Genomic DNA, 72,089 nt, shown 5'->3' with positions numbered 1-72,089 from the left:
TCTTGTCATTATTCTGGGCACAGTGACGTCTATACAGTAGCCAGGCATTCACCGTGCTCATCATAATTGTGTGGTAAAAAAGGTATAAATACCACCTTCGAGACTTGAGGCGAAACTTGTACAGTTCGACCAAATAGTTCAGCAGATCCACACCTCCCATGAAGGAGTTGTAAATCCTTACTGCAGCTGGTTGTGGCACTTGAACGTAATTTTTTCCTTCTTATCCCATCTTCGCACGCTGCCCACTGGTTCCGCACACACGTAGTCGGACACAATAGTGACCGCTCTATTATCGTGCCACCTAACCATTGCTATGTTCCGCACAGTGTCCACAGCGTAATCGAAAGCACCAGGACCATCTTTCTTGAGGTCACTGTCGGATCTAATCCGGCAGTCTTTGAGTCTGTTGCTCCTGAGCGTTTTTATAAAGCCCAAGCCACACTTTGACAGCTCAGCAGCCAGGTCAATAGAGGTGAAATAGTTGTCAGCCGCCACTTTGTAGCCTTTGTGTTCTGGGAGGGCCTGGCACATCTTCAGGGTGACGTCGCCACCAAGACCGAATTTGTAATGTTGCTTTGCTTGTCCTTGATAGACGTCAAACTGGTATAAAAATCCAGACGAACCAGCACGTGCCCAAAGCTTGATGCCCCAAGGGTTCGCTTTTGCAGGCAAGTATTGCTTGATGGGGCATCGCCCTGTAAACGAAACGATTATTTCGTCGACGCTGTTGAGTTCCTCGGGTTGTACAGTAAGGAAGTTCTCTTGAAGTAAATTCAACCACGGGCGGATTTTCCAAACTTTGTCAAGCTTGACTTCATCACTGGCATTACTATTGTGTGTAAAATGCAGGAGACGCATGATTTTTTCGAACCTGTTACGAGGCATTATGTCAGCAATGGGGGCAAAACGGGTTTCATTCTCCCAATAACTTCGAACGCTGGGCATCTGTACCAGCCCCATCAACAGGTACACACCAATAAATTGGTCAATCTCACTCTCTGTCACATTTAGAGAAGCTCCTGTTGTTTGGACTCTGTACAGGTTCGTTTCCTGAACTAGAGTTTTTATCCTGGATGGGCTTATGAAACGCCTGAAATAAGACAGAAAAGATCCAACCTCTGTAGGATGTCTATATGAGTCAGTAAATGTTGGTAGAGAACAATCCATCAGGCACTTCTTCCAATGACCTCTATCAACAGATGCTGTGCCGCAGTGTGAGCTGCTGACCCCGTCATCGTCCTATTCAGACGACTGTTCGCTCTCGTCTGCAACAAGCGTCTGGGCACTGCTGGGAACATATTCATCGCTGTCAGGGGCGGATCCAGGTGCCCACTTTGGGAAGGGGAGGGGGCGGTTCCATAGTGCTGATGGGACGGGGGGCGCAACCGACCAAAATTTCATTTGCCTCAGTTGCACACCTAGTGCTTTTTTTATCAACATCTTTGAGACAACCATGTGACCAGTTCAAAAACAATTTATTTACGCCAGTAGGCAAGGCGAAACGTTGTACTACCCCTAAACGCTAAAACACACTTTTCATTCAGGAATCCTGACACCGGCTACAAAAACACAATGGGAAATTGGAGCTATACAAGCAGCGTTCACCAGCACAGTGCGACGATTTCTTCGTTTTCCATAACAGCCATGCCGAGCTATGCCTGTAGGGAAGTAGAGTAACTCATAGCCATGGAGAACACGTAAACACTACGACATCAAACAGGTATGTAGAGAAGCAAAACGACTAAAATAACGTGAAGTCTACTAAAACAAACGAAGAACTATATGAAAACAGGCGACAACCTTAACCAACGAGCACAGAAAAATTGAAAAACACAGCACTACAAAAGACAATATTTCTACAAACTGTGAAAAAATGTTCATTTGCGATAACAAGGTTCAAAAGTTTGCTATACAAACGTCAGGGCTGGCATCTTCGTAATTAACCTGTAAAGACCCAACATATTGTCACGTGGCCAAGGACGACGCAGGCTCCTTAACTAAAAAAAAGCTTTATTGGAGCGAACCTGTGCTCCCCTACGAACTGAAAGAATACACAAAAGGCGATACAGGAGTCAACAAAGTGACCATGCGCAGACGGGCGTCAGCGAATCAAATGCCGCGATGTTCTCCGGGCTAACGTTTATACCTCGGCATCAATCCTTCGAGAACCATCGATTTACATCTTCGAAGGTCGGCGATTAAAGAAGAACATTCTATTTCAGTTAAGACGGCGCTACACTTTTCCTATCAAATTAGATAGCCGGCACGGCATACAAAAGAAAGATACAGAAACGCGCGTTCCGTTTGCAAAACAGATAACACAGCCGGGCGCAGCCGGACAATCAAAACAAAACACATATTTGAACAAACAGACAAGCTGCTTCGCAGCACTATATGTATAAGCTACCTAGATAACAAATTCTAACCTCCGTCGTCTGCTGTCTTTGGTTGCGAACCGCTCAATTATTTTGGCCGTGTCAATGAAAATGTCCCTATGAGTGTGTAGCAATGCCAGTCCAGTCAAGCGCCCTTCGCCCATTTGAGAGCGCATCCAGGTCTTCAAACGGCGTAAAGCGGAGAAAGACCTTTCGGCACTGGCAACACTCACAGGCAAGGTGGTCAGTATCTGCAGGAAGGTATGTATTAAGGGAAAGACTTCCCTGTCGCACACGCTCAGCGCCCCAACAGCAGTAGTAGTTGGAATTTCCACTCCGTTTTCGGTCTCGCGCTTCAATTTCTGGTGCCATAAACGCAGCTCAGCGTGGCCTATCTTTGCGGTCGTTGATGCATCAGCATTTGTCGCCAAAAATGCGGAATACCTCTCAGCAATAGTTGCGAGAGATTTTTCGTCGTCGTTTTTTGTAGTGCATGTCTGTGATGGCACAAACATGAACAGTTCGTAAGCACTTTCCGCCTCGACTGTGAATTGCGCTTTCAAGTCGGTCAGCACATTGTCGAGTAATTGAATGTATACGGCCGTTCTGTAATAGCTCTCTGTGTCTAGCGTAGGCGCGTTGCACCTGTGCGTCTGTCTTTTATTTATACGTGGGGACCGAATCTCAGTTTCCAGATAATCCGCCAAATCGACGGCATCTTTGTAGAGCTTGGAAAATGCTCTGGCAGAGTCCATTCTTCGGTTATCAAGAACCGCAATGGTGTCTACCAACGCAGTCCTAGCAGTTCGGACGTCACCGCACTCTTTTTGGAACAGGCGACTAAGCGGAAGTGTATGGGTAAGCATATCTGCCAAGCAAGTAACTGCAACCAGGAATTCGCCGTCGCTGATAGCTGTTCACAGTGTTGTAGCTTTCGCAGAGTTGTGCATTTCTGTCCAGCCGGAAATGATATCCGGAGCTTTTGCCACACTCCCGAGTGAATCTCGAAACCGGATAATGCTGTCGTGTCGTTCCACCCATCTTGTTTCGCAGAGGCCTTTAAGTTGGCTACCAAGAACACTCTTCAGAACAACATTCCGTTTAGGGGACGCTGTGAAGAAGGAAATTACCTCCTTCATAACACCAACAGCGTTCCTAATTGACTGGACCCTTGATGATTTTCACAACGACAAGTTAAGCCCGTGGTTGAAGCAAGGACAGTGCACAGCGTTGGGTGCAGAACGCTTAATTTCAGATACAGCGCCACAAACCTGAGAGACCATGACACTGCAGCCATCCGTACCTATACCAACGCACTTTTCAAGATCAAGTCCTGACGGCTTCAGAGCCTTAATAACCTGTTCTCCGAGCACCCTTCCTGTCAAAACAGGCTCACTTATACTGGTTCCGACATCCGGGCCACCTATGTCACTACAAATGTCTAGAAACTGCACAAAGTCCTCTCGAACCACATTGTTGTGGACATATCGCAGAGCAAGACAGAACTGTGACAAATGGGCTGCGTTAGTGGTTTCATCGATGGGCTGCGTTAGTGGTTTCAGTGGTTTGATGCCGGCTTCTCATCTTCGTCAGAGTGGACGAACACAGCATCAGAGTGGAACCACCTACCAGAATCAATGGTGCTTATTAACGATTCTGGTGAATTCAAAAGACGTTTGAATAACCTGCAGTATTCTGTCAGCTGAGTGATGTGTTTCATTCCATGTACAGTGTTTATATATTCCACTACTGTACTTTGTCTTGTAATTCTTTTTCATGGGTCATCTGTTCACTGTAGTCTTTACACTTTGTCATTGTCATATCGTATTTGTTTTGTGTATGTGTTTTAGTACGAGTATGAACACGCTTACAGATTTTTGGCTGTATTACTATCTTTTTTCTTTTGCCTTGTAGACGCGTTGCCAAGTTGTCTTATGTTGGCCATTTTTGTTTGTGTTGTACTGCTCATATACCACTCCCCTCAATAATGCCCCTGGGGCTATGAGGGTATGTTGAATAAATAAATAAATAAATAATGGATCTATATATATATAGCAATGGCTTAACGTGAAGTGCTTTGTCCACAGCAGTACACTGTGCTGAAATAACATTGAGAACAACTCAACATTGTCTGACAAGATGGCTAAAGTTACAGCTCTTGTAACTGCCTGAACATATCGCCTCTTTTGGTCATCAAAAAATTTTTCCACTAGTGATGTTTCCACCTTTGTGAATTGTAAAAAAGCAAAAAGTGAATGGAGAAACTATTTTCGCAATAAAATGTGCAACAATCATGCAAATGTGTTTGTTAGTATAGTAGACTGGGAAGCATCACTGTCTTGCAGGCTCAAAGTTGAGAGGTTGAGTCGAAGAAGACGCTGTGTATGACGCTAGCCTGGCACATGCCCAGATTTGTACATAGCACGTTACATGTAATGTATTACTTGTAATCCATTACATTTTGGTGTAACTTTGTAATGCTTCTATTTCGTTCTTTAAACGAAATGGTCCTTGTAGTATTCCAATTTATTTTCTTTCTGTAACCGATAACAAGCTTTTTTATCGAAAGATTTCTCATCTATTCTTTTTTGTTTGTTTTTCAAAAGGTGAGTTGGATGTGCTGGAGAAGCTCTGGGAGAATAACGGTCAGGCCTTTTTTTTCTTCAGAAGTGAGCATGAGATTCCAAGGATTGATTGATTGTGGGATGTAACGTGCCAACACTACACAGACAATAAGGTGCGCCGTACTAGTGGAGGGCTCCGGATTAATTTTGACCACCCGGCCGGTAACTGAACCCACGTCCTTGGGCTCAGCAGCACAACGCAATAGCCGCCACAGCGGGCGAGATGCCAAGGATTAGCAATCTCTCGACTGTTTTAAGTTGCATGCAAAGTAGCATAGGAAGTAATTTGTTACTCTAGATCAGTGGTTCTCAACCATGAACGTGTTGAGGCCCACTTTCGGGCTTGCAAAAGGGATGGGGGACCCCACGAGAGTGATGCAGCCTGAAATATTTCTCGAGGGGGAGAAGGGGGGTATATGCCACCGTAAAAAAAAGAAAATAATAAGAAAAAGGGCCTGTCTAAAACATTGCCTCAGTAATCATCCTTGTCATTTTTATTTTTGTTTTTACACATTAGTATATGGATTTGGCGTGTACACATCAAAAATACTGAAAGAGGGGGTCAAAAAATTTGCACTTGCAGCTAAAGTCACCAACATGCTTATTAAATGCCCGCGTGTCATGTCTGACTTTTATCCTTATGTACGTAATATTGCCGAACAATTTGCTCGCGCAGCCAAGAGACACCCGGCCTTTTGCGTGTCGTGCTTTCCCACATCGCTAGAATGTCGTGCAGAAAAGCCAACGCCAAAACGTGGGCTACGCGTTGAAGTTTAACGTCAAAGTCGTCCAGTAAGCCGCCTTTTCACATTGGGTGTTGCGACGATAATTGGAACACTTTAAAATTTTTTCCTGGGCGCACCGCCGCTCTGTTCGCGCTCAAACTTGCCACGAAGGTCGCAATTTGTGGTCTATTTTGTTTGATACCGGGAACAACGATGGTACTTACTTATGTATTCTGAAAATAAATAAAAACTATTTTCGCCTATGGGAAAATGGCGGCTGATTTGAACGTGCGAGCCAGCGCAAGTTGATGTTGGAACGACGGAACCACCTGCAGAATGAAACGCACGTTTGGGATTCACGTACGGAGCCAAATGGTGCAGCAGACGATCGGAAAATGCACCTAGAAATGAGCTAGCAGACGATCAGAAAACACGGTTTTCGGGCTCGCACGTCCAAATCGCCGCCATTTTCCCATAGGCGAAAATCGTTTTTATTTATTTTCAGGATAAACAGGTAAGTACCGTCGTTGTTCCCGGTATCAAACAAAATAGACCACAAAATGCGACCTTCGTGTGAAGTTTGAGCGCGAACAGAGCGGCGGTTCGCTCAGGAAATGTTTTTAAAGTGTTCCGATTACCGTCGCAACACACTGAGGTTTAGCGAAAAGAAGAAATGAATGAGGTGGGAGGTTTCTGGGAGTTCATCGGGGAGGGCTTCGCGGACCCCTGAAATGCCCTCGCGGACTCCGTGGGGTCCGCGGACTTCTATTTGAGAACCAGTACTGCACTAGATGAATTTCTGGATTACTTTTGAGGCTTCAATTGTAATTCTAAATGGTTACTTTTCGCAGAGAATTAATTGTAATCGATTACGTTTTTTTAGTAACCTGTGCAAGTCCGCATATACGCAACGTTGAGTGTGCCGACTTGAAGAGTGATTGATGGCGCCTATACTTTTGCTGCTGCTGTGCGAAAGCAGCGTATGTGACACGGGGTGCTTCTACAGTAGGACGAAGTTGTGGTTTTCTTTCCTCAGTTTGAGCACCATGCCTACGCAATGAAAGCAGCGCCTCCACACTCCAAATGTGATCTCCACGCTTTTGTGATTTATGATGTAGAATGATGTTATTTGTAATTTATGATTTACATTTATGATGTAGACACACTCACATTTCATAGGACCGTATTTTCCACAATATAAGGCACTTCAGTGGATAAAACATGTAGGATTAACTTATCACACAAAACCCCAATCCCGGTCGCGGGTTCGATTCCCGGCCGCGGCGGCCGCTTTTCTGATGGAGGCGAAAAGCAAAAACGCCCGTGTGTACGAGATTTCGGCGCACGTTAAAGATCCCCAGGTGGTCAAAATTAATCCGGAGCCCTCCACTACGGCGCGCCTCATCGCCTGCGTTGCGTCGGCGCGTTAAACCCCACAATCAATCAATCCTTTCAGCAGTGGGTGGAAATTCTGACCAGTTCTGACCTCTCTGACCAGCAAACGTTGGTGGAGAGAGCGAAGAAGGCCGGCAGACTCCAAGGGGTCCTGGATTGAGGACCCATCTCACCGTGCGGGGGCCCGTGGCACCGGCACCTTGCTGTTTAATAAAAGTTTATTCCTCCTCCTCCGCGTCCTCCTCCTTCCTTCCTTCTTCTGGTTTTAGGGTACGAGCAAAAAAAATTCCCCCGCACCTCCCCGAGGGGGATTGTGAGGATGCAGAAATGCGAACGTCGAACGCAACGTCCTCGGGTACCATGCGAGGAAGGCACCGCACAACCTTCGATACGTCGATGGGCACGTTCACCGCCTGTCCCTTGATTCCAAACTGCCCGTTGCCTCGAGTCAGCCGCCTGATGCTCATGAAGGGGAGTCGAGGCGCGATGAGCCGCTCTTCGACCGGGTTCAGATCGGGAAGATGCGCCGGCCGAGGAGGATAACGGTAGCCAAAACTCACGCAGCCCTCCTCTTCGCAGCTTTGTCTTCTTCTTCTTCAGCGGTTCCCCTACGGGAAGATGACGATGGTGGTTGAACGCGAAGCTATCTCGTGATGGATTGTTTGGTTGGCCAATCCCTAGGGGCATCATGCCACAATCATCATCAGACGCGCTGCGGACTCCGGCTAACTCCGGCCAAGGGACGCACGACAACCCCCGACTATAATGCATTTCTGCATAAAAAGAAAAAAATTGCCACCATCTTCCGCGAGGGAAACCCTGGGGTGATGCAAGGCATATATCACGGGGTTCAATTCGCGTTTCCGTTATGTTGGTTACCCAAATGTGGTTGAAGTGTAGCGAACCTTAAATGATGCTCAATCACACGTACATTTCCAATTGCGCGGTAGCAGGCATGTTAGTGTCCATTTCAACTCATCGGTTAGAGCACTGGGAAACCCTGCTGCGCAGCTCTGATCCTCTAACGCAGCTACGCCTTGTCCAGATGGCCGAAGAAGCCGCCAGGGACCAAGATCTCCTGGCTGACTAACGTGGCAAAGAGAGCCCAAGCTCTCTACTTCTGGGCAAATAAAGTTCTCTCTCTCTCTCAACTCATCGGAGCAGCAGTCGGAGCAGTAGCAGCAAGAGCGACTGAGGAGCGCGCTGCAGATACCGCGGTTATATAGCCGCTCTGCGAGAGAGAGTGATGAGAGAGAGACACGCATGCGCACTAACGCACAGCTGGCGTGGCGAGGAGAACGTGCTAACGCAGCTGGCGGGCGAGGGTAAAGGAGGAGGGTCGCGGACGGACGCCGGATGGAGGGACAGGCCGAGTGTAAGAGATGCCTTGCATCTAAAAAAAACGGGAAGATCGTTTAATAGCGCTTCCCATTGGGTAAACAGGAGCACTTCTAACTGCACCCAAAGTGCTCTCGCGAGTTCTGGCGTCTTCCAGTGGTCGGGCAGGAGCAGGGGCGTTGTGTTTCATTGGTCGATGAGGAGCACTTTTTTGGCGCCGAGAGCAGTTCTCGGTGCTCCGTCGCCAGCGGCGGAGTAACAGGGAACGCCGAGGAAGTCACATGACCTCTTTTACGTCATTTCTGGTTTTATCCCCGGGTGGCGGAGGAAAATTGGCGGAATCCAGCAGCCGCGATAGTCGCTCAGTGCTTACGGCAGCAGCTAAGCGCGGCCGTCTGGACGATGCTGCTACTTTTAGATGATGAAAGCACCACAGATTCAAGCGCAAACTCATCATCGGGCAGCAGCAGCGACGACGACGACGATTTGACATTGCATGAGTTTATGTTCGAGCACCTGTTAAATTTTTATCTTTATAAATCTCGTCTGGCTCCATCTCCGCAATGCCCTTTCTGCGACGAACCATCTCCGCAATGCCCTTTCTGCGACGAACTGGAAAATATAGAACATTTCCTATGTAATTGCCGCAGCTTCTCCGCAATGCGACGCACGCATCTGGAGTCACCCTTTAGACGCCTTAACCTTCCGCTATCTAGTTCCGAGACTCTGTCATTAGGCGCTTCCGCTCTAGGAGTCTGCCACAGGGATGTTGTGTCTGCCCTCTATTGTTATGTTGCGGCGACAGGCCGGTTTTCCTGCTAGCCAGCTAAACGTTCACACTTAGCTCATTTTTCTTCCTGAATATACTTTCATATTATACATATTTAAAAAATTCTGTTCGGTATTTCCTTTTCTAAATTTTGGGATCTAAAATTATATAGGTCACATCCTCATTAGGCACAAAACTTGTCCAATCCCCCGCATGGGTACGTGCCATGGTGGGAGGCAACCAACCAACCAACCAACCTGTTCACCCCGCCAGAGCAGCGACCGAAGGTAGAGTCGTATCTGGAATAGACGGCGGATGCAGTTCTCGTTCACAGCTAATTTTAGGGAGATACGATGGTGACCCTATCATGGACATGAACATCCGCTCGGCTTCTTCATTCGTCGCCATGCGGAAGGCTGACACAAAACCACCGGCACGTATCTGGCAAAACTGGCGAGGAACAGCGTGCGGAAAACACGAGCGCGCGAAATGCTCCAGGAAGCGAGATCGGGAAAAGTTTGGCCAGATGACTCTTGACATCACGCCCTCCCCCTCTTTTCACTGCTCCCGGAGCAGCGCGAATGTTTCATTCGCGGAACGAAAGCACACGTCCCCGTTACTCCCGTGTGCTTCTCTGGCTGCTCGCTCCACTTCGCTCCTGGTCTCCCAATGGAATTCGCCAATAATACGCTACGTCCGTTGACAGGGTGTGTAGAAAAAAAGTCACGTCAACAAAATTTAATCTTGCGGCAAAGCCATTTTTATGGTGTATGCTCAGCAGCTCTCACTCGAGCGTAGGTATATTGAAAAAAAAAAAGAAACAGAACATAATGAAAATGGCCGCTAGCACTACTCTACCATTACACCGAACTTTGCCTGTGATAATTATAAGCTAGACCAAAGTGAAGTTCTGAACGTTACAGAATCCCTGGCTTGTGTCAGCTCAAGGCCATCTATTGGGGCAGTATATGGCGAGAGAAACTGGCTGTAACTCTTGTTTTATTGAAGCTATCCTGAAAATTAAATGGCAATTGGCGGCCAAGACGTCTTTAACATTATGGTGTGTTTCGTTTACTTTTCACAATTAAATTTAAATGTTGTGGAATGTCGGCCGTGTGCTGTCAGTACATGGGCTTGTACAAAAGGGAAACGGACAGCCCCATGTATGTCCCATAAAATCAAACTCCAGTCCTCCCGAGTTTCATTCAGATCATTTTATAACTAGGACGGATGCTGTATCGCAAATTATAAACAGGTGCGTTTGTTTCGCGCATTCCGTGGTTTGCGCACAGCTTCGCTGCCTGCTTCACAGAGTGGAAGGGCAATTTTTGTTACACCACCTGCCTTTTACACTGGCTTGTAGTCCATGTACAGTCTTCGTCAAAATTTTGTGGGCCAATATTAAGCCGGAAGCGCGCAGGCTGCAAAAAAATTCAATGTACAAGCTTACGTCCTGAGGGAGGCTGAAACTTTTTATGCAGGAAAGCTAGAAAAAACTCGTTTTTTTTTCTCACTGCCCTAAAATATTTTTGTCACGTTTAAAGGTAAAGCCGATCTTTTCAATTCTTTGTGGTCGAGACGGGTTAGGATTGGCGCACAAAATATTGACAAAGAGTGTACCTATAGAAAAGTTGAGTCGATCCCCCGGCTGATGTTCTTCAACGTTGGGTTATGCAGCGGAACACATTACAGGGTGCACTTCTGAGTGATAAAGTTGCTTGACCAACGCTCACCTGGACGTCCACTACTGGTCTCCAGGGCAAAGACCGCTAAGTCATCACTTGGGCTTCTGGAAATCACAGTATTACCACCCTGGCGGGAGCCCTCGCTAATTTCAAAGAAATGATCAGCGGAAAGGTTACCGCCCTGGAATACACCTTGGCGCAAGCGCAGAACAACCCAACTGGGCTCGTACATCCGTCCATCTTTACCAACACCGAAGGGCCACATACTAGTGCCACCATCCAAGAAGTTTTTTCAGGTCAAAACATTGGATAATATGCACCCGAACAGAGATAAGCATCGATACTACATATGGCAATGGAACTGTCGGGGTACAGATCTAAGCGGGGAGCATTGCAACAACACATTAACCACTTGGTTCAAAACTCCCAATCGGCACCCGATGTCATAGCGTTGCAAGAGACAGCAGTACCGGCCAAGTTATCGGGATACAAAGCGTACCACTCATCCGTATCCACCATGAATGCTCCACAAGCTAGAGGAGTAACCACCTTGTTGCATAGGAATATACCGGCTAATCAATTGCATGTTTCCAGCACAGGACCAGAATATGTTTTCTTGGAAATCCTTCCCACATCAGCAAGGCAAAAGCGGAGGCTATACATACTGAATGTATACAGTGCGCCCCGACATTCCCGTAACCTTACACAGCTCCTCCAACAAGCCCTCCACACATCCCATGGTCATCCATTAGCCATCGTGGGGGATTTCAATGCGCCACATCCCGCCTGGGGATATGCAAGGCCCACAAAAAAGGGCCAGACATTATGGGACACCATACAGCAACTCAACCTGACAATTCTGACGGACCCCGCCCATCCCACGAGAAGAGGTAACAGTGTCCAACGCGACACCACCCCTGACCTTACCATCGTGAAAAATGTCTCAGATGCGTGGTGGACAAATACCCTTGAAGACTTAGGCAGTGACCACTATATAGTGGAAACTGCACTCATTGCGGGGCCGCCAAAGTACAGCGGCCGGGAACAAAAAATTATCGACTGGGATGTTTTCCGTAATATACGGAGGGCCGAGATTTCAAAAGTAGAAAACTCCGGCATTGAAGATCTGGAAAAATGGGTCGAATGCTTACAGGAACACGCCACGATGGCTACTCGAATTGTACCAGAGGAAGCGAACCTAGACAAGGTCGACTCTCGCCTCCTTCACATGTGGGAAGCGAAGAGCAGCCTTCAGAAACGGCTGCATGGGCAGCGGCACAACCGGTCCTTACGCCGTCGGATAGCGCGCCTAAACAAGGAGATCGTGAAGCACGCGGCATATCTTACTAACAAACACTGGAATGCACTGTGCGAAAGAATGGACGTACAAATGAATATGCCTAAAACATGGCACACCATCCGCAGCCTTCTGAACCCGGACGGAAGGCGGGTAACCCAGCGTAGCAACCTTCTGACCATCCTACATGCACATCAAGGACAGGGATCTACTTTACTGAAGAAACTGCAGGAGCTTTACATACAAGAAGCCCCTCAGGAGTCAGCAAACCCATATGCTGGTAACCCCAATCCCGAAATGGACAGGCCTATTACCAAAGCTGAAATCTGTGAAGCCATTACTAAACTGAACACTCGCTCTGCGCCAGGGCCTGATGGCATCACTAACAAGGTACTTACCAATCTGGACGACTCATCCATAGAAGACCTCACAGCTTACATGAACAAAGTATGGGACAACGGCCGTCTTCCTCCTACGTGGAAAAGCGCCCTCATTACGTTTATTCCCAAACCTGGAAAGCAACTGAAGCTTGAGAACCTTAGGCCCATTTCTTTGACCTCGTGTTTGGGAAAACTGCTCGAACACGTAGTGTTGAACCGCCTGCATCGGTACATGGAAGAACACCAACTCTTCCCCCATACCATGGTGGGCTTCCGGCCATCACTATCAACGCAAGACGTCATGCTCCAGTTACAGCATCAAATCATCGATAACTCCGCTGTATCCCCACTAGACACTCGAGCAATCTTGGCATTAGATCTGACCAAAGCTTTTGACTCCGTGCAACATAGCGCTATTCTCCAGAACCTGAGCGACCTCCACGTGGGCAAGAAGGCCTATAACTATATCGCGGATTTCTTAGCGCAACGAACCGCACAACTAACCGTACCAGGCCTCCAGTCGGACCCCATACGCTTGGGCAGCCGCGGAACGCCACAGGGCTCGGTCTTATCGCCCTTTCTTTTCAATGTGGCAATGATTAAGCTACCTGTTTTACTACGACAAATTCCGGATGTAAGTCACAGCATTTATGCTGATGATATCACGATTTGGACCGTAGGAGGAAGCGATGGGGACATACAAGAACGCCTGCAAGCAGCCGCTGACACGGTTCAAGAATACGTAACCCAAAGAGGCCTCGAATGTTCACCACAAAAATCGGAAGTCCTCTTCTACAACCCAGCTATGTCCGGCCGGAGACAAAGACATGACCCCAACATAGAATACCTGCTGCAGGGCAGCCCAGTACCCAGAACTGAATGCATACGAATTCTAGGGCTTAGAATACATGAGAAAGGAACCAACACGGTTACCATACAGGCCCTGCACAATGCAGCCGTACAAATTGGCAGACTCATCGCCCGGATAGCCAATAAACACCATGGCCTCAAGGAACATAATCTCCTTCGGTTAGTTCAAGCTTTTATCATCAGCAAAATAACTTACGTTACTCCGTACCTGAAACTCAAGAAAGCAGAAAAAGAGAAAATAGATCGAATAATTCGCAAAGCCACCAAGGTGGCTGTAGGCATTCCAATGGCTGCCTCCACAGAAAAATTACTGGAGATGGGCATTCACAACACGTTGGATGAACTTACAGAAGCACAACGCATTGCCCAATACAACAGGCTGGCGGGGACCCCAACTGGGCGGGCCATTCTGGAGTCGCTGCATATACCTTTCGCGGACCAGAATGGAACCAAAGGCGTCATTGAAGCGGACCTACGAGACAAAATAAGTGTGGCCCCACTGCCTAGAAATATGCATCCGGAGTACCATCAAGACCGACGGCTTGCCCGTGCGAAGGCGCTCCACAAGCAGTACAGTGCCAACCCAGCGGTATGCTATGTCGACACGGCGAGCTACCCTGTGCAACGTGCGGTAGTGGCCGTGGTGGTAGATCAGCAGGGAAATGCAACCTCATCTTGTTCAATCCCTACGTCCAACCCAGAAACGGGTGAAGAGGTGGCCATAGCTCTTGCAATTACGGGCACGCAGGCTACTACCATCATCTCGGACTCGAAGGCCGCCCTGCGCAACTATGCGCGCGGTAGGATCTCCACCCCAGCCGCCAAAATCCTTACGAACAGCGCGACCCCAGTTTCAAGGCACATCCGCCTGGTATGGACGCCAGCTCACTCGTCTCTTCCGGGGAACGAGATGGCACATGAAGCAGCCCGAGGATACACGAACCAGGCTGACTTCGAAGAATCCGACAACGTGGCGTCTGTGACGGGGGGGAGGGAGAGACTGGAAACTTACCGAGAGATTACTCAACACTATAGGCTGAGCCGACTGAAATTTCCGGCTGCCCACACTGCTCTAAACAAATGGCAGACAGTTGCTTGGCGCAGGTTACAATCAAATACGTTCCCTCACCCCGCCCTGTGTCACCGCAGCTATCCGGATAGGTACACGGACAGATGCAAGTGGTGCAACATTGCAGCAGCCACACTACAACATATGGTCTGGCAATGTCCCAATAAACCACGGGCCTTTGAACAAGTAATACATATAAGAAGTAGTGAGCAGTGGGAGGCCGCACTGCTCAGCTCTCTTCCCGGGATACAAGCTGCTGTCATCCAACTGGCAGAGGACGCCGCCAGGGACCACGGGTTCCTGACCGCCGTCTAATGGGACGAAGATACCGGACTTTCCCGCACGGTACATTCGTCTTAAAAGGGATGACAATAAAGTCTGTTCTCTCTCTCTCTCTGGAATAATTAAAGAACCGCACCCACTTCACCGCGAAATAAAGTTATTTACTGAACAGATGCATTCATTATGGTACAAACATATTATCCCTATCGGGAAATTCAGCGTATTTCAGCGCCATTTTTGCGCTGGAATCCACTGCCGGCGATGGTTTGAGCGCGCCGCTCAAATCCGCTGGCGCTGCTTCGCAGCACTTCAGCCCCGCTGTTATAAGAAGCGTCACGCGTGCCCGGAGTGGCATAAATACGCTGAAATGTGCTGCAGGCGCTCCAACCTCACTTGTGAACAGCGCTTTTCATGCTGCAGTTAACGTTTCGCAGGCGGTCGATACGCCTGCCTGTGCGGTGAATCAAAGAAAAGCTTTGCGTGTAGAAACTTAGAAAAAAAAAGCGTTATTACGAAATCAAGGCGGCTAACTGACCAAACATTTTAACTCTTCCCTTTTTGCTGTCGCAGAAACAGCAACCGCTTACCGTATAACACTTTAAATTTTTTTCCTGAGCGAACCGCTGCTCGGTTCGCGTTTAAACTTTATACGAAGGTCGCATTTTGTGGGCTGTTTTGTTTGCCACTGGGAACAACGACGGCACTTAACTATTTATTCTGAAAATAAATAGAAACGATTTTCGCATATTGGAAAATGGTGGCCGATTTGGACGCATGCGAACTAGTGCAAGCTGATCTTGCGACGACGGCACCACCTGGGGTATGCAGAGCAACCTGGGGTTTTTTGTGTTATATTGAACCCGCCGCGGTGGCTGAGTGGCTAAGGCGTTGCGCTGCTGAGCAGAAGGTCGCGGGTTCGATTCCCGGCCGCGGCGGCCGCTTTTCTGATGGCAAAAAGCCAAAACGCCCGTGTGTACGAGATTTCGGCGCACGTTAATTAAAGGATCCCCGGTGGTCAAAATTAATCTGGAGCCCTCCACTACGGCGCGCCTCATCGCCTGCGTTGCGTCGGCGCCCTACAATCATCATCATTGAACATTTCACTGTACCTCGTCACTTGCCCTCCCTTATGTAAAGAAAGAAGAAATCGTGGCGCAATGTGCAGTTACTGTAATGAAGAAGAGTCTGTCGACCATTTCCTTTTGTCATGTCGGCGATTTTCAAGCCTCAGACGTCAGCTCCTTGAAGTGCCGCTTCATCGCCTGGGGTTGGTATTATCAGTGCCGGCTCTTTTATCATTTGGGGCTTCAGAAACGGGATATTGCCGCCGGGATGTTTGTTCTGCTCTTCTGCGCTTCATTGAAAATTCCAAAAGATTTACAACCTAATTCGTATCTTGTTCTGGCTCCTCACCTGAGCCCTCCAAAAGCATCCATTTCTGATTTTTTTTCCTCCTCTCCCTCCTTCTTCTATCTTCCTCTTCTTATTTTTCTTTATTTAATTATTTATTTACTTATTTCCTTTTTTTTGTTTCAATATTAACTAAATTCCAAACTCAATTCCTCCAACACAAGAAAAAGAAAAGCTTCCAAATTTTTATAATTTTCTTTGAATCATTCTAATTTTCTAATTTTCTTTGAATCTCATTCGAATTAACGACTGATGTTTGGCCGATCCCCTGATTGGGTATGCGCCAATATACAAAGGAACAACAACAACAACAACAACAACCAGACGTGGATGAAGAGGACAAGATAAGACAGATACAAGGTAATACAGATCACAGAAAAGACATAATACATAACGTTCATCTTAAGCGCAGAAAAAAAAACAGGGACACAGTAGGCAAGGACAAGCGCTTTTTCTGCGCTTAAGATGAACGTTATGGAGTACCAACTAGTCCGAACGCAAATACTCGATAGAGAGATCGAGAGAGAGAGAGAGAAAGGGAGAGGGAGAAGGAGAGAAAGATAACGAACATTTGTTCTGGTTACAGACTAAGGTTCGTTTCCGACCACGGGGAGTGTTTTTTCTTGAGCTTGATGTCTCAACGCTTATCATCATCATCGTTTTGTGGAAACCGTTGCGTAAAGTTGGCTTCTCTGACGTGCGTTGTTTCGGTGGCGGGATGGCCGCCATCAGCGGGGCATAGAAGGCTTCGCTTTAATAACGCTTCGGGAACTATGGGTGCAGTTCCACGCTCCACCTCCTGACTGAACAGATACGCGGAAAATCGCGGCGACATATCATCGTCATCTGGCGCGCCAGCTACGAAGGCTGCTGTTGTTTTTCCTGTGGGACTGGCGCATACCCAATCAGAGGATAGGCCATCAAACACCAGTGGTTGAATTTCATCACACAAAAAAGGCGCTGCACGATGGCTCCCACAAGGGAAACTTCCTCTTCCTCGCCATCGGTCTTGCGCGAGCCACGGTGCCCGGCTGCCGGAGGAAGAAGCGGCACACGTCCCTCGTGGCGTGGTATGACAGGCTCGCGATGGAGGTACTGGCTCACGCGCTGGCAGGGCTACACTGTGGGCGGATCCCGGCGTTCTGCTCCAAATTCAAGGCGTCCTTGAGCGCGGCGGGGAGGTCCCAGGGCGCCGGCGACGCCGGGTCGGGGCAGGACGGCCGCCGCGAGGAGCCTTGCGTTGACATCGGTACGTTCGCCCTCTGCGCGAGCCTTCGGATGCCCTCGTCCCAAGCCCGTTCGGCGTCGCGCCCTTGCTAATTTTGCTGCTGGCATCGCGCGTACACGCCTAACGTGGAAGTTGCCGCTGCATGCGTGAACAGTGCTGTTTCTGTAACCTTTTCTGCGCGGGCCCGGCGCGACGGCTGTGTGACTAAGGCATTCCGCTGCTGTGCCCAAGTACAAGGGTTCGATTCTAGGCCGCGGTGGCCGCTTTTCAGATTGACACAGAAGAAAACTCCCGTGTGCGTTGCCTAGGTTGTCAAAATTAACCCGGGGTCCCCAACTATGGCGCGCTTTACTCCAGGTGTAGCCTCGAAGCGTTAAACTCGCAAATTCCAACCATCTCTTCGCTCTAACCTTCGTTTTCGCCCGCTCGCTTCCTTAAAAAAGTCTGCGCTTTGGGATAAACAGACTAGTAGGGCAAGCTTGCCGGCCCAGTCGGAGTGATGACAGGTTGTACGACTTTGAAGTGTATTTTCTTCCACCACATGCCTTCTTTCACGTAATATGAGCGACTTAATTCTAAAAGGGCCTCAAGATCTCGTAATTTTCACACGGGAAATTATTTGCTAGTAGAAAGGTAAGCTCAGTTAGTTGGAGCGGATCCGCTCCAATTTGAAGCGCAAAAAGCCGTAACACTAGAAGTAGACAACAAGAGCACGGCCGGGCGACTCACGTGTGCCCTGATTCGCTTATTTGAAGGCTTCCACGATGAGAATCCTTCAAGATAAGCAAATCAAGAGACACGTGCAGCGTCGCCCAGCCGCTACTCACACTGAAGGCGAATGAAGTTAAGTTTTTGGAGGCAGCACTGGAAGGGTCACGAGGGACGATGAAATGAAAAGCAAATGTTATCGTCCTGTGCTTCACGTGTACGTACAATGAAGGAAAGATCGAGTATAAGTTGTTGCGTGACTAAATAGTTGACAGAAGGCGCTCGTGTTGTCTGCTTCTTGTTTTACGTCTGTTTGCGCCTTAACTGACGAAATTATTCTCAAATGGCCGAACGCATGAGGTTGGTTGCGGATGCGTTCTTTCACTGCTGAGAAACTTACCGATACGCCTGTCGGTGGGAGGAACCCGCAGGTCAAGTACGGTGCGTGAATAGCCTTGTAACGCTCCTTATAAATCGAGAAAACGCAAATTGAAATAAAACAATTTTCCCCATCTATTTTCTTACGTACCAGCAATGAAATATAACTCTACGGGAACTTAGAATGTTCTTTCGCCTTAAGTAAGGCGTACGCTTCCGATGCTGGAAGTAAAACTGGCGGTAGTAGGCGAATATTGTGAACTGCGCGTATGCAGCTGTGTCGCTACAGCGAGGGGGCGATCCCGGCAACCGCTGCGGTCTCATCTCAGTCGAGAGAGTAACGAAACGTCATGATCACTTATTATAAGCCTAATGAAGCTTCCGTTATTTCTTGCACTTCCGATTCTAGTGAGGACAGGGGTTAAATGCAATATCACACTTGAAAATCGATATGTTTATTCGGTAATTTAAATCATGTTAATGAGCACTGCAGAATTAGGGGCAGCATGTGCTTAGCATTTTCTAGATTTGCGCATGCGCTTTCCTCAGACGGATGCATAAGCGTGCCAGTTTTATTGCATCGCGCGATTTACGCCTAACCGTCAGACATCTGCGAATACTTCACTTTAAGAAGTCAGTCACGCTCCAGCACCAATCAAGAGGCTGCCGGTCAGACCAAAGCATGTAGAACTCTTATCACTCTCCTACAACAAACGAGGTTGCGTAATTGAACCACATCAATGCAGGCTGCGTAAGTGATCAAAGGCTTGGAAACAGCCAAAATCTATGTGCTTATGTGAGAACTAAAATGTGAGCTTTCTCGAATAAAATTCATTTTTTGGCCTCGCACAGCGTGGTTTTCGGAAGTCTTTTTGCTGCGAAACCCAGTTAATTTTATTTATTTACAACCTTCACTCTATTCTTGACAGCTGTTCATTTGCCGACTGCATTTTTTTTTTCGATTTTGCTAAAGCATTTGATGAATTTCCGCGCCGGTTGCTTCTACTCAAGCTAAGAAATATTGGTCTAAACTAAGCTAAGCTAAGAAATATTGGTCTACTAAATTGGATTGAGTGCTTCATCCTGCACTACCAGCAATTAGTCACAGCTAATGACACCAATTCATCTATTAACACGGGTATTTCAGGTGTTCCCAATGGAACCGTTCTTGGACCGCTACTTTTTCTTATCTACATTAATGATTTGCCGGAATGTGTCTCATCATCAGTGCATTTATTCGCTGACGAATGTCATTTTTCGGGAAATAAATAACGGCACTGACATACGCGCACTCGAGTGCGACATGAATGCCATATTCCATTGTAGTAGTACATGGCAGATGACTATAAGCACTAAAAATGCAAATCAATGCGAATTTTCCGCATAACTACGAATGCGAACTGGTATTTCCTTAACAAGAACGTCCTCGAAGCTGTTACAAATACTTGGGCATTCATATCACTTCCGAAAAGCCAATAGAGTGCTTGGCTACAAAGACGAAATCTTCATTTCGACTCTTTTCCAGAAAACTGCTCCCTTTCCAATCACTCGCGCGTTCACAACTTGACCATGCATCTCCGATATGGGACCCCAGTACAAAAGTTCTGAGTCACCAGAAGTGATTCAAAATAACGCCGCGCGTTTTATTTTTTCGAACTACCAGTGAGCACCTAGTGGGTACAGAATGAAAACTTACTTGAATCTAACATCTCTGACGTCATGACACAAAAACGCACACTTGTGCTTATTCCATAAATTGTTCTTCTTTGCGTAACATTACCGCATAAGCATTTCTATTGTGTTAATGATGCATTGCTTTCCGCGAATCCCGCTTGTTCAGTGTATATTGTTGTTATATTTCATCAGTTTTGCCAGAAATGCCAGATATTAATGCAAAACTAACTGACCTCTTGTATTACCCCTCACCAAATGCACATCTTAGCCGCATTTCGTATTTTGCAACAGGGAGATTGCAACCTTATTTGATTGTTTAACGTTGTTTCTTAAGAGGTGACTTGTGCTTATATTAAGTTTTTGTACTGCATCTTTTAATTTGTTGGGTTGTATTTTATCCACTCAACTTTTGAATGCAGTTACCTTCACGGTATTAAAAAAAAGCTATTCCTGCCCTGCGATCTCTTGGGGATGCATTGGCGCTTTTCGAGCGGTCTTTTTTTCCCGGAAAACAGCAGTTGGGATAAAGGTGGCGGGGAGACCTTTACGGAGGAGTGCATGATTCATTGTGGCATATAGATACATTTTGTATTACATCTACTCATGCGTACATGCAGCAATACATGCATTCCTATGCATGTACATTGAAGCATACGTACATTGAAGCATACACACACACCAAACAACAATCTTACATCATACACATGTTTCATACATGCGCACATACTTATATTCACCCATGCACAGATTCACACAAACTTGCGTGCGTGCAAGTTGGTAATTATTCACACGCTGTATTACCACGAATGCTGTCGAAAGAGAATCAAGCGTCTAGACCATTTTAATTTATAGCACCCCAGAAGTCCAGTTAGAGTTTCAGCCCCTTTGCTCATTTTAAGGGCAGAACACTTTATGGATCGCCTTGTCGTCGTAGCTCGCTAGCGGTCGATGTCAAGCGACTGCCGGAATCAGGCGGCGCAGCGACATTACAAACCCAAGTAGTGCCTCCTGTACCGTCGTCAGGGAGTCCGGCTGAGGCTTCGAAAACCACGCGGCTGAAATAGTCATAACCGTTCGAACCTTGTGAACCTCTGGCTCTTGCCCTACATCTCCTCGTTGTTTAGCGCAAAGAAAAGTGCAGGTACATTTCAGGCAAAATCTATGTATATAACCGGCAGACCCCGCGTTCATTTAGTTATGAACGCTCGTTGGGTTGGTTCTACGGATTAAGCGAAAAAAGCGGCCGCGCAAGAAAAAAAATGGCGCGTTCGAAATGACGCAAAACAGCTCCAGCATACGAAATTAAAGCAAGCAAAAAAAGAACGGAACTCCCGCTGGCGCAGTTTCAGGAAGGGGACGCACGAGCACTGCGAAGGCGGGAAATTTGAATTGCATTTTTCATGAAGACAGAAGTGAGGCAGGGCGGGGTAGAGCTTGATGGGTGGTAGCAGTGAGCGGATAACGGCGCCATCAGCCATTATGGCGAATCGTGCTCTGCACTTCCGGCAGCTTTCACATTGAGTGGAACGGCTTTAATTTTTGATCGAACGCCCTCATGTACACATGATACACGCTGGAAGCCGCAAACAATACGGCTGTACGTTTTTAGGCGAATTCGCAGCGTCTTCGCGCAGGGAGCGAGATGGACGGTGTGGTGACCGTCCAGCCGCCGCGGAGCACCAGCGACCCCATGCTAGCCGTGGGCGATTGCCTTCAGAGCTCGAGGTCCCCCAAGAAGTTCGACCAGCCCCACCGCACGAGCTCGCTGGTCGTGAGCACGACGCAGAGCCCGTACCACAGGGGATACCCGGACACTGCCACGGACGAAGCAGCTGACACCCACCCTGACGGCAATGGTGAGGACGGGATCGCAACACCTTCGCTTGCCTGACGGAGAGAAGGAGATCTCATATTAAAATGCGCGTATTTTGAAATATGAAAATGCGCGCATTTAAATAGTCATATTTTGAAGCGTCAAATCGCACCCAGCGACCCAATCAAACAAAGCAAAAACTTTACCCTCCCTTCCAAAAAAAAAAAAAAAAAAAAAGCTGGAGGGAAGCACAAAAGTTTTCTGACACCAGAACTGCGTCAAAATTGCGTCAGAACTGAAATCGAGGGTTGCACGGAAGCCGGTCTGGTCGGGAAAACGCATGACAAGAATAAAAACTGGCACCGACCAAGAACAAGGTACCCGTACGGGAGCCGAAACGTCTTTTGTGTATTTTATAAACATTCTTGGTCGGTGCCAGTTTGTATTGTTGTAATGCGTCAGAAATATGTCAAAACATTCGCCAGAACTGCGCCCTACCTTCGCTTGAAAGTGCGTGCAGTCGATGGGCAAACCTTCAAAAGACCCGCGTAATCACAAACGAAGAACGAATCCAAGCGAGGACGATTTCTCGCGCACTAAGTAAGCGCATCTGCGAATGGTCTAAATGTATACCGGTACACGTGGTTTATGGGATAGTTACGCTATTTCACTCGTTCTTCATGATAAGTGCGTGCATTGTCTTATCTAGAACCCTCCTTTTTCACGATTTTCAAGTAACCGTTTTGGCGCAACGGACGCCCGGTTTCACGCATGCGCAGTGTGTCCAGAGAGATCTTATCAGGGCTTATCGGTCGACCAACGAGTCTACAGGAAAATGCATCAGTTTTTTGATAGGACGCCATCGGTCCCATTAAGAAAGCTTTCGCGTGATTAAGAAGCTTGACCTTTCGGAACCCCGGCGGGTTCCTTGTTAACCTGTTTGTGATTGTGAACATGTGGTGTTACGAGGGTTTCTTAGCTTTACTGTTGGCTGTTGAAATAGCAATTACGGTGCCTGCTATGGTTGTAATTTGGTAGTGGTAGGTGACCTGTGATCGCAGACGTTACGAGATTGATTGATTGATTGATTGATTGATTGATTGATTGATTGATTGATTGATTGATTGATTGATTGATTGATTGATCGATTGATCGATTGATTGGTTGTAGGGTTTAACGGGCCGACGCAACGCAGGCGATAAGGCGCGCCGTAGTGGAGGGCTCAGGATTAATTTTGACCCCCTGGGGATCTTCAACGTGCGCCGAAATCTCGTACACACCGACGGTTTTGCTTTTCGCCTCCATCAGAGAAGCGGCCGCCGCGGCCGCGAATCGAACCCGCGACTTCGTGCTCAGCAGCGCAACGCCTTAGCCACTGAGCCACCGCGGCGGGTGCGGACGTTACGAGGGTAGCCGCTTAAGTATGAGTGGCAATTGAATGCCTTTACGCAGGGAAAGCGCAGCAATAGACATTACTGTACCCGTATTGTACAACAAAACATTTGCGCGACTCCGATCGGAATGGCTTTAGGCTTTACTTTAACAACTTTAAACGAAACCAGAGATATCGCTGCGTTGCTACGCGCCTTGCCACAATGACTGTAGGCACGTACAAGACAGCTCTGAAGAATGCTGCTGCTTTTAGTTTGTATGTTGATAGGAACCCGTCGCAGTGGCTCCGTAGCACTTGATGATAAGTAGCAGTTGTGCTACTGAGCCTAAGGACGCGGGTTCGATCCAGGTCGCGGCGGCTGTTCTCCGGATGGAGGCGGCAAATGAAAACGTTCGCGCGTCGATATTTCAGCACGCGGTGAAGATCTCCAGATCCTCGAAATTAATCCGAGCCCTCCACTATGGCGGCCATCAAAGTACAAGCACAGCTTTAACGCGTTCCAGTTCTAGGGATCGCCAGCTTTGCCGCTCAAAAGACGACCGCACAGGAACCTAGAACCATAACAGAAAAGTGATATTTTGTACAGTGCAAAGCGCCAACTTGGATATGGACATATAAAAGAGTTTAGAGAGCTATGAATAGTCTTCGGGTAATTTGTTGTCCAAGGTTACTGCCCATATATTTCAATGGAATAGTTTTCTAGGCTATGCGACCCGCTACAACAAAGTTCTATACTTCAAGCCAAGAACACAAGCTTTCGCCCTCAATATTGGCTGCGCGAAAATTCATTGCACTACGCTGAATAATTCCATGAACCTGAAAACTAGTACTGCACCTGATACAAAAAGGTGCAGTATTTGCAAGAGTTGTGCACTAGTGGATAATGTTCCACAGTGAGACCATTTGAATTCGTCACCGTTTCTATGCGCATACAGGGTGGTGCGACGATAATTGGAACACTTTAAAAAAATTTTCCTGAGCGAACCACCGCACTGTTCGCGCTCAAACTTCACACAAAGCTCGAATTTTCTGGTCTATTCTGTTTAACAGCCGAAACAACGACGTTGCTTACCTTTTTATTTTCAAAATAATAAACGATGTTTGCCTACGGCAAAATGGCAGCCGATTTGGACATGCGAGTCAGCGCAAGCTGATCTTGGAACGAAGGCGCCACCTGGGATACTCAGAGCGAAACGCAGGTTTGGGTTTCACGGTAGGAAGGAGCCAAATGGTGTAGCAGAAGCCAAAAGCATTTTACCGGGCCAACGTAAGCAGTCTTTCAGAAAGTATTAAAACCCCATGAATCCATACGTGGTACCAGGCGCGCAGTTTCTGAAGTCGGCTTCACCACTATGCACAAGTGCCTTGCTAGTGCATCGTGTCACGCGTTTTCTTTTTTAAGAACAACTTTCTATGCCTCACTGATGACCTCGTTAGTCGGGCGAGACGCACTGCAGGAAAGCCGACTTACACAGTGGATTTCGCAAAAGATGGTGATGATAAGCGAAGGCACATTAAGTGCCCAAAAAAATTAATCTGCACAAATTCAGATAATTGCCTATTAATGCGTAGAATTCTTATGCCGCTTGTCTAGAGTGAGTTCTTCGCCAACAAATATGGGTATGAGTACCGAGATACCTTGGATTATTTTATTATTTTTAAGTTCTCTTTTGTTTCTTTTCACCAATGACGCAAATTAATAACATTGTAGCGATTAGGTGCCTTTACTTTACTGTGTTTTTTTGGAGGTGCAAGGCGCACTGCAGAGCTGGTCCGTTCGCGTTATTTTTTGTCATTTATATTTCTAACGTGATTTTGCGGGCTTTTTTTCAGTTTAGTCTTCGTTCTTTGGCTGAGGTATATAAGATGTACATTCTTCTAGGGAGACCATTTTTGTAAAAATGGCTTCCTTTATATATTTGTTCTTCTTTTCGGGGTTTTCAATATTCTGGCCGACCAGTTACCTCCATTGACGCTATTGCAACGATTAATGGTGTTACGTCCGCCAAATCTGCATTTTTGTGGAACTGCTGGGCGTTACGCGGTCCTGGCTCAGGGGTTGACTCTGCTAGGAATTGTGAGTCTTAAAAAAAAGGCGCTTGCCGTGGTCGAAATCGCACCTGGGTCCATCGCGTTATGAAGCCGACGTCATTCGACTTCGTCTTTTCGGCACGGTCGAAGCAGTTTGGATTTTGGATGGTTGAATCACGTTGCATGGGAGAAAGCTTCGCGTTTTAAAGGAGCCATGAAGAGAAAATACAACTTGGTTTAATTTGAAAGAACTAGGATTCAGTATCTCACTCAGCTCCATTACAGCCACAGAAGATGTTTTTTAACGAAAAAAAAAGCACGAAGTATTTAAAAACTTTCAAATTTTGCGCCACAGTGACGTGTTATGAGCAACAATGACGTCATACGGGCCAACAATAAAACATAATTTTCAGTGCGTTAACTACACGTTAGCATTCAAGTGATGCGATCAAATGGAACTAGAGGTCCCATTACAGTCGTCCAGTCATGTGTCGTCGCGAGAGATCAGTTAGGCGGCCGCCAATAGCACAAACAAGGTTCCGTGACGTCATAGAAAAGTTGCGGGAAATTGGCTAGGGGGTCGCTACTGCTTCACACGTTTTCTTTAATATCTCCGTTATTTGTTCGAAGATTGCGATGATATTGGTATCATTGTTATCGGCACTAAGCAGTCTTTCTAATAAACCCAACTTGTATTTTATCTTCATGGCTCCTTTAAGCATCTTTCTTTTAAGAAGGTAGCCTTGGTTTCTTAATGGGAAAGCCGACAATGGCTTATGGAGCGCAGTGTTTGGCCACGATGTACGGCAACTGTAGCACCAAAACGGCTCCTAGCTTTCTCTTTGGCTGCGATTCGTACAGCACTTACCTGAAGTGATGTATTGGCGCACGCCTAAGGGGACCATAAAGACAGCATACAAGTTTCGTTTGATCGTACATTTCAGTCACATAATCTAGACAATAACAAAAATACGACTCCCCAGTCACTTCCAGGCATGGAGGAAAGAAAGGGTGAGTTTTCTATGACGTCACGGAATCTTGTTTGTACGATTACGTGACGTCATAGACAAACATGACCTGGGCGATCCCTTGTTTCGTTTGAGCATATCACTTGAATGCTAACGTGCAATTAACAAACTGATAAAAATGTTTCTAGCGCGGGCCAATATCAACGTCACTACAGCCCATAATACGGCACGGCAGCGCGAAATGTGAATATTTCTAAGTCTTTCTGGCGTATTTCCGACCATTGGCTACCGGCTGGGCCGCCCAGTGGCGTCGTGCCTCGGTGGGCCGGCCTTCACAAGGAGGTTGGGCCTTCAACGCCGTTGCTAGGACGCGGTTGCCGGGGGCCTACGATGGCCGTGAAAAAATCGCCACTTCTTCCACACTCCTCCCAATGAGCCGGTGACTAGTGGGGCCCTCTCCTTTCACGGCTGGAGCGGAACGGAGTTACCAAACGGAACGGAGTCTTGCATACTGAGCAAATCTGTAGTATAGCTGTGTTCTGTCTTCGTTTAGTGCGAAGGTGTCCTCGGAATTTCGTTAATTTTAGACGGATTAAAAGCTGCAAATGAAAAATTACTTTCGTGAACTGTCCGTAGGGGCTGGGGCTGTTGGCGTCTCCTGTCGTCGTCGTCGTCATCGTCGTTTGCCTCATGTAGTGACGGTATACTAGAACACCGGGAAACTCGTTTACGCCTCGAGCTCGAACGTAAGCGTAAAAAAAAAAAAACACCGGCACACTCGTTTACGCCTCGCACTAGAGATCTTCGTGCTTCGAAGACAAGAGACTTTTACGGCACAGCTGTATACCTACACGCCCCAACGGTTTCATCTCCGTTGGCAAAAACGTCAAAGCGCCAAGAATACACTTGTACACTGCATGCTTCGCGCCTCCCCAGGTTTCACGTTAGCGGAGATGTCCCGGGATTTTTTTGGTCACGCGTTTTTGAGTACCGAATATCGCGGAGGCGAAGTTTTCGGCTTTTGCTGGAATGGGAGTACGAAACCTTGTTCTGTGTTCTTTCAATAAATTCGAAGTTGCCCACGACAAAAGGTATTTTAATTTATGCCGAAGGTCTTTTCGAAACTGGTACGATCGTGGAATGCTATGGACGCTTATATCTTAAAGCAGGACTTTTTGATATCCTTAGCCTGCTCTGCGCGACAACTGCGAGGTATGGCGGCTCATCGACTCGTTTTATTTTTGTCTTAACGAATAATTGTTTAATGTAATTTTTGCATCAGTAAAATGTTTAACCACTTCGTTAATATGCTTATTTCTGTGAATTATGTAATATCCCTCCCAACTATCTGCAAAGAATTCCACAGCACCGTTAAAATGCCGAATATACTAAAAAACATGACTTCGGCACTGGAGATTTTGCACTGAAAACAGCAGCTTATGATTGGGAATTTTGTTGATAGAGTCAAAGTGCAAGCCATGTTCTACGAAAACTCTACTGACACAGTGAATTAAGGAACGAATCCTCGGTGTCATGACTGCGTGGGTTGGAGTGTGCGAATATATTATGCACTTTGTAAACAGCAAAATCCCTACAAAATAGTAGTTCACATGTGCATATCTGGAATGTTACGTCATTCATACAGACAGTTTTAGGGTAAAACACTTAGCAAAAATAGTATACTAAAATGAAAGGCGCTTCAGCTTTCGCACGGTAGCGTTGTTGTGAACAAGGCTCGGATGTGAGGTGGAACGCCTTTCATCCTGTTCAAATATTTTGTTCCGTATTAACAAGGCTCCTTTGGGGGCGCTAAAATGTCTTATTTTAGCAGAATATTTAGGTCACAGTTTTTACCCGTTTATCATGACCCATCTGGAACAAACTGCCTTGCAGCAGACACCTCATTTCATGCTGGTTTAGGTGCGGAAATATAATGCTCAATGCTACATTGGCTGCAGCCTTGAACAACCGTTTAACGCGATTCTCTCTTCGAAGTTGCCTTGTTCTTTGCTCCCTTTCTCCTCTTCCTCTTCAATCGATCGCAGACTCTCCGCTGCTCGGTTGCGAGGACACGTTCGTGCACGACGAGAAGGCCCACTTTGAAAAAGGGTACGTATGCTCTTCGCTTACGGACGTGTCACACCAATGCAGGACCGCATTGTAGGTCTTCACGTACAAGGGCGGGGACTGAGGAGTCGCTTTCCTAGGCACTATCCAGTAGCGCGCTCTCCCGTACTAACGCCGAGTTACAGCATCAACTGCGACTGTAGTTGGGTGACAACGTTAACCCTGGAATGCCGAACGTATCTTATAAGATACGCCATCCTTTGGATTTTTTTGCGCCCATTTGGGCCTTTCTACCGCCAAGAAATGCCCACTGTATCATTTCTGACACCTTCCAAGTGTTTATCAAAAAACAAACAAAAAACAAACTATAGCTCTATATAATTGGCCGCATGGAGTCCCAAATAGAGCTTGAAAGATGGATTCCTACATCTTAAGCATGCCCGGTGGGTCTACACCTGCTTTCAGCGGGTGTATGATAAACTTTTTCACGTGGTATAAGATGCATTATATACCTACTTTATATGTAGGTATACATATACCTACGTGTGAATATATATATGGTACATATATAACTACATTATGTATGTAGGCAGCGAATCAGAAAAGGTGTAACATTAAGGGACAAGAAGAGAGCGGAGTGGTTCAGGGAACAAACGCGTGTTCAGGACATATTAGTAGAAATTAGGAAAAAGACATGGACGTGGGCAGGACATGTAATGCGAAGGCAAGATAACCGTTGGTAATTAGGGTAACAGAGTGGATGCCTAGAGAAGGCAAGCGTGGCAGCGGGCGGCGCAAAGCTATATCGGCAGATGAGATCAAGAAGTTTGCAAGGATAAATTGGTCGCAGTTAGCACAGGACCGGGATAATTGGAGATCTATGGGAGAGGCCTTTGTCTTGCAGTGGGCGTAGACAGGCTAGTGATGATGATGAGAAGGGCGCTTTCCTTACGCACAGGGCCCATCGGGGCGAACCCCTGGGCGTGGACTCTCCCGGTACGTCCAGCTCGTGCGAGTCCGTGGAGCTCCCCACTGGGTGGTCTCAGAGGGAATACGTGCTGAGAGCCCAGGCCGTGTTCGAGACCTACTGGAAGAGCAACGTGCACAACGTGCTCGAGGTGCTCAAGGAGCTCTCCGAGAGGGGCGTTGCCGAGCTCGGATGGAAGAGGCAGGGGAAGCTGCAGGAGTTCACCAAGGTAGCCATTTTCCGGAACTTCTGCCTCACGGGCAGGTATTAAAGGAGCACTGACACGAAAATTTTATGTTATACTTTTATTGCTTTTATCGATGCTTAATGGCCTGGCGAACCTGAAACAGCACTTCAAATGCTTCAGCGCGCGATAGTTAATTACATTGAACGGCCTGAAAATCGTTTGTTTCAAATTCCCGCGCTTTCATCCCGAACGGCGCGTATGACAGACTCCCTGCCTGATCTCACCGCTTTGTGTGGACGTCACCGGCGCCCGCTTGAGAGGGTGTTGCGCCCGCTCGCCGCTCGTGGGGGCGTGGGCATGAAGTGACGTCACGAGCTTTTGATGAGCGCTACCGCGTCACTTCTTTTGGCTCTCCCTGGATGATGTCACGCTGATGTCCATTTGCTGAGTGCCGCTCCGCGCGCTGCTCCGTCGGCGCGATAAATGAGATCCAATTAAACTATGTTCTTCGCGTCGCAGGCCGCTCATATTTCAGCAAGGGTATTCCGTTGAGTGAAGGAAGCGAACTGTGCAATATTAAGGCCGAAAGTTGGTGTCAGTGCTCCTTTAAGACGAAAGCTCTCGCTGTCTCGCCAAACGCGAATGGTACCAAAACGTCCGCCGCTGTTACGAGGAAATAAAGAAATAAACATTTACCATTCGATCCTAAAGAAAGTTGAAAGTGGCGCGAAAGATTCCTAACATCAAAATTACATCAAAAGTGCGCCACAGCCTTCGCTAAAAGTGTAGCCAACGTTCGCTGAAAGTGCGTTCAATGAATCGTCGAACCTTGAAGACCCAAATCGCAAAAGAACAATGAAGCCATGAGAGGATTTTTCGCGCATCAAGTAAACGCATCTACGAACGATTTCAGCGCATACCGAGATACGTGTTTATGAGATAAAGGTTATACTATCGTACTCCTCCTTCGTGATCGATACGGGTATTGTTTTATCGAGAACCGTTCCTTTTTCGCGATTTCCAAGTAACCGTTTTGAAACAATGGAAGCCCGGTTTCACCCACGCGTGGTGTGTCCTGAGATCTTATCAGACATTTTCGGTCGACCAACTGGTCTATGAGAAAATGGATTAGTGGTTTTGACAGGATGCAATAGGTCCCACTATGGAAGCTTTCGCTTTAATAAATAAAAAACAGAGTTAGGTTCGTGTGGTATTTGAACCAGGGTCGCCAAAGTTTAAGTGCTCTAACCACGCTGCGTACGGGGCGCCGAGCCAGAGTAGAACAACAATGAGCCTGACGCGTTTTCCGAGACAGGTGAAGGCGACAGTAATACGTGCGGGGAACAGGTGCGGGTGGAGGATAGCTCTGACTTTGGGAGAGAGAGAACAACCAACTTTTATTAGGAGCGTTGATCAGTGGAACGTGTGGAAGTAGTTTCCTATTTCTAATGAACTTGCAGGCTCACTAAAAAATTAAGGAACAAGAAGTGAGCGGAGTGGGTCAGGGAACAAACACGTGTTAAGGACATACGAGTAGAAATTAAGAAGAAGAAATGGACGTGGGTAGGGCACGTAATGCGAAGGCAACATAAGCGTTGGTCATCGAGGGTAGCAGAGTGGATCCCTAGAGAAGGCAAGCGGAGCAGGGGGCGGCAGAAGGGTAGATGGGCAGATGAGATCAACAATGAAGTTTTCGGGGATAAAGTGGTCGCAGTTGGCACAGGAACGGGATAATTGGAGATCTATGGGAGAGGCCTTTGCCCAGCAGTGGGCGTAAACAGGCTGCTGCTGCTGCTGCTGATGATGATGATGATGATGATGATGCTTCACAGGAATTCATGTGCCTTCTTGACCACGGCTGCCCTCTCAAGGAGGATGAGCTTGTCCGGGAGGGAGCGGCTAGACAAGTGTCTCCCACTGTTCTTGAGGGTGTCGGTAAGGGAATAGCAGTGGTGTCAAGCCTGGGGTAAATTCACATTCCCCGATAATGTGCCTTAGTGTCCCTGGCTGTTGGCAGAATTTGCAACCGGCTGAAAATTGGCTTGGCGCGAAAGCTGCCGCGTGAATTGCGGCTAGTCCGTCCGCCTGTCGGAGTTATTCACGCCAGAGGAGGAAGAAACGACAGCGAAGAAAAGGCGCAAACACGGGGCAGCAGTGGAGAAGTGTGATAATCGTTGGCTTTCGCCAACAATTCTTTTTCTCACAGAACATTTTTTTTAACATAATGCATTTTATTGCGCTCCAAGTTCCGACATACAGAGCCTGTCGTTGTAAGTATGTTTGAATGATGATGAGATCGCAAGAACAACGAAAGAAATAGGGCGCGCCACATAGATCATCAGTCAAAACATCGTGAGCAATCAAAGATAAGTCATCCGATGGTCTTGCTACAATGATTGATTCATTGTAGGGTTTAACGCGCCGACGCTTCGCAGGCGATGAAGCATGCCGTAGTGGAGTGCTCCGGATTTATCTTGACCACCTGGGGTTTTTTAACATGCGGCGGAATCTTGCACACACGGGTGTTTTTGCTTTTCGCCTCCATCAGAAAAGCGGCCGCAGCGGCCGGGAATCGAACCCGCGTCCTCGTGCTCAGCTGCAGAGCGCTTTAGCCACTGAGCCACCACGGCGGATGTTCTTGTTACGACTGTCTTCGCGACTTAGCTCACAGACTGAATCCCCGTGATCGACGAGATACTATGGCTTATTAGCTCTGCGCTCGTAAATCTGCATCAACGTTCCGTGTTCTTGAAAACCAGAAGTCGAGGTTTTTTAGAATTCACCGGGCAAAATAGCGATAGGTACACGATAATCAGAAACCTGTCAGGAAGCTGGATTGCAGATCTGGAGGTCAGGAAACTGGTGACACCGAGCCATGTAGAGGGCATCACATGCTTTCGGCAAGAAGCTTGGTGCGGCTAGCCAAACCATGGTACCAGTATTACCGAAAGCTCACACAGTCCTTCAACCTTTGGGATCTTGGGACAGGTCATACTCCAGTATAGTGCTCACTGTCGTCTGCCAAGTTTGTCGATGTCTAGCCCATTCTACGTAGACATACACTCATCCACTGACATTGTACCTGACCGTGTACCCATTGCACCATTGAAGGAGCCATGAAGACAAAATGGGTTTGGTACTTTAGAAAGACTGCTTTGTCACGATAACAATGGTGCCAAGTTTATCACAAAATTCAACGAATAACGGACATATTAGGAAATAGTGGAGACTCCTCAGCCAGTTTTCGGCGATTTTCTTATGACGACACAAAATCTTGTTTTTGCGATTGGCGGCCGCTGACCACGCCAAGATGCATGACTGGGCGATTTTAGTGGCGTCGCTAGTTCCATTTGAACGTATCACTTGAACGATATTGTAAAGTTAAAAACACTGATAGGCATGCATATCATGTTGGCCCATATACCGTCACGCTTCCCCATAAAACGTCACGGCAGCGCGAAATTCAAAAGTTCTTGATTTCTTCCGCTTTTTCCGGTTGGCAAAAACGTCTTTCTTGGCTGGAATGAAGCTATTTCAAATGAACGATGTATTTGCTCTTGTTGGTCTTTTAAGCGCTGTACAGTGGCACTCAGTGGTTGATTGTAACGGAATATTACAATGATGAAACGTATACGTCACTGACCAAGTGAAAAGGGCCGTTTGACGTTTCGGCACCCCTACGGGCACCTTGTTCGTGAACGACAAGGTGCCCGTAGGGGTGCCGAAATGTCAAACGGCTTTTTTGACTTTATCAGTGACGTATACGTTTCATCGTTGCAATAGTGCTTTTACCTGACCAGATGGTATTCCGTCACACTGAACTTTGCTTGTAAAGCGCGTTCATCAAGACCACTATGAACTCCACGGCCCTTGCTTCATGGTCGTGACGTGTCTTTACTTAGATAATTCGGTGCGCAACGCCGTGTTGTCTCGCAGACCGTGTCGCGGGTGTGGCAGCGCGTGGGAGAGCAGGTGACGGGGCTCACTGGCGAGATGCTGCCGCACCTGGATGCCCAGTCGGCCTCCTCGCGGCCAGAGTTCATGGCCCACGAGCTGCTGCCTCTGCTCATGCGCATCTGCGAGGTCTGGTGGCTGACGCAGCGGCAGGTGGCCAGCCACTTCATTGCGCTCCACCAGAAGTACGACAACTCGTCCGAGCACTGGCTCATGGCGCTGCGGGAGGTACGTGAGCAAAGGAGCCGCCGCATCCTTTTTTTTGAGTGAAGCTTATAATTCGGGTACAAACCCAGGTAACGCCTGGTAGCGTCCCTCTGACCTTGAATTTCAACCAAGGTCGCGCAAGCGCCTCGCGCAGTTTCACGGTACTGACGGAAGCGCTATCGATCGCGTTTCGGTCACCGACCTAACCAATTCGTAGGGCCGACAGCGTCCGCAGTACAACCGCGTAATGCTCCTTCGGTCGAAGGGGATGCTGCGGAGAGGGTTTAAGAAAAATCATGCACTCCTCCGTCTAACGACGAGGATGGGTAAACGCGAAGCTTTCTCGGTGATGGATACTTTGGTTGGCCAATCCCACACTGCAAATACGGGCTTCTCTGGGTGTATGCACCAGTTTTCTATATCCGCAACAACTCTCGGGTGTGCATTGCGTAGGCTTAACGTTTGGGTATGGAGTGTGCGGCGCGAATCGGTACATGCTGCTTGTCGTTCTCTACGACCATGTCGAAGCAGAGCAATTAAAAAAATGTCGAAGCCGAGCAATGGGATAGACGCCAACTTCATAACGCGATGGACCCAAGTTCGATTCCGGCTACGGGAAGGGCTTTTAGATGCGACGCTCAGAGCATCCCTTGTCGGCGGCCCTGTCCTTCCTGCGTGCGTCCGTTGTTGTCCGCAGCCACTCTCCCCCTCTCTCCGATAGCGAACACTCTGGGTGCGTTCCAATTTACCGTTTAGACAGCTTCGTTGCCGTCTTCGCGGGCAGTACGCCATATTAAACCCCGTTCCAATTCGAACGAAGAAGTCAACGAAGACTGCTTCGAGGAGACAACATCGAAGTCAGCAACGATGCAGGCTACCTTCCTGTCTAAACTAATAAGTGACGCCAGCGCCACCTTTTGGCGTAATAATGTTACAACAAAAGCACTTGTTACTTTATTGAAATATTTATCATAATTGACTAGTGATAAAGATGACTTTGTTTAGTTTTTGAATTACGTACCGTTTGTAATAGCAATGGTACTATGAGTTACGAAACTTGCGGCTTGCGAATATCAACATGTCTGCTACGACACTGTCGTCTGCGCTGGTGTTGCGTTTGCGACCGCGGCGCCGTTCCAATTTTATTCCTTTAGACGTCTAGTTAGACTGCTTCGTAGGCTGTCTACCAAGCTGTCCGCGAATTAGAACGCAGCCTCTCTCGCGAGGGGCATTGGATTGGATTGGATTCGATTCGATTGGCTTGGCTTGGCTTGGCTTGGCTTGACTTGACTTGGATTGGATTGAATTAAAGTGGATTGTGTTGGATTATGTTGCGTCATAGCCGCGGCACTCTCTCTCCGCGGTCTCCTCTCCTTCGGGCGCGCTGCGCATATAACCGGTGTGCCGCTCTCCGGCAGCCTTTCGGTCAATGGTTGCTCTCCGCTTGCGCTTGACCCCCCTCAGCGTCGCATCACACCAGGGTTTCCGCGAGGGGAGGTGGGAGTAATTTTTTTTTCTTCACACGCGATCATTCATGATCGTCAGAGAAAGCTGACTTGAGGGCGTATAGGCGCACAACGGCATCAGTGGGGACAATAAAGCTTTGCTTTAAAAGAGTAAGGGGAAAACCTGTTGAGGTCGCGCTTCCGCAATGAAAGCTCCTTCGTGCGTTTCCGCAAGGGAAGCACCTAATCGCTAGTTCATTCAGAAGAGAGGGCAGCGGAAAGAGGGCTAGGGGGAAAAGTAAGGGCGCGCGCCATCAAAAAGTGATACAAGGAGGCTCTCGTGGGATCAAACTTCCTGCGAGTTCGCGCTCACTGCAGCGCTTGCGCTGAACAGCGTCCGTATTTTGTTTTGCCGAGCAATTCCGTGCATGCTCACTGCGTGATCCCGCACCAAAACCGAGCTTTCCCATGACGAACTTTATTTGACCGCGTTCAACCACGGATAAATTTATGGCTAAGGTTGCGTGTTTGCGTCGTGTCCGAGACGCGAAACTCGTTTTTAGATATTACCTGCAACATTCGATAGAAATAGAACTGGCTGACACCTTTTGCCGAAATTCTGCTTCACCTCTATGTCGTGTGATAAAAAGCTTCGCCGGTCACCCACCTTCACGCACGTTGCTGTCTACCCTGACTTGCAGTAACTCGGAGACTAACTTGCACATATAGTTAATTATTTAACGTAAACCCACTTAAACGGGCACCCGCTTACAACTTTGCACCGGTGTCTTGGCTAGGCCGCGAGCACTTTTTACGAATTGGAGCACCGCGAAAATTTGCGGTCGCGTAATACAGCACGTTTATCAAGCAGAAACATGTAGACTATGTGGTCAACAGAGAAAGACTACTGGGGAGCGAGAAATGGAACAGACTAAAATTCATACCGAATCTCGGGAAAAAAATCGCTGCGGCTTAGATATGCTAACCCTAGATATGCAAAGCAAAAGCTTGGCTTAGGCTTGTTAAGTCTTGGTTTCACTTTGTTGACGTTTGATTTAGCTGCAATTGTTATACTACTCGTCCAAAGCCTGCGTTTATCTACGATTGTGCTCCCGCATCCGGCGTTTTGCAAGCCCGAGCTTATCGCCGGGCTATATCCGCTGGGTGATCAGACGCCGCTTGCAGGCGAAAAGAAAAAAAGAAAAAGTTGCTGACTAAACAGGATATTCGCCACTCCGTTCTAACGATATTAGTCCAAACTTAGACGCTCGTAACCTGAAGCTTTGAACTAAATTTATGCAAAATCGGTTTAATACAGGCTCTGCGCACTCCCGTTTGAGGTGGTAACTGCTTCGACTACCCGTCTTGCTGTAAGTGGTCATAATGACATTCGAGTCGAAGTCTTTTCACTTCGTTGAAGACCAGGAAAACTCGAAGCACGTGATTCTCGTAGTCTGATAACAGCACTGAAACGCCCTTTATTATTTGAGATTATGCCGGAGGTGCATAAGTCCTCGACGTCATCAATAAACAATGCGCAAACCCACTGGTTAACACAAATGGTTAACCAGAGAAGCTGCAACAACTGGCTGCAGCATCGGCACAGCGCAGACAGGCTCGTTCCCTTTCTCCTCGCGGTGCCGCTGACCATAAGATGCCTCGGAAGGGCGTATGACGCCTGGCCTTCCCATTTTGATGTAACGTGCGGCCGCTGTTTGCCATTAAACAGTTAGTTTCACGTACGGAGAAGCTCCATGTACGCATAATTTTCACTGGTGACCATTGCGCATGCTCAGAACGCAAGGGGACTACGTGAGACTCACGGACGTACGTGAGATTCGAATTTTTACTTTGCGGTGTTCACGTTGCTTTCGTACGTAATGGCGGCGCCCTGCCCTCCCGCTACGCTGCGTTAACAGCTTCGTCGCTAATCCGTAGGCGCGACATCGTGTTCTAAGCTGTCGATTTCGCCTTCAATTTGCCCATTCTCTTACTCTCACGTAAAGTTTAAATCGGCAGCTTTTGTTTTTCAGATATATCAGATATAAAAGCGACTTTACAGCTGCTAAGCCTGACGAAGTAGCGTTTGTCATCGTCATAGCAACTGGTCTGTGTCTGTTAGTAGATGGCGCTAGGAGCAACGCGCGGCAATGGCGGGGAGCGCGCGCACCCAAACGCTCTATACGCGGGGTGCGTCGCGTGCGTGTAACTAAAAGGGTTTCAAACTGCATGCGCGTAAGCTACGTATACTTTTCACCTTTGTATACGCGAACTCTCTACGCACGTGAAACTAAAGCTGTCTATTGTCACGTGGACGTTGCTCCGCCCTTTTCCGCCGCGGTTGCTCGATCTGTGCTTTACGCACTAGCTCGTTCAGCGCGCGCTCTACTGCGAGGGAGACAAACCAAGTCAGGCATTCTCGCCTTTCTCCTCACTCCTCTCCAACTTAGTTTTTTTTTTCCCGTGTGGGCATGGGGTTGCGCCGGAGGAGTTTTCTGCGTACACGGGACCGCCGGGTAATCATTTCGCCTGCCCTTATAAAGCTTCGCTTTCATATGGAGTTTTGTCTCCTAAATTGTAATGCGCCGTGACACAATCTTAACAATGCTCGTGGGCAGGTGGACATCCACCTTCTGCGCACCTCCATCCTGCACCGCGAGATCATGGCGAGCGAGTTGCGCAAGCTGGTCAAGGCCGCAGACCGCGAGCTGGAGGCGAGCGGCTGCACCCTGCACGCGATCTTCCTCAAGGAGGGCATCGGGCACTGGCTGGCCGAGAACCTGGACCTCATCTGGTGCGAGTTCGGCAACCAGGTCCAGAAGGGCGTCGTCAGCCTCTACAAGGCGGTATGCAAAGAGTTGCAGCATTTTGTCCGTACTCCTAAATCAACTCCGCAACAAACAAGGAGAAAAACTTGGTGGAAACTCAAACATTTACCATTGCTTCGTAAAGAAAGTTGAGGAGGCGCGAAAGCTAAGAGTGCTTCTAACTTTCTAATTAAGGCTTCGGTTGGGGATATTTGGCTATACATCATTTGAACAAATAGTGCAAGGACACGGACTAAGGAACCGAAAAAAGGCAGTGCAAGCGCTACCCCAACCTTCGCTGAAAGTGCGACCACTTGATCATTAAGCCTCCAAAGATCCAAATTCCAAAGAGCGAACCCGTGCGACGAATTTTCGCGCGCCAAGTAAACTCATCTAGATACAATATTTATTCCGATACATGGTTTATGACATAAATTTGACACTGTTGTACTCCTCTTTCGCAATCTATTGTTATAGTCTTATCTAGAACCTTTCCTTTTTCTCGATTTTCAAGTAACCCTTTTGATACAGTGGAAGCCCGTCTTCACGCACCCACCGTGCATCTACATATCTTATCAGAGCTTTTCGGTCGATCAACCGATCTAAGGGGAAATGCATTAGTTCTTTGAAAGGACGCCATCGGACCTACTAAGAAAGCTTTCACTTTAATAATCCGTATGCAGTGCAAAAACCGTGACGGGAGTGACGGTGCTTATAACTAAGCCCTCGCCCCAAGGGGCAGATAGTGTTTCTTGGTTTGTACACTTACGGCGGTTAGATACTGCGAGTAATTGCAGGGCTCTCCGTAAGATGGCGGAAGAACACGAGGTTACTGGTCGCCGGCAATACGGAACGGTTAATCATTGTCGCCAGTGATGAGCATACTTGCTCTATCTTAACGCGAGAACTCGTCGTTTGCCTGGTCTTTAACATCCCCAGGGGTTCCTTAGTGGTGATAACTCGCACGCGCTTTGAACTTCGGCACGGTTCGGAAATATCAGTGGCGCATTGAACATTTAGCCCGTCAGATAAGGGTGAACAGCGCAAACGTCGCGCACCTATCTGGCTGCTCACTGCCAACTCGACTGCAGGCGTTCCAACGCAGTTAGGGACTGACATGCCCACATGCCGGTTGTCCGGCAGCACCACATCAATGCCTGTGAACAAAAAAGCCTTTCCACTCAATTTGAGAGCTGTCGGAAGTGCAGAGCAGTGATTCGCCATAATGGGTTGTGGCACCGTTATCCGCTCACTGCTACCACTCATCACGCTTTTCGCTTCCCTGTCTCACTCCTCTTGTGATGAATTGAACGGAGGTTCGTCCAATGCAATTTTAATAGCCCGCCTTCGGAGTGCTCGCGCGCTCTCTGCATGGAGCAAGGCAAGCGGGAGTGCTGTTCTTTTTGTGCTTGCTTTCACCCCGCACGTGCCGGCGCCTTACTGCGCAGTTTGGAACGCGTCGTTTTCGGCGGCCACTTTTTTCGCTCCGTTTTACCTTCCCTGATATATCAGACAACATAGACCGCGGTGAGCTTCTTTCGGAGCTTGCTAGCTTCGCAATTAAGAGTGGTCTGGCGCGAGTCGTCTAGCAGGGCGACGCCTAACCCGTCACACTGACTCAAAAACTGTGAAGTGTGAATAAGTTTGAAATGTGAATTAAGTGTGAAATGTGAGCTGAGTGTGAACTAAGTGTGAACTGTGAAGTGCGAAGTGCGAACTAAGATCATATTCTATATACCCCCCTTCCCATCCCAACCCCAACCACCCCCTCATTGGCTATGGCCTTCCTTTCAAATAAAAGCTTCAACTAACTAACTATCGTAAAAGCCAACCCAACGGACGTTCCTAACGAAATGGACGCGGGGGCTGCCGGTTAATTACGTGTATTTAGCCTCAAATGTACCAAGCGCAAGCGGTTCAGGAGTTTCGAATGGTTATGACTATATAAACCGCTTGTTTTTAGTTGGGTCAGTTACGCCGCAACGCCATGGGGCTCTGCTTGGGTCCGTTATCTCGTTGCGCCGCCTGATTCCGGCAGTCGCTAGATATTGCGGAAAGCATGAAGGCCTTCTTCGCAGCATTTTGCACCGGTACGTTTCAACTCCACCACGTATATGTTTTAATCAGTCTTCGGGTTTGGCGAGCGGCAAAAAATATTATAGAATTTGGAATTTGCGCCTTGGCGAGAGCTCGACATTTTCCACGACGCATTTCCTGAATTCGGAAAGAGAGCCGGCATAATCTTCTATTCAGATACGCGACTTGTAGAGTTTTCGATGCTATATGGGAAAATTAACGTTACCACCACATTGTCTGGAACAAAAAAGGTTCGCATAACAGGCAATGTAGCACACAATGTAGCCGCGACTGGATTGGATTGGATTGGAAATCGTTTAAGCAGCAGTAAGCATTAATCATTAAGCATTAAGCAGTAATCCTAGACAACCAGGAAAGCTAAGAATAACCAGCCGAACCTTAGCTTACGCTACGCATATCCTGGCGTAGCCGAGCTAAGCCCCTACTATTTTTTTTGACACTTGTAGCTTAAACGTATATTCGCGAGGTTTGGTGCGAATGCCCTTGGTTAGGGCCACAGTCACGCTTTTTACCTTTAAGACCCGTCATTTTTTTTACTGTAGAAAGTTCTAGCAAAATTTTACGCATATTTTCGGTAAATAAAGGTGGCTTTTAAAATCGTTTAGGTCGTAGGGGAGCGGCTGTTAACACGTTGAATTAACGTTCTTCATCGCAGCGGAACTGCCAGGCTCGTATCTATCTCGGAACGAAATCTCGCGCGCAACCCACTCACGGTAACTAAACCGCCTATGAAGAAACTGTTGAAATCTTTCCCCAAGATATCCACTTACTATTAGCACCTGTTATCGCTAGACATGATTGGTTGGTTCCGACTTGATGCCATGACGGCGGCAGTTGACACCTCGCTAGGTGTGATTGGTTGGCTCTGACTCTTCTGCTTGTTTGATATCTGCTGCCATCAAAAAATTGAAAAAGAGAGCAAAGGACGAGGAAAGAGCAACACAGTAGACTGGACGAGCGCTCGTCCAGTCTAGTGTGTTTGTGTGTCCTCGTCCTTCGCGCTCTTTTTTAATTTTGTTTGATGGCATGAACCAACTCGCTCAACAAAGCATTCTATCTGCTGCCAGTTTGACATGCGATTGGTCGGTTCTCACTCTGCTGTCATTGCGGCGACAGTTCGACACCTCGTTCGTGCGCGGGTGGGCGTCGTCGGTGGACGCGAACGCGGACCAGGTGGCGCACCGCATCTGCGACGCGTGGAAGTCCTTCATCGGGCGCGCGCAGGACAGCCGGCGCATCGTGGTCGAGGCGGAGACGACGCAGAGCGTGCGCCAGGACGACAACGAGCCCGAGATCATCATGGTGCCCAAGCGCATCTACGTCTACACGCGCATTCTGCGCAGCTTCGAAGAGGTCGCCTTCGACGAGTGGCAGGCGAGCACGCACTTTTCCTCCGCCCCGTCTCGCGCAACGAGAGCCCTAAAAAGTGCAACAAAAGCGTCATCGATTGCGCTACACGTCCATCGGGTGAACAGAGCAAACAAAACTAGACGAAAAATAATTTCCATCCCTTCCTAATGAAGAGAAGTGCGAACGCTAAAAGTGCGTCCAACTCTCGCTGAAAGCGCGTCGAATTGATCGTCAAACCTCCGAAGACCCAAATCGCAAACGAAGAACAAGCTCATGGAACGATTTTTGGCGCACTAAGTAAACGCATCTACGAACGGTTTAAATGCCTACCCACACGTGGTTTATGAGATAAAGGTATACTGTTACAGCACTCGTTCTTCGTGATTAGTGCGTGTATGGTCTTATCTAGAACCGTTCTTTTTTCGCGATTTTCAAGTAACCATTTTGAGTAACCCGGTTTCAGGCACGCGCCGTGTGTATAGAAATCTTAATTATAGCTTCTCGAACTGGCCTATCGGCAAATCCATTAGTTTTGGACAAGACGCCATTGGTCCCACTAAGAAAGCTTTCATTTAAGAACAACAAACAAGAGGCGGACGCAAAAACTCCCACTTCCCCTCGCGGGAACCCCGGTGTAGATGCGACGCATAGGGGGTTCCGTTGTTTCCGTTAGATTGATTCTCCCATCGCGTGAAACGTGCCGTGAACCCCCTGCCGCGGCTATGACGCAACACAATCCAACACAATCCACTTTAATCCAATCCAAGCCACTCCAACCCAAGCCAATCCAATCGAATCCAATCCAATGCCCCTCGCGAGAGAGTGTTCGCTATCGGAGAGGAGAGGGGGTGAGCGGCGGAGAGCGCAGCTGGCGCGGCGAGGAGAATGGGGGAGGGGCGGACAACGCCGCCGCCGCCGACGACGACGACGCCGGAGGGACAAGGCGAGTGAATCAGATGCTCTGCATCTAAAAAAGTGCTGACTGTGACCTCAAGTTTACTCAGAAAGCCACAGAAATATATTTTAAGACGTCTCACTCATGCCGGGCGTAGGCTCAAAAACAAAGAGAAAAAACTGGGCTGCTACCACCACCGTTACAGAGGGCTGGTAAAGTATCACTCAATTCCCAGATATGATCTCTTTCGTGAAATGCGTCAGAAACGTGACTGACGCATACCGGCGATTATTTGAAAATGTGCGCAGCCTCAACAAGATCCTGCGCTATTTAGTTATTAAGCAATATCGACGTGGCGCCAAATTCAGGGACGCATGCTTCGCACTGCTGGCAATGGGCCGTTAAGTTGAACTTGCGGTGCCTTTCTGGGAGTTATGGTGTTCCCTTTGCCACCTATTGAGGCAGCGTGCCATGTATTTTTGCAGATAAACTTTTGTTGAGAGTCAGCCTTACCTGTGTCTTTTTTCGTCAAGTTTTGCGCGGTTATCACCATGAATTCACCGAGTCTTGCTCGCCACAGTTCTGCGGAATCGCGCCACCACCGAAAGTTCTAAGTTGGCACCGTCATCCGCGAAACTTACCCAACGCTGGTACGTCGGTATTGTTCTCAGGGCAGCAATGTGCCAGGTTTCAGTAATACAAATACGCAAAACACATTCTTTGTCCACTTTTTCTTAGCCTTGGCGGAGCGTACGTCCCTCTTTCTCTTCCGGATGTTCAGACACACAGCATGGGCAACATCCTCCTCACGGCAATGGTATCACTGAAAATAGTGGCATGCGAACGATTGTGCTTGGCATCTTCTACTGGCAGTTCCAATTCATAACATGGCCGCGGCGGCCGCTTTTCTCATGGAGGTAAAGAGCTAAAACGCCCGTGTATTCGAGATTTCGGCGCATGTTAAAGATCCCCAGGTGGTCAAAATTACTCCCGAGCCCTCCACCACGGCGCGCCTCATAACCTGTGTCGTGTCGGCGCGTTAAACCTCACAATCAATCAATCAATCAATCAATCAATCAATCAATCAATCAATCAATCAATCAATCAATCAATCAATCAATCAATCAATCAATCAATCAATCAATCAATCAATCAATCAATCAATCAATCAATCAATCAATCAATCAATCAATCAATCAATCAATCAATCAATCAATCAATCAATCAATCCAAATCATAAGAGCAGCCAGTTTCGCCTTGCTTCCGCTCTGTAACGCTGTTTGTCACCCCCCTCGTTCCTTTCTCAAAATTCTGTTAAAGGTGGCAGCAATAATAGGAAACAAGCACAAAAGTTGCGCTCGTGTAGTGATGGGCTGCCTCTTGATGGCCCGTTACACTGACGGGTATGTATTGGGAATTTGTCCGCGAGCAGCTTTGAATTACGTGAGTTTAGAAAAGTGGATCTCATGGGGCAGATGCGCACCGATACTTTTTCATTCGTTAAGAGTGGAGGAAATGCGAACTTCATCCGGACACTCATACATGACTTATTTGAAGGAATGGAAGCTTGGTAACTAGAACGTGTGAGGATCACGCACTTTTTTCTCTGCTCTTAACGACAGCTCTTTCTCCGAGTACGCCGTTACACTGTCGATTAATACTGACATCGTCACCTTGGCTAACGACTGCGCCGTCAACACACTAATACGCAGGAGACCTACCGCGCCACAATCGACATCTTGGACCAGGCACTCGGCACGAGCACCACCGAAGACGGCAGTGCATCAGTGGGGTCAGAGATCGGCGGCGCACTTTCGACGGGCAGTCTGACGCAATCGGCCCCCGCGAGCCACACGAAGGTGACCGTGATGGTGACCAAGATCTGGGAAGGCGTGATGAGCGAGATGCGCCAGTGCTTCAAGGAGTGCCGAGCCAGGTTCGAGGAGGCCATCCTCACGGATCACCGGCTCTGAGACCCTTCACCTGCCACCGCACTGGCCGCTCACATTTCGCGCATATGCAGCCCCAACGAATAAAGCAGCGCCCCGAGGAGGAGGTGCATGTGGAGCTCATGCGAGCATACGCATAGCGATTGTACAGGAGAACAGCTAGGAATTGCGTCAAAATGATAACGAGACTAATTTTCACCCTGTCATGCTTCGAGCAAGCGGTATCTATTAGACATCACGTAACGGCGAGAGTGCTACTAATCATTAAGATTTAGAAAAAACCCCCAAGGCGGATGGAGTAAGTTTCTGCGAAGGAAAGTTTGACGGTCGATTAGCACCTATCCGTCACTTCGAGTTGTTGATCAATTCGCTCTCGCGTTACAAACGGCTAGCCTCCTGGTTAGTTCGGTTGGTAGAGCTACTGCTCCGGCTAAGCGGTGGTCCCGGTTTCGAATCCTGGACCAGGACGAATTTTTCTTAAACTGCGAAGTTTTGAGAAAGCTGTACAGCTTTTCGTTGAAGCCGTACGGCTGCATTGAGGTGGATGTCACTTTCCTTCGCACAATGTCACTAAATGATACAATCACATCCCCGCACAACAATGTATTAGTTCATAATACTATTTTAATGCCGATATAAATTTACATGTAAGTAAAAATTTAGTATTGGGTGTGCCTGAACCGGAGTGGCTTGTTAAAACATTTGATTCACTTCCAAGGGTTTTCGAGGACGCAGAAGCAGCCATAGCCATCTGCGCAGGACCGTGAAATATCGAGGTTGCAACGGTTTATTTGAAAGTCGTGGGAACGTTTAAAATTACGTATGTTAGTAAAAGCTGTGTAGGAAATCCGAAAATTTTCGTGTCCGCAGAGAAATGGCTGAGGGCGCGTACGTGAGCGCGGGCCTGGCGGTGACCGCCTGGCAGTTAAGACCACCGGAATGCCTAAAGCTCGCGTGTGCGTGCCTCGCGACGACCGCCCAGCGTCCCCTGCGCACGTTCGTCAAGCCAAGCATACCCACTTAGGAAGATCGGCCAAGATTGCGGCTATCACCCCGTAGTTAAAAAGAGAATGACGAGCGCTCGGTGTCCTCTGCGCACGTTTGTCAAGCGAACCACACCCACTAGGGAGATTAGCCAAGATTGGCGAAAAACAAACAAACAAACAAACAAAAAAAAAAAAAAAACTCCAGCGTTCGCCGTAATCGTGGCAACGCTTGCTCGGAACGAGAAAGACACGTCATCGCGTACGCCCATTCAAGGTGATGTCCAATGATTATCACTTCGAAAAAAATAAAGAAGCTCACACTTAATAGCAAAAATCCTAGAGTAAAGGTCGTTGCGACAGCGAAGAAGCAAATTGGCTGCAATCGTGGACTTAAACTGTCGTTATTGTCGTGAAGGTTGCGTAGAGCTTCGTTACTTTTCGAGTTTTACGCGTTAGTGTGCACTTCCTTAATTTTTTTTAATACAGCAAAATAACTTTCGCATAATTAACGCTTGTACTTTGTACACGCTTGGTTTCGAAGGTAGTTGGGAGCGTTTAAAAATATTTTCGTTACTAAATTGTGTATGAAGTCAATTTTCGAACACGGCGAAGTAACGTCCACATAATTGCCCTGTGTACTCCGTACCTTTTAAATTGTAACACATCGACATTTAAGCTTCAAAACTTGTTTACAGCGGTAACGGAAGCTTTCTTCAGCTGTTCAGTTTTGCGCTCTACAAAGATGCTCAGATTAGTCTGCCTCGAAAGCTGTCTGGTGCATACTTGCGACCTGAAGTCACCCTCCCGCAACTTTATCCGGCCGTTGATTTCGTACGGTTACCAACGCGTGGAGGTGACACCAAATAGCACTGAAGACTGCTTATTCAATGCTGTAGTAGTTTTTTTTTAGAAAAATTATTTTATCTTAGTGTATGTCCAGTACATAAAAACGTTTTGGCGCGACCTCATGCATCCCGACACAACTTCATAGTCATAGTAACAGCGCTAACAACACGAGACAAAGAGAAAGGGCACACACATATGTACCAACTCGCCCAATCTTCCGTTTTAGCGACACAACTTACAATGCTAATCAGCTTCAGACGCGAACCTCTGCACCTGCGCATTCCCTCTCACCTTCTGTACCAAGATTCTAAGCTTACATCTGGCACCCGCCGACACTGTAGAACCAGGCTTTCCTCTATTATATCTCCCAATCTCTCGTCCATTACAACTGCCCTGGACTTGCAATATTTCCCCCAGAAGATGCCGTCTAACCTACTGCTGTGTTCACAGAATCTTAAGCCTCTCCCAACCTCCACACGGGTAGTTGGAGACCGCAGCGCCGGAGCTTTACTCATTCGTGGACCGGACCCTGACATGAGTCTGGACTCGCGGTTTTCTGAGCTTGGGTTGACATAGGCGCAAATGGTACTTGACCATGCTCGAGCTTTGACTCTCCGAGCTCCCGTTTCTTTTACGGCTACCCACGGTGCCCCTAATCCAGTGGCTTCTGAAGAACTTTCAACTGAACTCTACCTCCTCCCATCCGTTCCTGACCCCCGCTGCAGCTCAGAAGTGGCAGATCCTGTAGACACATACCTTCCCCCATCGCACCCAGTGGTCCACACACACCCCCACACATTAACATCCCCTGATTGCTCAGCAAGCGGGGCTCTAGACACCCACTACCACTCCCTTTGTGAGCCTCCAGCCTCCCAATACGCCCCTCTCTCCTTCCCCCACAATCTGGGAGCAGGCCTTGGAGAGTCGAGACATCTCCGATCAACTATTGGTGACGCCGCGGGCACTGGACGTCGCGGAGGCCTTTTGGACATCCGCCACTCTCCTCCTTTCTAATCCCAGAGACAAAGTTCTCTCTTTCTCTCCTGGACTTGGGAGGCTGACCTCTGAACACCGCCTTGCCTTACCTTTGAGCCGAAAGGAACGTTTGTTTATAGGCATTGAAGTTCTACCGTAATACTTTTATAGGGATTGAAATTGTGTTTTGTCTTTTCTGCAGATTTTTGTCAAATAAAGAAAGGAAGAATGTTTGTTCTATTTGCTATTAGATGGTGGCGTTGGATCAGATTTTTATTTTCCTGATAGACGCTCTTTTTAAAATTTCATCAGATTTTTTTTTCAGCTATTGTTATCTCTTGGTATTCTCTAGATGCCTGTCTCCTTCGTTCAATGGCTTCTTTTGTTTCCTTACTCCGCTATCTTCACAATTTCGTCAGCGCTTCTCATCGATTTCGTTGGTAGCATTAGCCAGTTTAATTTTATAAAACGCGTAATTTGTGTCAATTTGCTTCTTGTAATTTGTGTCAATTTGGCGCAATTTGTGTCAATTTGTGTCAATTTGGTGCAATATGAGACGTGCTAAGCCCTCCGTTACTTACCGTCCATGTGAATTTCTTGTTGCCGTTTAGACTGAGGTTCTGAGGCTGGACCATAGCCTACAGTGGACTGTGTGTGACCAGTCTAACAAAGGCAAAAACTCCACGCGCGTGCCTAGGTCTTCTAAATGCATATTGTGGGAACTCTTCCTGTGTCACAACTTGACGCTGCCACCATGGCCATTCATGGCTGGGCCCCTGGACGTTGCAGCCCTAGCAAATAACCTGTAGCCAGCCAAGAAAGGTGGGTAATAGCGTAGGATCGCCGATCAACGGCTACTAAAAGTTTCAGACATCTCGGATTCTCGCCCAGGGAAGAATGCACCCGTAGAAAAGCCGAAACGTATTTTGGACCCTTTTAATGAGCCCTTTGCAGGCGATCACACGCTTTTAACTATTAACCTTAGATTTAAAGAAAGGCTGTGTGGCGCGCAAAGGGGGTGGGGGGAATGAAGAAAGATAAAATGGTGGTCAGCTGAGACCAACTGTAGCGCATTGACTTTGGGACACATTTTCGTACGTCTAATGCAACGCGTACTACTTTACAGTTGTAATCAATGTTGCAAGGTTTTTGGGTGTCGTTAGTGGGGAGTTAAAAATTGCGATAACGGGTGAGTATAAAGATCCAGATGAGGTGATGTAGATGAGATGACGGAATGTTGGAAAAGCGGAGTCACACGTTTTCTGCATTTCAAGCCTTGCCGTTTCGCGAACAAAATAAGAACACTGTAAATTCATCTCCAAGGGCACATAGATCAACGGTTTGTACAGAAGACTGCCTTTTCGAAAAATTAGAATGTCCATGTATGCCACCCTTTTGCTGGAAGTTTATTGTTAGGCTAAATAATCTAAATAATCACGATCAGCATGCGGCTATGCAAAAATGCATTACTCGGCTACTGGACTTGTTTTCGTAGGTAAAGATCGCCGCCGCAACGAAGCGACATATCCCTCTATACCGTAGGGTCTCGAATTCTCAGCCCCTTTCGAAATATGCTTAAAAATATCTGCATTTCACATCAGAAATGACTAGCCCCACAGCTCTGTCGTGAGTTATCGGAGAGAATGAAGGCGACGTACTGGTGGAAACTAACGTAACAAAGGAAGACGAAGCGTGGGCAAAAGTACTGAGCAGGCGTGAATGAATGAATGAATTTATTTAGAAGGGAGAGGTCGAACGCCTTGTGCGGGGAAAGGATGGGGCGGGAGGGGAATTAAACCAGCGGGGGGATGGGGTTCAATCACAACACGTGTCCGCCCCGCACAGGGACCACCTGATTTAGGTCATTTTCACCAGACCTGTACGTCCAGCAAATGTCCACAGGGCCATTAGAGTTTCGTTCACGTCGCTCGAAGGCGTTATCCATTCTTGAAGGGACGTGACGTGAGGAGGTAGACACCTACGGCGTTCCTCGGAGAGTCCGCCACAGCCCCGGAGAAGGCGGTGTATGGTGGGTCGGTCGGCATTGCACAGGGGGAAGGGAAGTGTAGGAGGGGGAACAGGTGTGAAGCCATCTGGTCTGTCTCTGCCGAAACGTCGGTACCAGGTCCATCGATCGCGGACGTCAGGAGTGACCACTGTGCCGGAGCGGGCTTTAGCAGTCGTAAAATGAACACTTACCTTGCCAAGATGTCTTAAAAACTAACTGTATCACCTACACATTCTCCTGCTTAATTATTGATGGGGCCAAGAAGGAGAGTTTAGATGGTGGCTGATGCTGTGATCTGTTCTGTGAAAAACATCCTCGGGGCACTTTGCTCCGCTAAAGTACTTTGAAGGCGAAGCCTTGCGATACTTAAGAGAAGCTTTACTGCTATACCGTAGCCGGGTCTCTCCCTTTTCTTCTCTTTTGGCGCGAATTGTTGTGGTCTGCGGGAAAGGGAAAGGAAAGGAAGTGCACTGGGGATATTTTTGAGCTCGGGCAGGGAGCTCACCTGCATACAACCCAGTGCGGGGAAGGGAAGTAGAGGGGGAGTGAAAGGATAAAGTAAAAGAGAAAGAGAAAGGTATAAAAAGAAGATAAAGAACAAGAGATGCGGCTGTCAGTCCGGGCACACCAGTCAGACACTGCAGACTGGGCCACAGCCGCTGCGTGAGGCCAGTCGTCTCCAGGGGATGGAGCGGATGGGCGAAGGCTTCCCGTGGGTTGCCGCAAGCCCCTTTAGGAACAGACGGTCCTTCATGGGGGCGCTGGGAAGTTGGCGCGAATTATTTCGACCGCAGTCTTGGGATACACCTGTTTGCGCCTCTTGCTTCGCTTTAGTTTTTTTGCCTTATGGCGCGTATTACGTCAGCAAGCAGACTGGCATACGCCGCAGCTTCCCCAGAATGCTATTCTGCGTGGCTGGTGTGCCGGTGTTCTACTCACGTGCCATCATGTTTATGTGTAACAAGGCGCGTACCATTCTGCAAAATTTATTATTCCTTGCCAATCCCCCTTCAGGGCATGCGCCACGAAGAAGAAAACTCTGCTGCCCGCTTCACAATATATGCTGATGACGTAACCATATGGACTGAATCAGCCGACTTTTTATGCCCGGAAGACATGCAAACCGAACTCCAAGCCACAGTAAATAGCCTTGAATGCTCCTTGATCACTATTGGTCTCGAATTGGCCCCTGAAAAAACCGAATTCTTACCCGTATTTGGCCACAAACCCCCTCCGCACTATAATCCTCTAACTCTTCTTCTCGTCGGTACCCCTATAACCGCTAGTTTCCAACCCATGAGATTACTCGGAATCCCAATCGGACACAAAAATATCCCGTCGATATGGTTACAACAACTCAAACCTAAATGGAAAACAATTCAACATGCGATACGTCGCCTGTCGAACAAATTTGGTGGAGCAAGCCAGAAGGAGACCCAAACATTAATCACAAGCTGTCGCCATTGGTACTATAACTTACGCAGCCCAATCCTATGACCTTAACAAAACGCACATGAGAATACTTCAAAATCTGCACAGAGCCACCCTTCGCACCATCGGTGGACTACCCAAACATACTCGTCTTGAGAACCTGCAAGCTGCAGTTGCTCTTCCCCCTTTGGAAAATATTCAAGAGCAAGTACATCAATCCCTTCATAAACGCTCATTAACTCATCAAGGTGTCTCCATCATCGCCTAGGACAATCTGAAGCCGTTACAACCCAACGACATCCCACCGCCTTTGGCTCCCTGGAACCGCCCTTCTGTCACGGACTCTACAACCACCCATCCCTTCCCGCGTAACGCCCACCCCGTCCGCGCAGCCCGCATCAACGCCCTCCGGAACAGCAAACGCCCCCAAGAAATTGATATTTACACCGACGCAAGCATAGCTAATCCACTAGTTGGCACCGCATGGACATCACCTGATCTCCCCTCCATCCAAGGCAAACGAACCCTTAATATTCCATGTGCTACCATTCTGGAAGCGGAACTCCATGCCATCATTCAAGCCATCGACTTCCTCATGTTCGACTTTCACTCCGCCGTCCCTTCACAAATACTCATCCTGACGGACTCATTCGAAGCCCTGAAGACACTACAAAGTCCCACATCGACCAATCCCATTGCCAACAAAATCCTGCATCAGATCTCCATCCTAAAATCTAGCGGCATCCATCTTCGCATCGACTGGTCGCCTGGACACGAGGAGTCCTCAACGGGGAACCAGGCAGTCCTCCGCTGCTACCCGACTTGGCTCCTCCGCATCCTGAGTCATTACCGCCAGGCATACAGATTCTACGGTACAAAAAAGACAAAAAAGACCGCCTCAAGACCCTCACTCCAACCGGCTTTTTATCTGCTCTACTCCCGCTCCCAAGATCAGCCGAAATTTTTATGAACAAATATTTTACAAATGCTAGCTTAACCCCAGAGATATTCCGTAAATGGTAAACCCCATCCCTGCCGCCTCGATGTCCCTTCTGCGCCTCCCTCACACCCGCCAATCTCCAGCACCTAATTTGGCACTGTCCAAAATTTACGCGTTACAGGAACTTCAAGCCTCCTCCAAATGCCTCCTCCTCATACATCGCTCCTCGAACACTGGAACCCTCCACGCTGACTTTAATTGCGCACTACTCTCTAGAAAGCGGTCTAGCGCGAGCAGTTTAGAGCCGTGAGCCTGCTCTCCTCACCCCACGTGGCCTCTTCCGCCTTCGTAAGGCGCCAACCAGCTTCAACTTGAACGGTTTAGTTTCAAGATGTCCCAAGCCACGAATATCCCACCCTCTACTCCCACTTCCCCCACTTGACCTAGCGTCTTCCTGATGTAATAAAGGCTATCTCCTCCTCCTGTTCTACCGCTGGCACCGTGATTATAACACGCATGTTTATTTACAGAGCGTAAAAAGACGCCATGTTATGCTCAGGAAATATGGCTGTGCAGGAAAGGAGGCAGGTTATAAGATTTTAGGAACAATAATAATGGTTCTAAACGGGCAGGAATTTTTAGGAAGTGGTGTAGGCCGGATGTCTCAAGGAACGTGGAGATGCGCGGTGGGTTCACAAGGATACACCACGGGGTACGTTGTATAAAATGATCGCAAGAGTTGTAATTGCCGGGGTATACGGTAAGTGAGATAGGACGAGTGCTGTGTAGTAGGTATTGCAGCGAAGCTACAGCCGGCGCTACAGGACTGCAGAATTTTTAACAGCGATCTTTTTAAGCTTGAACTTGGTCCGTTGGCTGTAGCAAAAAAAAAAAAAAAGAAAATCCCCCGGCGCGAGGCTCCTGGCACGGCCTTCGTGGAGCGGCTTTAGCAAAAAAAAACAAAAAAAAAACCGAGCACCTGTGAGCGTGCACATTGCGAGGAGCGCCCGGCGTCATCCAGGCTTGCGCGTGGGCTTGCACCACGTGCGGAGCTCCTGCCTTCGTCGTCGTCATCATCTTCGGCGTGGCGGACCCTTGGTGCTCCGTCGGTACAGCGCCCCACCCCTAGATCCTGAGGCCGTTGCGTTGCCCCGTGACGTTTTTGGTTGGCAGAGCTCGAGAATTCTGAGGAGGGGTCGTTGAAGCGGGGAAGCCCTGGGTGGGTTGAGGGAGGCGACGTAAGCGTGTTGGCAGCGGCTGATGTCGAGGGCGACAGACTTGGTTGCCGCTCGCCATACGAGGAACGGACATTGAGTTGCTGCGTCTGCTCCCTCTCTCCTGGGATCCGCTGTCAATGTGGGAGAAGCTAGGTCGACCCCAGCTATGCTGTTTTTCCAGCATTGCAGCAACTAGTGCAAGCAGGGCCAATTTTATGTTCCATAACGCTTAAACTAGACAGTAGCAAAATGTCGTCAACAACAGCACACCGCTCATTGATGATGTGAGTGGAAGAACGCAGCCAAGCGAGTTAACAGACAGGCAGAGAAATCCGCCATCATCGCCCATTCTGCCAGTATCTGGCGGCGGAAAGAAGTAGCGACGCAACGCGTAAAAGACAAATCGAAGGCATTGGAGAGCTTCAGGAGGAAAAAGAGTGTGAAGCAAACCATGCCAAGCCGCAAGAGGACAAAATCTTTCGAGAACGCGGGGCACAAGCAAAGAATTTCGCGCGTTCCATCGTACATTGATGCATTCGTATTCAGAAGTTAGGCATTGCTTCGGTGCCCTCGGACACTTTGAAAGCCTGAGTCGTAGCTGATCTTGCCTCCTACTATTCCAGTTTGGACACAAGAGCGGTAGTCCCTACCGGAAAATAAAGCAAACTGAGCGCTGAGCTTCCGGGATGAAAGCAATTGGGACGGATGCTCTCTGTTGCCAACCTCCCTGGGAGACATTCGGTGGCCTTCACTCGTATCGAGACATTACCCATCCTCACAGAGTAAGTAGACTACGCTTCCCGCCTCCTGAACCCATCCATAAACATTTACAGTTGGAGGAACGGCAGTGGGTGCTGACGCTGTGGTGATTGCTGGGTGTGCAAGGGCGCGAAAAGTGACGTCAGACGCGTCATTCCCCTCGACGGACCAATGGCAAGGCGACATGGTGGGAATGGTGGGGTTGAGTTACGTGACTATCCGTAAGGCGGGAAGTAACATGTGTTGTGAGAAATATACCCATAGGATTGTTTAACCATGATGTTTGTGATACTATACTCAGGTCCCGTTATGACGGCGAGGGATGTGGCAGTTTCTTCGGCTGAGGGGGGGGGGGGTGAAAAGGGGGAAGGAGAACAGTTTGTGTTACGAGTTGACAATTGCCAGTGCATGAGATTGGCCTAAGGAGTAGGTGCTACATCAGTGTAGCGGACGTTTGGATTCTACCTGTAAGTTATTTGCGATATATAGTATGTATAGATTCCGCTCCCATCTATCCACGCAAGATATCCTGCTACAGCCTAAATAAGAAAAGATAGACACTCTTTCCAGCAGAATGGAAAGTTGGACGAGTTGGTGTTGATTCATCTTAAAAACAGACGCGAGAAACACGTTGACCAAGAAAATAATTACACAGGACGACGCGCTACTAGCAACTGGCAACATTTATAAAGAAAAAAATATATAGGGCGACCGGCCGACATAACCCAACTGATTAACACTTGTACAGAGATTCAGTGGGGTATCGCCATTCAGTGGTGTAGCGCCTGCCGCTAGCTTGTGGCAAGGTCTACATAGGGCAAACAGGAAGGTGCCTGAACATACGGTTACGGGAACATCACAGTTCGCTGTTGGGCAGGCCTTTCATGCACCTGGCTTCACACTGTAAAGAGCGCCAGGTACAAGGGTGTAAACTCATTTTAGAAAAAGTGTTGTTTAGGCACAGGGACAGGACGCAAAGGGAACTTATGGAAGCTTGGGGAATCAGCCGGGAGAGGTCGATGTGCGTGAGTCATCCTTTTGGTCAGTCTACAAGACTCAGAGTTGGCGTTTCTGAGACATGTGCTGTGATAGCACACTATACCTTATAGGTGGTATTTTGTATGTTTAAGGGGTATATTTCTGTTTCTTAATAAATAAATGTTGCCAGTTGCTAGTAGCGCGTCTTCCTGTGTAATTCTTTTCTCGGTCAACGTCTTTTCTCCGCCTGTTTTGAAGACGCTTTCCAATTCGCACAAAACATGAATCCTAGCTTTGGATATTAAAGGTACCTTTGATAATGTCAACCACAAAGCCATTCTTCGTCGGCTAGCATCGATTGACTGGGACAGAGGCTATATAACTATGTTGCGGCCTTCCTGGCAGGACGCACGGCCACCATCGGAACAGGCCACCTCCATTCAAGAACACCTAAAACAATACCAAAGGGTACTCTACAAGGTTCGGTGATGTCACCGCTGGTATTCAATATAGCAATGAAATATCTCCCTCGGATACTCAATGACATCCCGCATCTACGGCATACGCTTTAGGCGGACGACTTGACCCTTTCGACCCCACGGGTCAATAGCGGAGCAACAAGACGCCATTCAATTGGCCATAGACAAGGGACACGAACACCTTCGAGCCCGAGGCCTACGATGCGCCCTGGCGAAATCAGCTCGGTTGACACTAATCTCTGGGAAAGCTAAAAAGCATCCCGGATCCAGAACTCAGAATACAGGGGAAACCAGTTCCCAGCGTTTCCCGTCTGCGTATATTAGGCCTTGTGATTCCCAAAAAAGGCTCAGGACTCTTAGCCAGCTAATGCATCTAATACATCGGGTGTCGAATTGAAGATTTGGCCTGCTAGAGTCGAATACCCTGCGCATCATACAAGCACTGCTCATCAGGAGGGTCACATATGGCATGCACTATCTTGAACTTAAAACAACGAAGATGACCAGATTGAATACTAGAATTCGACAAGCTTACAAGATAGCCTTAGGAATACCATCAAAGACATCAACGGAAAGGTTGGTCCAAGTGGGAATACATAATACTTGGGAGGAGACAGAGGAAGCACACCGCATCTCTCAGCTTGAACGACTGAAACTAACTCCCATGAGGACTACTTTAAGACAGCTAGGATATGCTACGCCACCTATGGAAGACCAAAGACACATGTTACATTACAGCATATTCAAGTTGTACCGATACCACTAAACATGAACCATGTTCATGACAAAGCACGACGCATTGCTAGAGCTAAAGCCATGGATGCAAAGTATGGAAGTAACCCAACAACAAGAATCAGCGATGCTAACGCGGCGGGTCAGGAAATGACAGCTATGACTGTACGTACAACCTGAACCAAAGCTGTAGGGAAAGTTGTGATTGCCCTGGCTGCCACGGCTAGCAAGGACTTCATCGCAATACTGAATCGCAAGCGGCATGTCGAAGTTATCAGCGGGGGCGCATCACCACACCAGCACAGAGAATTCCGAAAACCATTGAAGAGCTACCTGAGATGGAAATCGTGTGGGTTTGTCGGCATGAATCCATCGACGGTAATGAGGCGTCTCACGCCGCTGCCCGTGCGTACATACACCGGGCCATTACCCGATCCGGAATGTTCTCCGCTGACATCAAAACGGACCCACTTCTCCGGTGTTCAGACGTTCTGGAACATTATAGGCTTGGCAGAAGAAAATTCCCACCAACTCATAATCGGTCAACCAGAAAAGAAGCCACCACTCTTAACGATTGCAGACAAATATCTCTCGCATCTATTCTACTTACCCCACTCAGTATCCCTCCCTTTGACATTTCTGTACCACTACCAGCACCCTGTACCATCAGGTATGGAAGTGCCAACAAACTCCAAACCGACCCCCTATCCCTTTCCCATCGTTTGAGCAATGGATGGCTCGTCTGATCGACGCTGACCTTGGGCACCAGCAATAACTGGTAAAGAGGGCCTGGACGGCAAGTCGCAGCGTGGGTATCCCGGAATAATGATGCCCTCCACCGGGCGAGTGCGCTGACATCAGCACGTACGCTCAATAAATGTTTATTCTCTCTCTCTCTCCGCATTGTCTCAACACACACACAAGCTCTGTGCGTCGGCCGCCGATAAGGCACCATGTCCCGGTTCAAAGGCGTGCGACAGCTGATTCCTTTGCGGATTGGGAAGGAAGACCATGGTCATATACAATCTTCTGAGCAACTTTCGGCAACCAGTCATCCCTCCGGGTCACCATTAAGACAGCAATCCCAACCACGTTGTCATCTTTGACCTATTCCAAAACAGCTTGTATTTTTTCGCGCCTCTGGCCGAACTGATATACTCCCTCTTCGGCAAGGCTTAGCTTCATGGTAAGGGAATACCAGTTCAACGACGCTGCGTTAATTGCAAATATGGTGCATTTTATTGAGGGTCATATGTCTTGCATTCAGCTGTATATCACATTTTTACCCACGCAACTGTAGTTAGTGTATACATATCTTTCTGACCACTCAGAACACCCAGAAGACAGCGTGGTGCGTCCTTGCGGAAGCAACCAACCAAACTGACCCATGCACACAACGAGGAGTAGCCAGTGCTAAGATTTCGGCAGCACGAAACTAAATCACAGATCATTCTTCTTTGTCGTGGTACGGAGCGTCTGAATTAGGGGAATTAACCAGTGCCCCAAGCTCTTAACCTCCGCTTCCGTACATGATGTTCTTTCTGTCGCGCACTATATTTTTGTTTAAGGATTTGTTCGAGCCTAATGAAGACAAGCGGTCATTCCAGGACGCATTTGCTAACACATGCAACTGCCAAAAGTAGCTGAGGTAAGAAGGCCTAGGAGGAAGTAGCGCTTGTTTAAAAACTTCATATAACGTTAACTCCAGTACAGCACCGAGGCACCACAGCGACAGTGCATTCTCATGACGCTACAGTGTCACCAGGCACACAGAGAGCGCCCCATTGGCCGAAAAGAAGAAGGCGTTGCTCGCAGGTGCAGATGTTGCCGGTCGCATCATCATCATCATCATCCATTTGAGCGGAGCGCGGGTCCTGGTTGTCGGAGCAAGGAGCTCGCGTCACTCAAGGCGTGGCCCGACAGGCTCGCGATGGAGATACTGGCCCACGCGCTGGCGGAGCTGCACTGTGGGCGTATCCCGGCGTTGTGCTCCAAATTCAAGGTGTCCTTCAGCGCGGGAACGTCCGAGGGCGCCGGCGACGCTGGGCCAGAGCACGACGGCGCGCGCAGGGACCCCTGCGTCGTGATCGGTACGTGCGCCCGCCTGCACGGGCCGCCACTGCACGCACTCGGGCCAGCCCCCGGGCCCGTGCGGCGGTTTCCAACGCTGCCCCATTGCGCTTTTTGCACCCATTATCCACGCCTAATCTGAAAGCTTTTCCGCAGGCGCTGACAACGCCGTGTCTGCTGCATTCGCGCATTGTCGTCTTCCGGTACCTACACCTATTCTTGTTGACAATGTCTGCGCTATCCGACTATTCAGCCAGTCGAATAAGCTTGCAGTTAACGTCGCCATGATGAGAGATTTTAGGGGCGAAGCCCCTTAGGGGCTGGCGCTGTTGGCGTTTCCTGTCGCCGTCGTCATTGTAATAGTTGCCTCATGAGGTCACAGTACTAAATTACTGGGAAACTCGTTTACGCGTCGTCCTGGAGCGCTTCGTAACCGCGTACTAAAAAAAAAACACCGGGACACTCGTGTACGCCTCGTACTAGGAGGCTTCGTGCTTCAAAGACACGAGACGTTTACACCCACAATGGTTTCATCTCCGTGCGCAAAAACGCCAAGGCGCCAAGAATACACTTATACACTGCGTGCTTCGCCCCTCCCCAGGCTTCACGTTAGTAGAAATGCTCCATTGTTCTCGTGGGTATTCCGCTGCGTTTCACATGGTATGACCGAGCGAACTCGGAAAGTGCCACAAAAGGCGTTTTTACGTAGCAAATTGGTCTAGAATGGCTGAACGCACCAGGTTAGATGCAGATGCTTTCTTTCATCCTCGTTGGCAATACGCCCACTATCGCTGTCACTTGGTGGTGGTACCCAGGGGCGCTATAGTCTATCCGCTTTGGTGTAATCTTGTTGGCTTGTTGGCTAGGGACGAAATAAGGGTGTTCGAAAGCAAAGACTGGACCTGAGCAGCGCAGGACAGGACTGGTTGGAGGTTAATGGGAGAGGTCTTCGTCGTGCAGCGTACCTAAGTAAGCTGTTGACAATGACAATGCCCTCTTTCCCTCCTCTGAGGACTCCTTTTCAATCACGTATTCGTGTGCGCATCACGCAAAAATGCAACTGGGACCAGCCTGGCCGCAGGTGTTTGCGAAGATGTTGCAATGATGTCGTGGCGGTTTTGTGCGGTACAGTCTTTCTCGCGTTGTGGTCTACGTTGCGGTGCAGAGAGCGTGATGGAGGAGGTCGACAGTGGTCAGCGGCGGCGCCGCAGCAGCGACTCGTCGTTAGCCTTGGGCGACTGCCTGCAGCGCGTGAGCCCACGCAAGAAGATCGACCTCACGCCTCGCGCAAGCTCGCTGATGATGAGCACGGCGCGGAGGCTGTGCCGCAGGGGATACACGCACACCGCCGTGGCCGCCGATTCTAATCTGGACGCCTTGGGTGAGGATGACATGCGTTTGCAACGTACCTGCGTTGTTGAATTGGATTGAATTGAGTTAGTTCTACAAGAATGTTGCAGGAAGATCAGAAAGCAAGCTGGTAAAACAATTTGAAGGGCCTTGGCGACCTTATACACGGGGCGGCAAGGCAAGCATGACGAGAGTAATTACAAAACAAGTGTAGTACACTTACACAGCAAATGTAAGACTAGCACACTGGTGCAAAACAAATGTAGTGCGAAACACTTGTAGTACAGTTCTCAATAAAAATCAGAGGAATTAGAAATGCTAGGTAGGGGTGAGGGGTCAACGTATGGAGGACATGAGTGCCACACTTACATTCAGAGCAGTGACAAAGTTGTGACTGAACAACCTTGCGGTAAGACAGAAGAAGACGGTAAGCGGGGAAAGCGTCGCTCTAGCTAATACATTGGACGACTGTACAGGATGCCCGGGGTCACGCAGAAATTACACTGCGGGAGTACTGCGTAGTATAGAGCCAGTTGAGTTTGGTCGGGGTCGGTTCACTGCGGATGGAGTACGAGACCATCGAACTCAGCGAAACGTGCTGAGTGACGTGCCGGGGACGGCGAGATACGCCGGAAAGGCGGTATTTGAGATGAAGAGGTGCATTCTGAAAAATTACGCTGCAACATTAAACACAGTGTTACAACTTGGCGCCAAGTGATGCTCAGCATTTACACCAAAGCGCAATTACTTACGTCCCCGTTGCCTAAGGTGTATACCGGAAAACAACCGCGCTGGTAAATGCATACTTGAAACTATAGAATTACCAGTGCCGATTTGCTTAGATGTAGTAAAATCACTCGTTTGTACGTTGGTCACGGGCTGAAATAAGGCCAGATGGCGTTCTCGCTTGCATGTCGCTTAATCACCTTCTACTTCACTCTTCCTGTCTAAACAGACACCCAGCTGAAGGACACCCGCGAGAAACCAACGCCGGAGAAGAAGGCCCACTATGAAAAAGGGTACGCACCAACGACACATAAAACACAACCGCATTAGGAAAATGTAACCTACAAGGGCAGACAACTCAGAGTTGGCGCTCCGCTCTACGAGATCTCGTCCAAATCCAGCATCGCTCGTATCAGTGTACACCAACGGTGTCAGTGTTGGCTGTACTGATCCTGGAATCGGAAGAAGTAGCCCAGCATTAATAGGCATAGCCAGGGGTGGTTTTTTGATGTTAAACACTTCCAGAAGTTGTCGAGCGCTGCTCCTTCGCGTCCTTTCTTCTGCATTTTTTCGCCCGTACTATTACTTACCGGTACTCACCTACGGGGCAGAAACTTCGAGGCTCACTAAGAGGGTTCAACTTAAATTGAGTACGCCTCAGTGAGCAATGGAACGGAAGATGATAGTAGTAACATTTAGGGACAGGAAGAGAGCGGAGTGGGTCATGGAGCAAACGCGTGTTAAGTACATATTAGTAGAAATTAAGAATAAGAAATGGACGTGGGAAGGGCATGTAATGCGAAGGCAAGATAACCGTTGGTCATTAAGGGCAACAGAGAGGATCGCTAGAAAAGGGAAGCATGGCACGGGGCGGCAGAAGGTTATATGGGCAGATGAGATTAAAGAGTTGGCGGGGATAAATTGGTCGCAGCCAGGGTTGCCAGGTTTGGCGATTTGTCGCCAGACTGGCGACTTTTAGAGGGTCGTGGCGACTGAAATTTTAGTGTGGCGACTTGGCTACTTTCAGGCTTCCTTGAGCGCTGATGATTATTTGTGTTTGCGGACTCTCCTGACATGTTATATTCGAGAAAAATGGCCTTACTTGGTCGTTCAGTACTTTGCAGTACCCGGCCGCGGCGGCCGCTTTTCTGATGGAGGCGAAAAGCAAAAACGCCCGTGTGCACGAGATTTCGGTGCACGATAAAGATCCCCAGGTGGTCAAAATTAATCCGGAGCCCTCCACTACGGCGCGCCTCATCGCCTGCGTTGCGTCGGCGCGTTAAACCCCCACAATCAATCAATCAATCAGTACTTTGCAGTAGTCAAGATTAAACTAGAAGACGGCCAGAACAAGAAAATGGGAAAGATATGGGAAAGTGAAGAATAAGGCCGAAGGAGTTAGTGTCACCCAAAATACACCAGCGCACACTGCTACTTACCGGCACAGTGCAAAACACGTTGTGTCGCTTCTTTTTAATATCTATTTCCGGTCGTAAGAATCGCGTCGAAGACTCAAAGCAATGCTATCAGTTTGAAGTGCGACGTTTAGGCAGTTCACGGGCGCTTGAGAGTCCATGTGGACTGGGGGAAGCGTGTTTGATAATTTATAGTAGGCACGGGAATGTAAGTAGGCAGTCAAAGGGGTTAAAAACAGTGTGCAGTGAACTCGAGCTTCATGATTATTTATTCTCTTTGAATACTTCACGTAAAGTAACGTATTTTAGCTTCGTTAGGAGACAGTGGAGAACAACTTGTTTTCCCGATCTGCGTAGCAAATGAATGACATTTGTTATCCAGTTTTGCTATTCCCCGAACTTCCCGCGTTTTTTGTATTCGCAGGCCATCGAAATAGGCTTGTCACCTTATCCAGCAAATAACTGGCCCGTTTGGGGGGGGGGGGGGGGAGAGATGAGGAGCGTGGTATATAGAAGGTAGATTTTGTGTTGGAAAAAGAAATGCGCGATGTTTTCTTATTGTAGCGTTTTCCTAGAGAGAAGCCAACATAACGTTTGTGCTGAAAGAGAATGAGCTTTTTGTTATTGCTGTGAATGTGCTGCACTGAAAAGTAACTGCAAATACCTGTTATAAAAGCTCTTCCTTGCATCTGAATCCACCAAACGAATGATAAAAAAACTTGTGTACTGCATACGACATAATGTATTTGAGATTCATATATAGATACACGCGCAATAATATGCAATACTCGCAAGAATATGCCACCTGGCCGCGGCGGCGGAATTTCGTTGTGTTGTTCCTCTCCCCGGTCCTCCTCCATCTGAGGGAGCGCACACACCCGCCTATTTCCTCTGCTGACGTGTCTTTGCGCAGCTTTTCGCCACATATTTGTCGTCGTAGTTGCTGAATTCACGCTTATAAAATGCAAAAAAAAAATAATAAACGCTGCATGACGGCCATAAAACCGGCCAATGACAGTCGGTTTTAAATACGGACCGGCAACCAAACCGCTTTTGAAAAACCCGGTTGGCCCGGTCAAAAACCGGACAGGCGAACCCCACATCGAAAAGAAATCGCTAGAATTGTTTTTCTCGAAATGGTGATTTTCCTCGCCTCTTTTCAAACGTGGAGTTCAAGGTGGCGACTCTACTGGCTACTTTTGGTAATTTTCCGGCGACTTTTTTTTCTCGAGGACCTGGCAACCCTGGTTATTCTAGTTCACTCTACCCTGGTCGCAGCTCGCACAAGGACCGGGGTAATTGGAGATTACTGGGAGAGGCCTTTGCCCTGCAGTGGGCGTAGATAGGCTGATGATGATTGGCATTACTATAGCCTAGCTGGTGCAGGGGTGTTCTCATTTTTGTTTAGGTTGTTTTTATTTTTGTAGGTAACATTAATTTTTTCCCTTTTTTCCCGCTACCTCCCTCCCGCCGCCGCATCCACCGTTGGGAGTTTGTCCCGCACGCCGCGAAAGAACCGTTGGCTGGTAAAGGTGGAAAGCTTTCTTTAAAAATGACACAACTTGCGCTAGTGGTGCGGGACTGGAAAAACAGCGGAGCTGTCGGTTCCAGCTACCATATTCTTGGTTCGTCTAAGTTTATGAGTGGTTATGTTTGAAGATTCGGCCAAGTTTTCTGCGTGGCCAAGCTTTAAGACACGGTCAGGTTTTCTGCCTGGTGTCGTCGTTAGCCTTCCAAAGAGCAATGAGCACTCGGTAATTAAAATATGTACAGTGTGCGCGAGCTCGTAACTTCGGATCGTCTGCAACTCGCTGATGTTTCTCCGCCGCTTTACCGGCGCGATATTCGGGATTGGAGCGAAGTCGTCGCATACGTTCTCGACTAGCAGAGCGGCGGATTTCGCACCGCGCTTCCTATTCTTCGGGAGTGACGCTCTTCTTCTGTTACCCCATCTCTCTCTTCGTCGGAGACCTTGCTGCTGCACCTGACATGGATTTCTGAACTTGCCGCTGAATATTCTCCATAACTGGCAGGCCCGGATCGTTTTGTCCGCGGGCTTTCACATCTATCCAAAGTGGACGGCGTTAGAACGCGCTAGACCCGGCGGCAATCGACTTTGAGAACTCGACATCTGTAGCGCGAGCTTTACTGTGCTTCCCTATTGAGGCGTGAACGCACGTGAACTGGTTACAAGAGCACGCAAGGGATCACTCCACGAACGCTGGGCAGAGTGTCCTCGGAGGTCGAGAGGTGCCGGCGCGCGCGATGACGTCATAGCCAGGCGAAGCTTGGCTTCGCCTGAGCAGCTGGGCGAAGGTCCAGTTCTTTTCTTGGTATTTAACACCAGACTATAGACTGAACGCCTCCAGTGTCAATCACTGTCAGTGCCTCAGTGCTTGGCATACGTGTCTGGTCCAACTTTTCCTCTTTTTTTCCTCTCTCTTTTTTGCCCATTTCCCCTTTCCCACGTGCAGGATAGCAAACTAGGCTCTAGCCAGGTTAACTTTCCTGCCTTCCTTCTACACCCTTCCTTCCTTCCTTTTGCTAACGCACCACACCAAGCTCAAGTTAAACAGCTCCGCTGTTGAAAAGTTAAAGGGTGACCGTTTTTATACGTGATAGTCATCGTTCCTGTATCTAGAATGCTCACAGTAGTCACTATAGTTCTCAGAAAAGCTTCTGAAGTGGACGTTATTTCCATAATTTATGCTTCCACGTAAATCAAATTCAATGAGCACACCACAGCGTGCCATGCACACAGCTACGCCTGGTTCTATTCTCCGTGTTGAAAGCGAGCTCTCACTCGGTCGATGCCTTCCTATACGATTGCTCGATGAATGGCATGACAGGAAGAGGATCTTGATCTATTGAGGTAGTCGTGGCAGGGTTTTCTGCAGACTACAGTGCCACGCTGTACACCAGCCGTTAATCGGAATAATGTGATAACGGCATAAAAAAGTTCCATTGCACTGGCAAGGAATTTGCCATAATGTGAAGCAGAGGCAAAAAAAAAAAATTACCACGTGCATACTCTTCCCAGGAGTCTCAAACATAGCCCGGTAGGCGAACCTACTCACTGTATTCTTAAAAAAATTCAGTCATTACCCTCCGTGAAAAAGGTATGTCCGCGGTGGTTCAAAGAAGCACCGCTAATATTCGCCCCCAAATTAAACCGTAGAGCAGAGAGCAATGGCACAAGCTCTGGTCTGTGCTAGTTGGTACATCTTCGGTGGGAATCAGCTTGAATAAAACGAACACAAAAAGAAAGAGGGAGTAACACGACACACTACTGAGGATGTGTCACAAGCATTGAGGCACAAGCATTGAGGATGTAGGTGGTGGACCGAAAAAAAGGAGGGAATCTTAACTTTCACACTGTGTTGAGTGAGGGAGCATGAGCTAGGGGCTGTCATTTTTCTCCCATTACCGACATGCGAATGCCTCCAACCAAGGAAATTAATTAATCCGGTTAATACGGGAAGCGACTCGGTGCACCAAGCCACAAGCTGGAAGAATTGTTTTTCCCAACGGGTCCGGACGCCTCCCGACGGGAGGTCTTCCAGCACCTCCTCAACTTCCTGGTTGTTACAGGACTTGTGCATCGTTTGTAGCCGTTGAGCCTTGGACGAGACGAACGCTACATAGACTGTACACCACTCACCTCCTTCTTCCCTCTATTTCTGTCTTCCTATCCTTCGCAACCCCTTTCCCTTCCCTGGGCTGGGTTGTATCAGAGTGAACTCCCCGTTGAGTTCAACAATATCCCCAGTTCTTTTCACTTCTCGGCCTTCCTAATAAATCACCCCCCCCCCCCCGCCCCGCCTTGCCTTTTCTCACTTGGTTTATTGGTCGTCACTGCAGTAGTTTATAAGCATATTAAGTCCACAATGTCGCGGAAACGGGTCGTGGCATATTCACAATATTCCCAGTAACGCACTACTTGCGCCGCGCGGAGTAACATCCGGCTGCGGTGATGAGGAAGCGGTTACTTCCGTTGCCGTTCTTAAGTTGTAATCGAGTATAATGTGTGTTGTTTAGGTGGACATGCATTAGAAGCTACTTTTGGAGGACAGTGAAGCGGGGTGTCACGGAATTCCCGTTGGAAATACAATTCAGTGGAAATACAATTACCCTAAAGAAGAAGAGGAGGATGCTGAACAGACGGGTTTCCGTCGCCGGGACGCGGGTTTCCAAACACTTCGCTGCACAGAGCACCCACGTGCATGTGTGACGTCACTGCGCGCGCTATTCTTTTGTGCCCCTGCTAAATGGAGCCTACCGTTCGGGCTTTGTGGCCTCCATATAGATACTGAGTACAGGCGCTGACGGCTTCGGTTCGAGCCCCAGCAGGTCTCTCTCTGTTTTTTTTTTTTTCATTGCTTACCTTTTTTTCTAAATTGATGTTCTTTTTTCTAAACAAAACTCTACGTGTTCTTTTTGTTGATAATAGTGATTTGGTATGTTTTAGGTCGCTTTAGGTTTCCGGCGCAGCCAATGACGACATTTAATTACCGTTCTGCATCATGCGAACAGACATGTCAAGTGGGTGCTATGTGCAGCGAAGCGTTTGGAAATACGCCGCCGGGACGTCTGCTCAGCCCTTCCGAGTCTTCTCATAGAAAACTCTAATCGATTCCCGCTGTGATTGGATTTATTTACGCTGATAACTTGCGTTATTGGTTTGAGGTGTTCCGAATTCCTCATTTTTTATTTTGAATTTTGCTTTCGAAAAATATTTTAAGCCTGTCTAAATTTCCTATTTACAGGCGCCTGTAAATAATACAGTTTTCATACCCCCGATGTTTGGCCGATCCTCTCTTTGGGTATGTGCCATTCACAAAGGATAATCATCATCATCATAATCATAATCATAATAATCATCACCATAATATGCAGGACGCGAAAATGAGATCCGAATTTGACTTGGCCAATTCCCCAGGGCAGCCAAACAACCAACCACATCTTGCCACCTTCAGCATACACGACATCTCGGTAGAATCACGAACCATCGCAACGTGCAAATCGGCGAGCGTGCAGTTACGAGCGTTAACCATCCTCGCCGTCCGCAGGCTAGTCCGCAATTCAACGCGATGCGCATTTTGCGGCATGATTCAGTGATTCGGGCTGTTGTGTGAATGAACCGTGGGGTGTGCGTTTGTTGCGTGCAGAGCAAGCAAAGGCGAGCCCGTCGACCTCGACACTGGGAGCACTTCGGGCTCGAGTGAGTCCGTGGAGCTGTCGAAGGGCTTCTCGCACAAGGACTACGTGCTACAGGCCCAGGTCGTGTTCGAGACCTACTGGAAGGGCAACCTGCGCAACATTCTCGAGGTGCTCAAGGAGCTCTCCGAGAGGGGCTCGGCCGAGCTCGGATGGAAGCGCCAGGGCAAGCTGCAGGATTTCACGAAGGTATGCAATACGAAACAAAGATTATCGTGATGGAAGAGAGTGGGTGTGAATACGATCATTTCGTATTTTCGTCCACTTTAGCGTGAATATACGCGTCAAATTGCACAATAGTCAATGTGTTTTTGGGATATCTAGTGCCAAATGTGACTTGGTGTTCACTAACGCATCACCAGGTGGAAATAGTGTGGCCGAAACCCCAGGAGGCCGGTTGAATTCTCAAGTTTTGTTTTACCAGCGCACTGTTAACAGCGTGCTTCACGTAGGTGTAATGGCAGCGTGATTTTCTTTTCTTGAACGGTGCATAGTTAACTCTCTCGTAAGCTCACAAGAGTAAATTAATGAAATATGTGGAGTACACGAAGTCCGCGGTGCAGCTGGCAGCCAAACAACCCTACGTGTACAGAACATTAGAGGTACTGTGAATAAAGGGGCTGAATAGAAAGATTCAGTGAGGAACGAAGGTGTATACATGGATGTAGGATAACCTAAATGTTTGTTCCGAATATTTATGCACCGGAAATGATTGAATATATCTCGAAAGAAAGCTTGTTGAAGGCACTACTGCCGATCTTTATCCTCGAGTTGAGAACATCGGCTGATGATTACTATTACAATTACTGGTGAGTTAGCAGCGATTATGTAGATGATTTCGACAATCAGGTGAAGTACCGGGTGTGTTTGTGTGAAGTAGCAGTGACGATTCGTAAGTGTAGTGTTGTTTTACGTTTCCGTTGAGCGTTTGCCTTTCTACAAAACAAGCATATAGAAAGAACAACAGTGAACAGCACCGAGGAACACTGTTTTTAAAGGCGATAGTCTTTCCTGTGCTACTTAAAGTCGAAAAGTTTGTTCTGTGTGGCTGTCACTAGGCCAAAAGACAGATTGTGATACAAAAAAACTTATAAAGGCATGCAGAACTTTTTCAAAGCACTAAATCTGGTACCACACTTCGTACTTGTCAACATTGTTGAAACAAAAACAACAAAAAAAACGCTAGGCATATTTAAGGCAAAACATCAATACAATCAAGATCAAGACCTTTTAATGGCTTTAAAAATAGGTTTTCTAGGAACGAATGGTTCAAATAGATGGTGCGCGGGGAGTAAAACGTAGAAAAATAGAATTCATTCATGCTGACCTAACCCGTGTCTGTGGTGGCAGGAGCGAGAATTGAGGGGAAGGGCGTGAGAGGTGGGCGGGGCCGAACAGACAGGCATTTACGTCGCATGGGCGGCAGAACACTGTCGTCTTCCAACTGCATTTGCAGCGTTTAAGACGCAGGACGGAAATTGTAACCAACGTTTTAACTTTTGAGGTATTGTTGCCGTGTGCAAAGGTCATGTTTTTTAAGCGTGCTCATTGATTAAGCCTAATTCCTGTGATCGACCGTCGAAAATCAGCACGGACCCGGCGTGCTGGAGCTATACTTATAGTATGAGAAGATAAACTGCGCAGTTTTAGGTTCCAGTTGAAAGTAGCCGAATCATCTCATTTTGAAGAGACATCTGATGGACTAGGCGTTTCACACTATTCTTCTAGTACAAAAAGAAACGGATCAATCGCGCAGCTTTGCGTGCCAGTTAAAGCCAAGCGTATATTAGTGCCTTTTGACTTCTCACCACGCCGATTCAGGTATTTCGGTAATCTTCTAAATTTTCAAGACATTTTGAAGCGTAGAACCGGGCCTGACCAAGCGATGGGATTGCTGTTTCTGTGTGAATCATGTGGAGCAGAATTCCGTCGGGCCTCTTATAAGGGTTGGCATGGGCGACTCCTGTTCTTTGTCCAGAGCGCTTTAAGGGCGTGCAGCCTTTTTTACTTGGGAGATACGAAAAGACTGCGGTTAAGAGACAAGGAACATAATTTGCGCTTTTGTTATGCGGCTTCTTTGACTGAGGAGCTAGATACTGTGGTGCTTTGAGAGCTTTTGATTTGTTTGTGTTCCGCTTCGTGACTCGGGATGTGTAGATGCCTGGCTTTTTTATTTATTATGTAAAAATGCTTTGTGAAAAACACAAGGTCATGTTTCCGGTATATTGAAATAACAAACTGCTTGTGAGAAAACTGGGGAATGGTTATTGGTTAAATTCAGGACCTGTTCAGTAAATGGCACAAAAATGAAAAACAGAAAACATGACAAAAATACGTGAGAAAATTGCAACAAATTTTCTGTATTTTTAATAAAAGTATTGTACAGTGCACATTTTCAAATACGTTCGCGGAATCTGGACGTATAAACCCTAAAATATTCACGCGCAAGCTTTGGGAGATCTCAAATCCAAAAGAATTGCTGCGGCTTAGCTTAGCTAACCTTGGATACAAAGCAAAACCTTCGCTTAGTCTGGTTGAGTCTTGGTTTCGGTTGTTAACCTTTGATGTAGATGTATTGCCGACCACGGCTCAAAGCCGTTTGGTCCCGTGGAACGCTCACAGAAGGAGTACCGGCGAACGCGGCTTTCGCCTGTGCGAACGCGCCGTTCATTCACGGTGAACGCGCCGTTCCTCTACGCCGGGGGCGAGGCGTGTCATGTAGCCCGAGTGGGCCCAATGGCGCATGCATGGGAGGCGGCGAGTTTGGTCGGCTGCCGGTCAGCTGAGCTGCAGCTGCCACTACCGCGGCGGCGGCCGCCACTCCTATGAGCAGAACGACTGAAAACGAGGCCTTGTGGGCACCGCCGAAAGCGGGCCCGGCGAATCACGCGATGCGCTTCACGATGTGTGTCGCCGGGGATGTGTCTCCGGTCAAAAGGTTAACTTGTGCATCCTCCGCGAAACCGCTGGAGGAAAATAGTAAATCTTTCTTTTAAAAAGATTGGCACCAGCACCTTTGTGCTTATTCATGATCACCATCATAGTCTGTTAATGCGACGACGCCGCTCTCTCTCTCTCTCTCGCAGGCCGTGTCACGTGTGTGGCAGCGCGTGGGCGAGCAGGTGACGACGATCACGGGCGACATGCTGTCGCGCATGGAGCCCCAGGGGGCCTCCCCTCAGCCGGACTTCGTGGCGCACGAGCTGCTTCCGCTGCTGCTGCGCATCCGCGAGGTCTGGTGGCTCACGCAGCGTCACGTGGCCGGAAACTTCCTCTCGCTCTACCAGAAGTACGAGAACTCATCCGAGCAGTGGCTCATGGCGATGCGTGAGGTGCGTGTGAGCGCGACACAGCCGTAGAAATGACCCGCCGCCGTGCCTCAGTGGCTGAGGCGTTGTGCTGGAGAGCCCAAGGGCGTTGCGGGTTCGATCCAGCACAGCGCGTGGTAATCGGTGACGATTCGAAAAGGGCGGCCGCCGTATATTTAGGAACGTCATTCGGTGTTCGGAAACATAACAGCCAAACGTTGCTGCTGAGTAACTGTGTAGCTGCGTTCAGCCTTGCTGAGGCTGCCGCTGGCGTTGGCGATGAAATACGCAGCATTGTCATGCCTTTGTGTTAGCACTGGCCCAAGTTCAATCGCGCTAGTGTCCGTTTGTATTTCAGTAGGAGCGGTAGAATCGAAGTGGCGAAGGATAGGTCCCATGACAAAAGAAATTTAAACTGGCAAATGGAGGTAGGACATTGGGGTGTCCAGGTGACGGGGCGTAGTTGTGCAAGAGGTCAGTCAGTGGAGCTCAAACCGGGGAACAAAGCGAAGAAAGTAGGAACAAAGACCCAAGAAGCTACGGAGCTTTCTAACCGATTGTGGCTGCTTAAAGCTCTTGGCAGCCGTGATCTTTTAATCGATTGTGGGGTTTAAGGCGCCTGAGCTACAGATGTTACGAGGCGCGCCATAGTGGAGGGCCCCGGAATAATTTTTACTGGGGTCTTTATTGTGCGTCGAAATCTCGAACGAAACGGGCGTTTTTTGCTTTTCACCTTCCTCAGAAAAGCGGCCGCGGCGGCCTTGAGCTGTGATCTTTTGAGGGTCTGATCTGATGCCATCCTTGTCGACAAGGTATCCCAATACCAGCGTTTAGCGATCATGGAAATGGCATTTAGTTGAGTTGGGCACTACTCCGGGATATTGCGGGCATTCAAGAACAGTTGCAAGGCGTGTGTTATGCTCATAGAATATGCGTCCGAAGTTCACAACGTCATCAAGATAGTAAAGACAAATCTGCTACAGTCGAACACGGATATATCGAACTCCAAGGGGATCGCGAACGAATTCGATATATAGATAATTCGATATATAAAATACGCCTATCTGAAGATTATCTGACAACTCCGCACATCACTGAGAGTTTTCTGAAGTCGTGGAAAACGTAGTTTACCGTTTTGACCCTCAAAGCACGGAAAATCCGAACCGCAGCATGATGACCAACGCACTTTATTTATCATTGAAATATCTTTGAGCTTCGCTTGTTTTTTTTTCTGCGTCGTAAAGTTCGCCAAATTGTCTTCAAGATTACAAACACGCACAAATGAGAAAATCAACGCTGTACACTGTGTCACAACACAGGCGAATAACGCTGACGTCACCTCGGCTGCAGTAGGCGGTTGGGAACGTTGTCAGGCATTGAGTGCCGTTATCTTCAGTATCCGAACCGGACACCTCCCCCATCTGGAGGCGTGCAACGAAGTCGCTTTGCACCCGACACGCTCCGGAATAGCCGGGGCGGGTTGTGCTGCATTCGCCTTTACGTCAACGTCGATGCGTGCATCGCCCTCAAAACTACTGCGAGGAATTCCGAACGCCTTTTCAATCAACACCTTTTCAGCAGCCTGCACCCGACGAATTCCCACCTTCGTTGCTAAGAAATGAATGCCTTGGACAAAACAAACATACAACGCCGCATCAGTCCCCCAGGACGAGCCACCAAACAGCTCAATCACAGAAAAAGAACGCCTCCGGTCAATTTCTTTTGCTCATTTATGTCCTTTCGCCCCAACTACTATCCGCGTTCTAACTATCATGGAGCTGCCCCTCATGCTAGCGTGAAAATAGCTGTTGAAGGCCATCGAAGTGACACAATGCCGCGGACGCCGCCTCTGTCTCACCAAGCCAGGCAGCTCCTGTGATTAGTCAACATTATCATCAACTCCATCCCATCAAAGGAAGCAAACTTTCAGGGGCACCTTCGGCGCGGAATTCGATATATCGAATTTGCCCGTGATCAGGAGTTCGATACACGCGCACAACAGCCCTATACTTTTGCATGGAATTTTCAAGGGGATGTTTGCACTGTTCGATATAGACAATAATTCGATATATCCGTGTTCGATATATCCGTGTTCAACTGTACTTCAAACCACGCAGATTAATATCCATAAACCGTTTAAATATTACTGTGGCGGCACAGAGGCCAGAGGGCATGGCTTTAAACACGACCGTCCGGAGCAACCAAAGCTGTTTTATCTCTGTTTTTTGCGTCCGTAAGGATCTACCAACAGCCGGTTTTAGGTCCACAGCCGAGAAATAGGATGCAGAATGGAGGAGGAGGAGGAAAAAGCTTTA

General features: G+C 48.2%; 2 protein-coding genes across 3 annotated transcripts in view; both read left to right on the top strand.

Annotated features, from left to right (window-relative positions):
• Positions 1-21,767: 21,767 nt before the first annotated feature.
• On the top strand, positions 21,768-44,518 carry LOC144145046 (uncharacterized). Of its 2 annotated transcripts, XM_077676543.1 has the most exons (7): positions 21,768-22,063; positions 28,458-28,521; positions 29,438-29,675; positions 33,570-33,815; positions 37,858-38,085; positions 41,260-41,517; positions 44,101-44,518. In XM_077676543.1, the coding sequence occupies exons 1-7, from the start codon at positions 21,850-21,852 to the stop codon at positions 44,359-44,361; spliced, it is 1,509 nt and encodes a 502-aa protein (XP_077532669.1). In that variant the 5' UTR covers positions 21,768-21,849; the 3' UTR covers positions 44,362-44,518. The 2 variants fall into 2 exon arrangements, with proteins under 2 accessions (XP_077532669.1, XP_077532670.1); XM_077676544.1 differs by lacking the exon at positions 41,260-41,517.
• A 13,100-nt stretch (positions 44,519-57,618) lies between these two features.
• LOC144146514 (uncharacterized) overlaps positions 57,619-72,089 on the top strand; it is a 24,779-nt gene continuing 10,308 nt past the window's right edge. Inside the window, exons 1-5 of the mRNA XM_077678460.1 lie at positions 57,619-57,778; positions 58,924-59,139; positions 60,064-60,127; positions 66,418-66,655; positions 69,553-69,798. Coding sequence (XP_077534586.1) covers positions 57,619-57,778; positions 58,924-59,139; positions 60,064-60,127; positions 66,418-66,655; positions 69,553-69,798 — 924 coding nt within the window. The remainder of the gene's footprint in view (positions 57,779-58,923; positions 59,140-60,063; positions 60,128-66,417; positions 66,656-69,552; positions 69,799-72,089) is intronic.

Source organism: Haemaphysalis longicornis, unplaced genomic scaffold (assembly GCF_048455015.1).
Source record: "Haemaphysalis longicornis isolate Haplotype H1 unplaced genomic scaffold, Haemaphysalis longicornis Haplotype H1 scaffold_7, whole genome shotgun sequence".
In the NCBI taxonomy this organism is placed as follows: domain Eukaryota; kingdom Metazoa; phylum Arthropoda; class Arachnida; order Ixodida; family Ixodidae; genus Haemaphysalis; species Haemaphysalis longicornis.
The sequence above is the reverse complement of the archived record's forward strand: the minus strand, read 5'-3'. Positions and strand labels throughout refer to the sequence as shown.

Bases quoted from the DNA above. Each gene is read 5' to 3' on its own strand.
- LOC144145046 (XM_077676543.1), top strand. From the start codon at position 21,850: ATGGACGGTGTGGTGACCGTCCAGCCGCCGCGGAGCACCAGCGACCCC. The intron at 28,522-29,437 runs GTACGTATGCTC...CCTTACGCACAG, and splicing joins AAGGCCCACTTTGAAAAAGG to GGCCCATCGGGGCGAACCCC. The intron at 29,676-33,569 runs GTAGCCATTTTC...GTTGTCTCGCAG, and splicing joins AGCTGCAGGAGTTCACCAAG to ACCGTGTCGCGGGTGTGGCA.